Genomic DNA, 72,089 nt, shown 5'->3' with positions numbered 1-72,089 from the left:
ATAACCTGATATAAGTATGTTATAGCAGTGTCAGTGGCACAGCAGGTCACACACTCATCTTTCATGCAGAAGGCTGTTGGCTCAATTCCCACACAAGTAGATAGATTGCTGACACTGCAGTACAACATAGGTCCATAGGTTCATAGGTAGGTACTAGGCTATCTGCCTGAGGGCATTTATAAGCCTAGCCAGAGGGTGTCAGCTTTCGCTGCCCCATTGATTAATTAACTGAGCCTCTGTCAAGCAGAGCCAATGAAGTGATCCCAGGGGTGTATTTTCTGTTACCTATCCACTCTTCAAGGTTTCTCTTGAAGAGTGTTAGTGAGGGGCTCTGCCTAATGTAGATGTGACAAGATTTTTTTTGATATTTAGGATGCTGCATTCCTGAGTGTGTCTTTCTTTGGATGAGATGTTAAACTGAGCTCTTCCCACCTGATTGATTTGATGGTAGGTTGGGTGGATGTAAAAGATGTCAAGACACCTATCAAAAAAAAAATAAGGGTCTTTTATTTATAATTTTTAACATGATGGCTTATATACACAGAAACTAGTTTACAATATTTACACATTTATCTGTATATATTTACAGAACTGGATAATTATATACACTTTCCTAAATAGACATATTTTTCATTTTTAACATATTTATAAATTCTTATTTATATCTGAACCCCACTATTTTTTATAATCACCAAATAATCTTTCTCAATATTGCTGGCAATAGCCTTTTTCCATTAAACATGATCACATTCATTCTATCATTCCATTTAATGGAACTTTTTCAAATAAATTCTTCTTTTTGATTCTTTACTTGTTTTTATAACATCCATATTTGATCATCTACATATTTATATAATTATCTTTAAAATATAAAAAAAAATTCTTGTCACATAATTTATCCCAAAATTTCTTTACTCTCTTACATTTCAGAAATACATGTTCAATAGTTTCATCTTCAGCACAGTATAAACACATTCCTTCACATTTCTTTTTAAATGGCTTATTACCTTTTACTGGTATTTTATTTATTGCTAATCCCCGTAAGAAAACTTGACATTCCACATTTTTACTGTACCATATATTTCTCTCTTTAATAGCTTTAATCTTTTCCTGTGGTAGATTGTCCCATGGATTAATAAAATAATATTGCCTCACTATATTTTTGTACTGTGTCTCTGTTATATTCTATTTCATCAACATTTGCTTTCCAGATTTCTATTTTTTGTTGATGATTCTTTATTTCTGTATTAAAGCTCCTTCTTATTCTTTTATTACTACTCATATTTTCAGAAATGTTCATACTTATATTTAAATATTTTCTTAACTAATTTCTCATTTCCATCATTAATCCATTGCAATCCATTATATAAATTCATAGGTGCTGAATAAACCACTGGATTCAATAAACCTAATCTTCCTTCTTTTCTGTTCATATATAATATTCCTGTTTTAACTAGATTTAACCTTGAGCCTCAAATGAATTAAAAAAATGCTTCTAACAAATGCTTCTCATACATTATTGAAATCATTAATACATTTGATAGATAAGCAATTTTACCTATCAATGCAGAATTTATCAAATTAACCTTTTTCTTGTAAGCCAATCTATGTTTTCTATAACAAAGATATTTCTCTTAATTCTTTTAATAATGTTCCCATCTTGTATTGTGTATTTCTTTACCAAAATTTATACTCAAAACATTAAAATCATTTGCTGTAAATTGAATATCTGCTATTGTTTCTGTATCTCCCATACCTATACTTTTTTCCTTATTTAACATCAAACTTATTCCTTTCAAACAATCAATTATACAATATATTGCTTCTCTCATCCCTATATTATTTTTGGTTATTATAACTATGTCATTAATACCAGAATTTCTACATATTTACGCACAATATATTTTACATTATTCATTTTGTGTTAACTTCCCTAACTGCCACATTCATAACTAGAGCAAATAAAATGCTACTCATAGGACATCCTTGCCTTATAGCTTTATCCATCTTGATTTCTTTACTTAACCATCCATTTACAAAAATCTCTAATTTGTCGTATTTGTAAGCTGTCATGGAAATATTTTTAACTTTGTTACTAAAATTATAACCTTTCGTTATACCCCATACTATGTCATATTTAATTTAATCAAATGCTTTATCAATATCACCTACCATAAGTTTTACATTTTCTTTTCTTTCTAAAATATCATCAACCATTTCTGTTATGATCATTAATAATTGTTGACATTTTCCTTTTATACCAAACTCTTCCATAAAATATTCCATCTTATTTTCAAGTCATTGTTGTATTATTTTCATAAATATCTTGTAATCTGTATTATTTAACATGAATGGTCTCTAATTCCTTGTCTTCTTTTTCTCCTTGCTTCCATATACATTTTAAAGGGTCTATATCATAATGTCGACTGCTGACAAGTTCAAAGCACTAAACTTTGAACTTGAAAGTTCGAAGTGTAAAAATGTTGAAATGTATAATGGAGATTGTCATAGAGTGCAGGAAGGGAAGATTTCCCTTTACTGCACTGTAGTGCGATCATGGAGTTGGTATATTTAAGTAGCGGGGAGTGTGGGGGGTGCATGGGAGCTTGCCCCCCTGCATAGAGCTTTTTTTTTTTTGTTTGTTTTGGGTGTTTATTTTTTTTTTCATTCAACATTTTCAGACCTTGGACTTTCAAGTTCGAAATTTAGTGCTTCGAACTTGTCAGCATTCGACAATCTGATATAGACCCCATTTTAAAACCCCACTATATAATGTCTTAAGCTTAAAACCATCATTTAACCATTCAGTTAAGATGTGTAACATATATATTTTTTGCCATTCTTCTAAGTTTTTCTACATTTCAAATCCAATTCCATTTGGGCCTGCTGCTGACTCTGTTTAAATGTTTCAATATTGTATTTAATTCAAAGTAATTTCTTTTTCAATTTTCTTATTCATTAGTTCTGATTTTTTTAATTTCCATATTTTATTGTATTCTCTCCTTGTTTTAAACATTTCTTCTATATAATTTGTTACAGTTTCCATAATTTGAGACTGACTTCTCCTTATTTCTTCTTGTTTATCCTTCATTTCTGTCATTATATTACTTTTCTGTTTTATAATTTTACTTAAATAAACTGATACTACTTTTTGCCTTGTAATAAATACCTTTATTAATATAAAGTTCTTTTAATCTTCTTGTAATTTATTTTATATGTTTCTTTCTCTTTATCATAGTATTAATTTTAAGTTAACAAACATGCCTTCATGTATTTTACTACATCTTTATTTTCCCATAATTCTTCTTTTGTTTTGCTACTGTAAAACTCATTTTTATATTTTCTTTTGAAATAATTTACTATTCTGACCATATATTGTAAAACTCTCTTATAGTGATATGATATGCCCATAACTGTATTGTCTCCTTTCCTTTTTCGTTCCATTCTTTTTCATTTATTCTTTTTATACCCTTGCCTGCTTTCATGTATTCATTTTCATTTATTTCCATCAATATAGCTAGATGTTATGTAGATCTTGTTATAACTGAACCTCCTTCCCTTATGTTTTCACTTTCCGAAATTAAAAATATTCAATTTCAGATTTTAATGTACCTCTTCTATACATCGATGTTTCTTTATTCCACATTGCTAATTTTCCACATTTCATTCATTCTTCTTTCTTCTCCCCTTAAACTGCAGTTAAAATCTCCTGTTATTATAAAATTCATTCTTACTACTATGTACTCTAACAACTGTTGAAATAAATTATCCCTTTATTCTATAACTTTTCCCCTGTCATCTTAAGTCTGTAAAAGTAAGTTTCCCAATCTTAACTAATGTAACATTTAGAATTTTCACTGTTTCTACAGATTGTTACTTCTGAGCAATATTCATTACCAGAATTCCAAATTACCTTTCCATTCCATATTCTCTCTGTTTATAATCTTTCCTCTTTTGTTAAAAATCTTGTATTTTCTAAAACAGTTATGTCTACATCACATTTTTACATCATTCTTGAAAGGCCATTCCTCTCAACCTCTTTGCTTATTTATTTTGTTAATCAAGGTATAGCACTGATCAATACAAATTTGAGAAGCATACAATAAAACAGAAAAGTAGAATGTAATATTGTGCAATTAGTAAACACCATAATATACAGTAGCACAGAGTGAAGAATAATTATTAATATGTGATGCACTGATGCACATTATAGGTTCATAGGTAAGCATTAGGCTAGCTGCCCTTGCAGGTTATTTTAAGGCTAGCCAGTTTCCCTTTTTGTGCTTGAATTAACCTACCCTATTTGGTTAGAGATTGGCCTTACCCATTCCATGGTCAATAATTTTATATTACTCCTAATGGGAATAACTGGGATCATACCACAGATAATTTGAGGGGAACCATGCATGGAATAAAGCATTTAGGAACTGCCTCTATTCATTTGTAGTACAGGGCCAGTCCTGGGTAAATTTTCTGTTTCTCATCTATTGATCCAAGTTGTGCTTGAATATGGACAGGGATGAACTTTGTTTTATGTGGGTGGGGAGTCTGTCCCAGAGCAGGTGTATCCTCTATGGGATATACCTGTCCCTCCAGACTGTTCTGTTGATGTTGCAGAAGAGGTTTAGAAACCTAGGGTGAATATTTCTGATGCCATTTAACTTGCTGATGTGCAGTAAATCCATCAGTGTTGGGTCTGAGGATGCCTTGTATGCTAGACACAGGTCACCACTTAGCAGTCTGAAGAATACCAGGTGTAGTGACAGGATTTTGAGTCAGTCCATATAGGGCATGTAGTTTAGGCTTTTTATCTTTCTAATAAGGTGTCTCTGTGGGCATTCTAGTTGTTGCATGTGTCTGGACAGATACATGACAAGTTCCTAAGTCCAAATCAGCTGGGTCAACTCTTAGAGTCTATTGTCAGTGTGGTAGTTCCCTGGGATAGATGACTTCCCAAAGGATACAGTAATGCATTTTTTTTGGCATTTTGTTTCAGTCCATGATTTTAGCAGTAGTTATGTATTTGGGACAAACCTTCCTGCAGGATGGCTAAGTCATTTAGGGATTCAATGATTGCTCCTAGCTTGCAGAATTTTGCAAATGTAGTCAGCCAGAGAACTTTGGTATTGGCTTTTATTTCATAAAAGAAGATGCCAAATGTTAAAAGGTCCCAGCACAGAACCCTGGGGGACTTCACTAGTGACTGGTCCGTTTGTGGAGGTAACTCCCCCTATTTTAATTGCCTGCATCCTATCTGTGAGTCAGTTGGCAATCCAGTGGATGACATAGGGTTTTTTTTACAGTTTATTTAGCTTTTCTACATGCCTGAGTAAGAAATTCTGTTGAAAGCTTTGGCCAGGTCGAGGTATGTGGTGTGTACCATTTTGCCTTCATCCATTATTTTGGTGAGCTTTTCAAAAAAAAATACATCAGGCTGAATAAGTATGACCTGCCCTTGACATATCCAAACTGAGATGGGTCCCGTGGTTGCAATTTTCCTATCCTGATTGATTAGTTCCATGATAAGTCTTTCCATGGTTTGCATATGAGGCTGGTCAGACTTGTGCATCTGTAAGTGTCCAGGTCTGTGGAAGATTCTCTCTTATGCAGGGGAATGCCTGTAGCTGTCATTCAAGTAGTACAAAACCCGTATGAAGGCTAAGACTGAACAGTGTTGTTAGGGGCTGGCTAAAATTGTACTTCATGCTATTTAAGATGCATCCAGGGGATATTGTCAAGACCCATCAATGCAGTATTTTTAGCTTTTAATAGAACTTTTAGGACTTTGTCTTGTGTGATAGCTGGAGATGAGCCAGGTTCCAGTATATTTTGAGGGACAGATGGTGGGTAGAGATTGTTAAAGTTAGAGCATTAATTTATTGGCTAATAAGTTCACTATAACTTCAGGTTCATCATACCTCTCAACTGTACAGATTTTTACAGAATGTCCAGAGTTTTGCCTCATATTTTTAGTCTGTTCCTCATAAAATTTGTGGTTTTCAGGCAAATCAGTAAGGATTAAAGTCAGTAAATAATGACAAGCATTTGAATTTCACACTTCATATATTTTAGAAAATGCATGCTAACTCAATACCTTTAGTTTTAGCAACTTTCTAAGTTCACGTGGAACAGTATTTAAACTTTGTCCCTATTTTTGGGCCTCTATCCCTCCATTATTTTTGGCTTTGTCCAGATTTCTTGTGTTGCAAGGTTAAGAGGTCCATGCCAGTGCAGATAAAACTGTTCAGAATCAGTTCAGCACATTGCTTCATTACACTTTTTTGATTAAGAGTATAACTAAAAAATGCCTTGTGATTGTCTTTGGCTTGGGTAGTTATTTTATGTATTACGCTCCAGAGTTGTTTGTTTATTTCAGTGACAAGGGCTCTAACACTGTTGGAATTATTCTTCTTTCTTTTGGTAAACATTATTTTCTTTTTATTATAAAGCTTATTGATATTCTGATTCCATCATGTGGGTATGGTTCTGGAGTTTGCCCTGCTTTTGTTCCTATGGGGTACTGCTGCACCTTTGTAGCTATTTACATGCTGTATACAATATATACATGAAGTAAAGGAAAGATACAAAAAAGTATAATGAGCGACTTGAGATCAAGGTAAGGGATTTTGGGCAAAACTAATAAATAATGGGGGGAAAAAGACCCAAAATTGGAGTCTATTTTTTTAAATATTACTCTAATTCACTTACGCATGTAACAGAGCAATAGGTTTTGCATGAACATGCACTTTTTAACATTAATAATTATGAAACTCTGATGCTTGGCAATGTTCATTGACTGTAATAGTTAGTGACTTACCTGAAAATGAAAAATTTTATGAGGGACAGGACAAAAATATGAGGCAGACATCAGTGGCATTATGAAAAATTCCGGACAATTCAGATGCATCATTTAAGATAAACAGTGCATCTTGTGGGAGTTAGAAGGTGACTACTTTGATCACGTTAGTGATTGACCATTGCTTGAAAGAAGTAGAATTGCCTACATCTGAAAACTGAAGACATGGTCAAACTTACCTGACAGCTCTGTTACCTTTGCTGCTAAACTATAATAAAAGTGTGTTTTAAATTCAGTATGCAGTAATGCACTAATGAGCATAAATAAAAAATCAGTGCAATATATTTTTTTCTTGAAAAAGAAAAAAGCTGTTATCAACCTGCATAAAATCATAATTGTTATCAGATTTCCAGAGAGAATAATGTATGATTGTTAGAAGTGAGACAAGCAACCATTAAGAAGATAGTTTCAGGCCACTTATTATAAGACTAATAAAGGGAAACTCCTCTCAGTTAGCATAAGCAAAATAAATAATTCAAATATTTGGTATGAGCGTTGCCACAATACACATAAATGACTGGAAAAGCTTCTGCCATTTAGATTACTGGTGATAACTTTTATTGTGTAAACAAAATACTGACATAGAAACCTAGCCGGACCAGTTATTCTAGAATCCATATAAATACAATGAGAACTTCTCATTGGAAAGGATTTAATACAGTGTTCTTATAGCCAAAAAATACATTTTCTGAAATTACCCACACGAACACTATAAACCTGCACAGAGGTAAGTACAGGAGTATGATAAATTGATAATCAAACTTAAAGGTTCAAGGAGGGTCAAATACCCCACTAATACTCATGGGATTGGCTACCTGCCTCCCTCCTTTCCTAATATTATAATCTAAGAGTATTTGCAACATGAAGGTAGGGCATTTTCCCCTTTTCTCCCAGAAATATTTTAGCATGAAAACTGCAGATTTCCCTTGTTTTTGTCAGAAGACAGTACACATTCCTGTAAAATACATACTGAAATCTTTAGTGTACAATGCAAATAACTTTGTACACGACACAAAAGAATTTGTAAGCAATGCGAGAAATATTAATCAGTTATTGTTGGATATGTTTTTGGTTAAAGTGAATTTTAATGAGTCATATTCATTACAATTCATATAAATATCTAGTGAATTTAATATAATAATGTATTGAATGAATGCTTAAACATAATAAATTCAGTTTGAACAAAATTAAAGATAATATAGCTGCAGGCAGCAAGTTGGCAATACAGGATGAAAACTTACTTCAGATATAGAAAACATCTCCAAGATGATAAATATGTATAAGTATCTCTCCCTCTAGCTACCTGTCTATCTATCTGTCTATAAAGACAGGCAAATGAGAGCATGCATCAGCAAAATCCCTGAGGCAGAACTCAGATAAACTGCTGTCTATTACAACCATCCTGCAAGCTTCCTCCTAGTTTAAGTTGTTAGTAAGCTGTTAGTATGTGTTCCACATTTTGCCCATGTGCTCCTCATTGTGAGTGGTAGTTTTCCACATTTTGGAGATAGAAGGTTGTGAGCTATGGGTGTAGGGTTGAGGTCAGGGGCAGGGGTAGGGTTAAGGTCAGCATTGGTAAGCATGGGCAGGGGGGTGAACAGAAACCTTGTGCAACTAGAAATTATGCTATGGTATTGAGTTTGACCTCTTTTCAGTTGTCCTTTCTCGATCAACAAAGTAACTAACTAATTAACTAGCTATCAGTTTGGAAAGGGCTAGAGTATTACTTATTATTTATTTATTTATTGCTTTTTTACTCCTCTCAGCTATGTTTTACATCATTATATGCTAAATGTCATTTTGGGGTTTTAGCAACTATTAATTTATTCTGGCTATATCACGCTATAGTTTTAATTATACAGATTTCCTAGATCAACATGCCAGTTAGTTTTAGTTATTTGTTATTTTAAAATATTTTATTTGTCTTATATTATGTCATTGTGGAACTCTATTTCATGACATTTGCTAGAAATGGGTTATGTTCATCGTGAACTTTGAGATTAATAAACAAAATAAGTAAATAAGGCAGGTAAGAAATAATGTCTTACTATAGTTAGGAGATTTCTGAACTTAATTATAACTTTGGATTTCCATAGGCTATTTCAATCTGACACTAATGCTAATGCACAAAGCTTTGGGGTATGGTGCAGAGGTAAATTATATGATGCTTACTTGATGGTCTGAGGCTGTCTTGATGCCTTCAACACCATTACTTATGGCATTAAAGTCTGGTATTTCCTTGTTTGTAGCTGTGTAATCTACCCACCATCTGAACTCTTTGCATACTGATATTCATCTAAGATGATGGCCATAAATACAGGAGAGACACATTACGACAGAGTTAGTGCCAGCTATCTGAAAATTAGTTAATGAATTATATTACTTAACTGGCACATTTATTTTTAATAGACAGAGTGAGCACATAATGATGCAATTTACATATTCATCATTTCATTATGTTAATTCTCTGTGTGTTACACTACAATAGGGGAGCCAAGACAGTATTTAACACACTAGTAAAAGGCATTCTTATGTGCATTCACTATTGTGTGAAAACAGAGGTTTGCAATTAAAGCTTAAGACTGCAGTTTTCTGAGAGATTTCTATTTTTTCTGAGATACAGTGATCTAGTAGTTGGTATATGCATGTATGTAAGGATGCAAGCCCCCATGTTGGGGGTGTGGGGGGATTGTCCCCCTGCAAAATCATTCTTTTACACTATTTTCATAGATTTTGTGTCTAGCTTACTGTCCAGAGTTGTAACATTTTGTGGTTTCACATATGGATGCTTAGCCCCCCCACACACAAACAGAGAAACAAAACATAGGAGGAAAAAAGTATCCACTTAATCTTTCAGCAGTCATTCCACAAAAAGAATAAACAAAAAGGGGAGGACATCTGTAATACCAACCCTGGTGCTTACAGTTATGTTTCCCATTACCATGCTAAAAAAGTAATCCTAAAAGAGAAACATGATGGAGGGAATGGTTCATAGAGAATGTCTAATTCATACCACTGGTAAAGTACGTCAGCTGGTAACTGGTGTTTTTTTTCCAAGCTAATGGCCTTAAAACTAATGGTTCCATCACTCCTTAAACTTGTACTTACTACCTGAGTAGGAATTAGCTATATTTGCATTTATTGTGTATTCAGGTAGTCATGCCATGGATACACAACCCTCTCTGTCAAAAAATACTTTCAGAGATAAAGAAAGTACCTTAGTTTGTACAGTCTGATGCCTGTACCTCCATCTCCTCCTTCCCTCTCTGTTCTTCCTGTTCAGAAAGACCTATACCATGTTCCTTCCTTTTTGTTTTGGTCTGAATTGTGAAAAGCTTCAGCAGTTCCTCTTTGTTTCTGGAAACTGTCGATTGAGTTACACTCTAGCCATTTGTTTGTTGGCACAGCTGTCCTCTCACTCTGCTCCCAGTTGTCCAATACATTTGTCATCAACAACCCCAGATCCTTTTCTGGCTGTATTAATATCAGGTCTCCTTCTCCCACTTAATGCTTCACACCATGGTTGTTGCGGACTAAGTGATGAACTTTGTATGTATGAGTGTCAACTATCACCTTTTTGCCCAATTGTTCAACTCTTCCAGTTTTTTCACCAGACACTATCTCTGTTCTCCACACTGTACCACACATTTCTGTATCATCAGCAAAGATGTCAGCCCTATTTTTATTCCCCCAGATATATTAGCAATAAATGCACTGAAGAGTATTGGAACCAGGCCAGGCCTCTGTGGTTCTCCAGTGTTTACTTTCCCATTTCCTGTTAATGTCTCTCATCATAGGCTTCTGTGATTTAATATTCAACCTTACAGGTATTCAGTCTTTGCAGTCTTGGTTTTACCATCAACCACTGCAGTTCTGCAATCAGTCTGGAGTGTAACTTAGGAGACAGATTCCAGAAACAAGTGGAACTGCTATTCCCCTGCCAAGTTCACCTGTAACCCTGTCATAAAACTGGATCAGGAATCTGTTGAATGTGGTTGAAGCTGGGAGAACTGTAATATGCACCTAGTGGATGAAAAAAATAGGTAACTTACATTTAATCATATTCATGTGAGGGCCTTCCCATTATGATCTTTTAGTACTCATTAGTACAAACATACAAGAGTAAGAGAGGCTTCTAAAGTCAGTTTTACATAAGAAAAGTGTGACCCAAGAGCCACTGTCCTTAAGAAAACCACAGGCACAGAGTGAATAGGATGGTACATATCAATATACTGACAATGCAGTCTAACCTGACAGCTTTCAACAACTGACTTGTTTTCCTTGCCTTTAACAAAAATGTCATTTATCAGCTCCTCCTACAAGTCAGATACACTTAATCCCTTTGTATATAACGAATGCAACGCAAGTGTTTTCTTCCTGATAATAACCTAGTGCTTTTAAGTCTCCAGGAATAACAGATTTAAAGTAGAATGGCACTGACATAAAACAAATTCAGTAATAGACTTAAACAGAATTTGCTAAACAAAACTAAGACTGGATTCTAATCTCTAGGATACAGACCACAGAACAATGGTAAGGCATGGCTAATACATACTAGATGCTGTCATTTCACTCTGTGTCACACATTACTCCCAAGAAGTGATATGATCCACCTTGGGAAAATTTATGAATTGCAACAATGCCAATAAAACTTGTCAAAAATGGTTGTGTAGCAGACCTGGCAATGACTGGAGTAGTTATGTACGTTGCTGAGTGAAGATCTTTAGAGCTAGTAATTGAAAATAGAAAAACAGTTCTAAGTCTGAAGTGGTTTGTTTCTGAATTCTCTTTATTGTGAAACTGGTACACTCTTGATGGTATGGAATGAAAGGGTGGGGATTGCACTCGTTGCTAACACAAATTGCTAGGGTTTTGTATTTGCTTGTTTATTTTCTTTATTTATTTACATTTTAAATGGTTTCTGTACTTTGACGATGTATTGTAGCATAAAAGCACATTTTGTAAATTTCTATACACCAAACCTGCATGCTGACATTCATTACAGTGTTTCTTCCAGTGTTCCATAATAAAATATCTTTTAAGAAGTCCATCAACTAGAAAAAAAAAAAAAACATATGGACTTCCAGGCCTGAAAAAAAAACTCAAATTGTCAACAGGTGCAGGAGGAGAAAAATAGGCAAAAATAGGATCAGTGAAGCAGCATTTAAGGAATATTTATTTATTTATTTACATTTGTTGACCGGGAGTATCCGACTGGACGTAGGTCCATTTTCAGCAAAGGCCTGGAGAGAAAAGCTCCACAGTTAAAATATACAGACAGTAGTTACATTGGATTTACATAGCAGTTAACAATTTGATCAACATAGCAATTAAAAATTACAAACATAGTTACAAATAGTCTGCACTTTTGTTCTAACTTTTATAAGTTTAGGTGAAATATGGAAAGGACAAGCAGTTTTCAGGTTCATAGGTTCATAGGTAGGTGCTAGGCTACTGACCCAAGGACCTACGTAAGCCTAGCCAACAAGGTTCCCTGGCTTATGCCACCCAAGAAAGTTATTTTCCTGTGCCACTGTCGAGCAGAGACACAGAAGTGATCCCCGGGGTGTATTTCCTATTTCCCATCCACTCATCAAGATTTTTCTTGAAGAGTGCAAATGAAGAACTTTGCTTGACATAGATGGTTAGCCTGTTCCATAGTATGGGAAGTCTCTGGGACAGGAACATGATTGTCAGTATCAACTATTTCTTACATAATTACTTGCATGTAGACAAAACTATATACATATATTTAACATTTTTAGCCAGATAAGTGAGCTAACTATAGACCATTTTCTGCCATGATCTAGGTCATAAGGGTAAGTGCAATATGTATGGACAATTTAGTGTAGCCTTTCAAATAATGCATTTTTGGAAGGTGGCCAGAAAAGAGTGCATCAAGAAAAAATCCACGGAGACACAGAAGCATGGGCAAGAACATGCAGACTACAGACAGATGGGGACCTGAAGTCAGCAATAAATCCCGGATTCTGGAACTGCTGGGAGAGAGTCAGTTTTTCAACATATTTTACTGAGTGTGGGATTCCATTCCAAACTCCATAACACCTGTGGTTAACTAAAACACACTTTTGTTGGTAAAACTGCTTATGCAACAAGTCAGACAAGCCTGTTTTATAATCACTGTTGTAATATCCTAAAGAATTACATGTGATGTTTTCAGATCTTGGTCACATAATGATGTCAATATGTACTAGATTATATCCAATTTAAATCAAATATTTAAACAAATAACTAGTTTTAGGGTAACTGTAGTAACTATTGGCAGAATATGCCCTATGACTGTACTGCACACCTTGGCTGTTTAAATGAGAAGCTACAGATTTAAATTTTATTGCATTTGTAATCACAAACTGGGTATGTTCATTATACAAAAAATTAGAAAGAAGTTACCTACTAGTCAGAATTAAAAATAGGATGGGAGGAAAAAAATCACTCCTCTGAGTTTGAAACTAGTGTTCCTTTGATTTTTTTTTCTTTAGCGTTGTCGCCTCACAGTTAGACGTTGCCCGTTTGATTCTCAGTTAGAGCGTCTTCTGTGTGTCGACATGCGTGAATGGATGTTCCTTCGTTGAAGGTTGTGCGTTAGGCCCGGCAAGCCAGCACGTAAAACTCTACTGCCAATCATTAGTGGACCGGAGTTCCGCTGTGGCGACCCCTAACCGGGAAAAGCCGAAAGACAGTTTACTGTATTTGTGAAGAAAACAAGACTTGAAGGAACTTTCAGAGCAGATTGACTGAGAAAATATCTTATTAAATGCACTTGGTGCCATCAGGTGACTGCAAATATGAAAAATATGCTTTCTACCACTTCAGAATATTTTCCACATATACCGGTTTGTCATTTGTATTAGATCTTATTACTAGAGTAGTCCAGTAGGATTCATTTTTGCAGTTACAGGGAGTTGTAGGGATTTAATTGCTAAGTTGTAAGATTTTACTCACTAAATACTATCTGTCCAAACACATTAGTTTATTTTTCTGTCAGTATGTATTTGCGTCTGTCATATCTTACCAGCCTTAAGTAAAACAACTTGATGTTTTACATTGCAAGCTTGTGGCTGTCTAGCTTATTTAGGATGGATAAGAACTCTGCATATCTTTCATCTGAAAAGCTTGCTAGAATCTATTTTGTAAGCAAAGAATGAGAAATCAACAGCTATTAAGGTAAACAATTTATTCATTTGGTCACCAATTATTTTCTCATTAAATTCATAACAGTCGTGGAGACAGAGTATTTTGTGGCATTCATTGGTCTCTGTCACTCTGTCTTTCTCTCTGTCTCTTTCTCTCCTTCACCATTTCACATGAGATGGTAATTTAGATGATCACTATTTTTTTTTTAATTTTATTTTGTCTTTCTTGACTCTTTTCAGGTAAGACCAGAGATGGTATTCATACTGACTTGGGGGAATTTGACCAGGGCACTGGGGAGCTTCTCTCTTTTTTCAGTAAGTGCCATGGGATCTTTTAGATACAACTCACCTACCACCAACTCAGACAGGTAAGACAGTCAAAGCATGCCTTTTGGAGTAGCTGGAAAGCACCCACATGGACACAGAGAGGATAAGCAGGTTTAGTATGGAAGGTACCCCAACTGAGAAATGAATTGGAAAGCCATGTTTTTGTGTTTCACATTTCTTTTGCTTGTAGGACATAGAATCAATATAACATCCCTGAGGTATTAACCAGCATTTTATTCATGCAATCCTACATGATAGAGAGCCTTTCTTTGCTGGTAGCAGTAATTACCAAATATAGGCCAATAACTGTATGTCTTACTGCATATGTTTGTCTATCTGTCTGTAGATGGTTATGTATTTATAATAGAGACATGACTATGTTTACAGTTGCTATGCATGTTTTTTGCTTGTGGAAGAGATCTGACCAGTTTTGGAGTCCAAAGTCTGAGGTATATTCACCAGTACATAGTATAAGACACATCATAGGTGGAATTTTGCTAACTCAGGAAACAGCATTTATCTGTGATATAAACTACTCTGTAAGATATCCTATATTTTTAATAATGATAATATTGTTTCATATATGATAAATAAAATCAGCACATTTTCTTGAGTACTGAGAGGACATCGGAATGAAGACTGAAAGAGCAATTATATTCTCTTGAACTGGCATTGGAAAAGGAAATACACGTTACAATTTTAGAAAAGGGCTTTATGATTTAGAGACAGTTTTATCTGTGTGTGATGGATTTTTTTAATGAATACCAACACTTACTTCATGGGAGAACCTACTGGAATTATTGCTGTACTTGACATTGACAGGGCTGATAATAACATGGAGAAAGAAAACTAAGTGCCACAAAAATCACAGTCATAGCAAAGATATTTCCAAGAGTGATTTCTCAGATGTGCACATATATTTTAAGTTCAGTGCTATCACTTGAAAATTAATGCTGCTGTCTGCTTTGCTTAGAGTGTATGCATTTTGGTGTGTCAGCTTTGTTTCTTGTCTCATTGCATAACAGATTTGTAAGAGTCAGTCACAATGGCTTGTAGATGGGAGTGGTTGTGTAAACTAGATTTCCAGCATTCCACTTTTCAACAGTAAGCAGGTTTACCTTACCAGGAAAAGACAGAGGTGGATAATACTAACAGAACAGGGTGTGTGGATAACAAACTACCTCTGGGGAAGCCTTAACATATAAGGAACCCACTCATCATCTCAGTAACACTGAAGTTCAGTATGTTGTAACTCAGGAAGTAGATTTCTATTCCTATACATTGCTTTATTATTTCTGGTCAGGATTCTGAACAGGCAGCTTTGCATTTAACATGTGTATCAGGACTCTCAAGTAACTCAAACATCTAGAATGAAAAAAAGCATGATGTCAGTACTCACCTGACAGACAGCTGATCTGTTCATTTTTCAAGGAACATAATACAATGCTTTCTTATACAGAATTATAACTTGTTAAATTAATTATAATAATTAAGCACGTCAATCTAACTTGTTTTGTGAGTAGAAATATGCAAGGGGTTTACAAAAGGTAGTTTAATTTTAGCCACACCTTATTGGTATGCTGTAAAAATACAGCAAAAACATGCTTAAGGATAAATAGGATGTAATTGCAAACAATAAAATTACAGTTTGCTTTTATACATTTTTTTTTCTTTTGCAGTACAATTAATTTAAAATAGTATTCAGGGGAATACTAATGCTATGGCTACAAAAGACCCAGGGCTGGGGGGGACGGACAGTGGTACATTTCAATTTTAATAATTCCACTTATATAACAGCCTTGAAACTATCGCTTGAGAAACTACACATTTAAATCTAGGCCTGCTTGCATTATTTACTTATTTATTTTATTTACTAGCATTTGTTTACTGGGGAAGTCCAAATGGGTGAGAAATCCCTTATCAGTGGGGGATGGGCAGAAAAGGTCTGTGAAACAACAGTGATTGCACTTTACTTAGGTGACATGAACAAGAAATACAAAGAATGGTAATACAATAAAATAAGTAAAGTTTAAACATATTATATGAGTAGAAACCATACTAATCAATGAATGAATAATAAACCAATGATAAATGTAACATATAGGTAGAAGGCTATGGCAAAATACAGAAGAAAGTGAAGGCATAACAGGGGCAGAAGCAATTTAAAAGTGCATGGTGCAATAGCATAGACAGATCAGGGTGAGGACTTTAAAGTGATGTGACACGCGATTTGAATACTGAGGGCATTTTAGCTTTTTAGCATAGTATAAGGTCAGGGTTTTATGGATAATGTACGCAATGGAGAGTCGGTGTTATTGATAGGAAAAGGTAGTGACACTGGAAACAGGCAGTGTAGGAAGAAAATGGGATTGTAGTGAAGAGAGAAGCATGAGGACTGAATAAAGACATGGAGAGTAGTTTAGCACATGAAAAGGGAATGAGAAGGTATATCACAGTGTTCAGCAGGTAGATCGGGACATTATAGAGGAGACTATGTGACAGTGGAGTGATTGTGAGAGAGTACATTGTGAAAATAAGGTAGGAGACTCAGAGTCTTCAAGGCAGGCTTTAACACTCTGTTGAAAGACTTTTGACAAGTTTATTTGGCAAAGGGAGATTGGAAAGGATTTTCATATTTTGACCATGTAGGCAGTATAGAGTGGGTTTTCATAGAAGCTGTGTGAGAGAAGACCGAAAAGTACACATTCTATAAGAGTGTTGAGAGAAGGACAAACTTGATAGGTGGAGGATTTTGTGTGATGTTTTTATTTGTTTATTTATTTGTTTATTTATTGATATTTATGAGCTGTTTGTTGATGTCTCCAAATTTCACATGTATTTCAGACATATACATCAAGAAAGAGAAAGCACGTTAATTTTCATAAAACAATGCAAGGTTTTTCAAATATTATGCACATTTAAGATAATATTTATTTAAAGCTACATTATTTTGAGAGGTATGACCATTAAAATATTTACATTTTGGCCTTTCCACATCAATTGTGTACAATTCAGCAAGAAAAAAAACTAGGGCTGTAGAGCATACAGACACCCTTGGCAACCTTTATTCCTGAGGAGAAAAGTGCACTTATAAGTTAATTGAATTATCTTAATCTTTGTGTTATTTCCATCCATATCAACTACTGGATCTTTGTAACAAATCAATACACTCAACTTGGTAACATAAAGACAATATACCCTAATAAACAGCACAGATGAATAGGAATATTACAGATCACACTTTTCTAAATGTTCCTTTCAACAAATGTAACAGATATGCATGATCACATGTACACACACACACACACACACACACACACACACACACACACACACACACACACACTGTTTTCCATTTTTTTGACTGTAACTATGTAGAGCTGTTTGTTAAATTTATTCAGGTTTTCTGATCATCTTAATACACAATCATTCTACATCTTTTAAATGCCATTGGGTATCATAGATAAGGTCTATCCTTTCCCTGACCAGTTCTGATATAGCCAAAGGGAAATACATAATGTTTTGATAACATCTAATGAGGTTTCAGGTTGAAAGGGTAGATACACATTTGTCTGTTAAAGAAATGAGTGACCCATAGAAGATGACATTTTTGTGCTGTAACTTTGGTGTTAACAGCACTGAAGGAAGGATTCAGAATGCAAATCCCACTCCTAAGGAAGGTTGTGGTAAATGTCCCTACTTCAGTGAAAAGTTATATTTATTCAGTATCAATGGCAATCTTCCTCATTCACTTGTAATTTAATTTAACAAACAAGCAACATACAATTATATCCCTGAGATAAGGAAACATGCACATGTGATTCCACTTGATAATGTAGTGCAGAAAACTGAAATAGCTTACAATAAGCTTATAAGCCTAAAAAATGCTTCTAGTGCAAGATACTGGAAAGTAAAATGATGGCTACACTCACTAGACAGATAATTTTGTGCAGCTGGCTCAGACTCAGGTTGGCATTGTCAAAAGAATCTGCTTTCTGAATCATGTAGGAATAAGAGGTTATCATTATGTATAGCCTGCTGTTATAATTCTGTATCCATGACCACTAGGAAAATCACAGACCAAATCTTACAATTAGTAAAGCTGATAGGAAAGAAAGAGTAAATGCACCATAGCAAACCTTAAGCACGCTAATGATCATAGGAAGAGTTTCACAGGGGTCTACCTGAGGGCTACTTTTGTATGGAACCAGAAAATGTAAATAACTTGACACCTGCAAAATGTAGAGTAATCACTACTTCTGATGCAAATACAATTAAAATGTCATTTTAAACAGTTGTTATCTGTATGGCATTCCGCAAACAGCTCATAGTTTTAATATCAGAAAGTAGATCACTATACTGCTGGGAAAAATCCATAAGTGGCATACTCAGTGAATTGTCAGACTCTTGAAAACTACTGATAGTGTTAAACAGTTGTGAACTATTTTAAAATAATTTCAATGAAAATCTGTTTAAAAATTTCTGGGAATAATTTAAAACAATTCAAATGATCTAAAAGAAGAAAGGCAGAAATGTGAGTCCTTCATAATAATAAATGCAGAATTGCCTAGGGTCAAAATCACAAAAAAATTTACTTTTTTAAAAGTTACTTTTTATCTTATCTAAAATAGCATGAGGTAAGAGAATGAAAGCTATATGGAGAGTGAAGGGTGGCAGCCTCTTTGAAGAAAAAAAAAATTGACATCTGGTACATGGTTTATATATATATATATATATATATATATATATATATATATATATATATATATATATACACACACACACACACATACAGACACACACACACACTCACACACAAATGCACACATTCAAACAGAGTGCATAGAGAGGTTTGTTCAGTAAGGAGCCTCTTTAGTATATTGGGTCAGAATAGGAGGAGTCATTATAAATAAGTTCAGTGTTTTCTTAGTTTTCTAACATAGCAAAAAATAAACAAATAAAAAAATAGGATTTATTTTTGTCTTCAGAGGTCATTTTAAGTTCATAAGATCTTTTAGTGAACCTGATAGTGTTTTTCTATTTTATTTATTTATTTTACATTTCTTGACTGGGATTGTCCGACTGAGCTGTAGAGTCCTTTTTCAGTGGAGGCCCGGGGAGAAAAGCTCCAACATATTGTACAATTTTCATTATAAATCAGCATTAAACAGCAATATTACAGGATTATTACAAGGCATTAAGCAGCAATACAATGTTATACAGTGTCCATAATCAGGAGTATAGCATAACTATTTCAAGATGTATAAAAATAAGTTTATTTATTTATTATTATTATTATTATTATTATTATTATTATTATATTATAATATTATTATTATTATTTATTTATTTTTGTTAATGCTTTCCTTGAAGAGGGATTTTGGATCTGCTATATAATGTAATGAGTTTCTTACTTTTATTGTAGAACTTATCTATGGTGGTAGACCAATAGGGTGGTTTACTTTTTTAATTTTTCAAGATATTTAGTTCTGGGATGGACTGCTAGCTCTGTGCATTTTTCTAAATAGACATAAATGTCCTTACTGAAACATGATGCTTTATTAAGGTCTGAGTTAGTGCAGTCATCAGTGAATTTTGATATTTCCTCAAATTCTGTTGGGTTTGCTCTAGGGGTTTGGGGAGTTTAAAGGAGAAGGTCACAAGTCTGTGGTCAGACTTAAATGGAGAAGGAGATACTAGATGAGTAGTGCAAGAGGCTGCCATATTTGAAAGAATCAAGTCAAGAATGGTATGTGTTCCAGTAGATTTGTTTACCAACAGTTCAAGGGAGGTTTTGTTCGAAAAGCCTGGGAATTTTTGGCCATATTCTAAATTGGAGGTATAGGTATCCCAGTTTATTGAATGGTAGTTAAAGTCACACAAAATGATGGAATTTTTGCTACCAGGGAGATCATTTAAAACACTGGGGAGTCTTGTGTGGTCACCAGTGTAAAAAGGTATTCTGTAACAAGCTATTAATTGATAATTAATAATATCTAGAGTCATCTGTAATTCAATGAGTTCAGTTTGTGGATGCCTAAGGATTTACCTGAAGGTGATATGCTCCTTGATGGACACATAGACTCCTCTAGAAATGTCATTGGGCCTGAAGACATGAAAAGCACATAACTCAACTACAGATGCAGGGCTCTCTTTACATTTAAACTGGATCTCAGTAATCATGCAGACATGGATGTTTTCCAAATGCAGGAGTACCTGAAGATCAGGCAATTTATTGTTTATACTTCTGGTATTGAGGAAACCACCCTAAAGTGATCTGATTCTGGGACTGATGTTAGTTATCCAGTGAACTAAAAAAAGAGCTTCAGACAGAGAAAACCAGGTCCGATGGTAATATCAAAATTCTACTGATACTGATGTTAGTTATGTTGGAATTTTCATCAACTGGACTGTGCTTAAAAAATACACTGGGGACAGCAAAGGCTTTAGCCAGTATGTTGAAGTCCTGGAACAAGAGGTGTAGGCCATGCTTTGCAATGTAAGCTGAACTGTTGAATAACTTGCCCATTGCTGACACATACTAGACCCCCCCACCCGTACAATGACACCTGCTATTTAACCATTTATTTAAACCAATTATCTTTTCATTATATATAGGCATCATCCAGGACGAAAGGTTTTCACTCAGGACCAGTGTCTTACCTGGATTTGTGACATGCAGGGAAAGTTCTGACATGTCTGTCTCTGCATGTCCCTCAAGGTTTTGCATTCTAAGTTGCTCACTTCTGCACATACCACTAGGATATCAGTCACATTTGTCAGGAGTTAAGGTCCTTAGAGCCCTCGTACTTTCAAAAATCTTGGTGCCTGAAAGACAGCTCACAGTAACCCTCTCCTTGAGTTATAAGTTGGTGTACCTGACAATATACAGTCACTAGTCACTAAAACATTTCTGTTGCTGCTATATCTGTTTCAGCTGCATTCATCCTCATTTTCTGTTTTAAATTAATTAACAGCTTGCATCATTTTTAACAGTTTTAAAATCACTATTATATTATTTTAATCAATGTTTTGTTGTTTTTGGCCCTTCAACATGTAGGAAAAGTGTCTTAAAGTTCTTTAAGTTTATATTCAGTAATTCCAGTAAATAGCCCCATTAATTTTGTCATTCAAGTGGTCTAATTCCAAGGATAATTATAACTTCTTCTTTAATACGTTCTTAATCTCCTGATTATAGTCAATCATACAGGTAAAATGTTAGTCCTGAGTGAAATTGTTCTTTCATCCAATTTCTAATGATTAAAGTGTTAATTAAGCAAACTAAGAGGCTTTAATTGGGAGGCTAAGAAAGAACAGCTAACAATGTTCTGTACTTACTCAAAATGACACCAAATACTCTGATACAACCACACAAATTTAATGCACATTTTACCCCTGAGACAACTATATTTATTTCACAAATTCCTGAATCCCTTACACGTCCTAATATCAGAAAGGGACATGTACCGAAATAAATTTCTAAAACCAAAAATACTGCTTTTATGGGGAGTCATAATTTACCTGTAGATGTAAATAAATAGTGTCAAACAAGCCCTCATTAAATTGCTTAATCGAGTTTAGCTACAGGATTTGCTCTTTAACTATGGTGAATTGCAGTGGTGATGCCCCTACACAAGGCTGTTCCTACCATGGACCTGGAAAACTATAGATCCACTAGCTTGACTAATCTGATTTGCCAGGCTATGGAATACATAATATCTGACCTCATGAACTATGACATCAAAAACCTTATCAGGCTAGAACCACACCTGTTTGACTTTGTAAGAGGGAGATTCTGCCTACTTAGATGACTGCTTATAGCTATACCTAATTCATTTTGTTCACATAACTTATCTGAATCTGGTCAAAGCATTCAACTCCAAACCCCATACTGGCATTGTTAAATGGAGATCCATATGTGATGAAGTGAATATGAACAGGCTGAAGGATAGAACCTGCATTGTTAAGGTGGTAGGTGCCTCCTCAGAAAGTATGACGGTAACTACAGGTGTACCTCAAGGTTCAGTACTGGGAGTTCTCTCTGTTGGCACTTCTTCTCCAATCTCCAAACAGGAATCAGAACCTTTAGTCAACTAAGTTTGTAGATAACTACAAACTGGGAATTATTATCAAATTGTCCTCTGATACCCATTCATTACACATCATGTTGATGAAGGGAGTTGTTTGTCAAATGTGTCAATATTAAACTAAGTCTCAAAACTGGTGTATAGAAAAATGGATAGAAATAAATGTGGAAACGTTTAATATTGACACATTTGGTAAACAACTTTCCCTCAGCAGACAGAGTAACAAATAAACCATACCAACATGATAATGTAATTAAGGATCTTGGAACCTGGGTTAATAATTCCTTCCCCTTTGACTACCATGTAGCAAAAGTAGTCAGAAAATCCTACTGTTAAGTGCAACTAATAACTAAAGGCATATCACTCAGGTCAAAAGAAATTATTACATTTCTGTATACAGCCTAAATTAAACTGATTATTGACTACAATATCCCTTCCAGAATGTGCTTTTCTAAACATATTAAGCAACTGGAAAAGCCCACAGAGGTTCCTAAGCAAGAAGATTGTTGGCCTAAATTCATTGAGCTGCCAGGAAAGGCTTGAAACACTCTCCCTTTACTTCATTTCCAATAGGCTGTTGTGAGGTGGACTAGGCCTTGTGTTCTGTGCCATTCGGTACTCAATCCTTCCTGATCTCCTGCATTTTGCAAGTCAAATATTTTCAGTAAAACCAGAACTAGGGACTTAATCACCACTAACATATAAATAAACCACGCTGAAGAGATAAATCTATCACCCAGCACCTACCCCACCTCTTGAATAGACTTCCTCTGCACATTACACTTTTGTATCCTTCAGATTTCATGTGTATAATTGGATGGCTGCTCATAAATTTAGTACAGGACTAACCTGTTTTGCCTTTCTTGAGAAGGGGGTGCAGCATGAGGGTGGTACAAATCTAAGAAAGAAAAGATAATGGACAATTAATGTTTTACAAGTATTTGATGCAAATACTAGTCAAGACAGGTCAGTCTGTAAGTTAGGAAAAGAGAAGAGAAGAGAAATTATTTGTGAAGGTCATAGATGTTTCTGCAGATTTATTTCCCCAGCATGTTTTAAAAAAAAAAATCAGTTGAATTGACATAATGTTGCTCCAGGTAATGTTGGAAAAATGAGGATGTAATATGGTAGAAACTCTGGTTTTTGAATCATTTTTCAAAATGTGTAAATCTAAGAAAGGTAAAGGATAGATGTGAGTAACTGATGCAAATACCAGTCGTGTATTGAAATGCAGAAGCAGGAAGATCATCTGCTTCCTGTTAACATTTTGATACATTGTCACTGGCTATGTTACAGATTGTGCCTTTGTTTGTGGTTTGCTGGACTCAAGAGAAGTGAACAAAATGATTTTAATGTTTTTCTCATTTTTCTCTGAGTTTGCATGATCTCAGACTTAGTGTGTGTATATGTAGAAGGGTCAGAGATCACTCCATACTAGAGGACTATTTTAGCTACTTTGTCAGTGCAATTATCTTTATGTATTTAGGTCATACCTCCAATTTATGTCAGCATTTTAACATCGTAATGGCTTTTTTGAGATAGTTATCTGGCTGTGCACATTTTAGCAAAAGCTATCAATCTAAGTTTTAAAAATGATTCTATTCTAGCAAGTTTCTCAATGACTGTGGATATTTAAAGAAAAGTATTTCAATTTATTTTTATGTTTATCTACTGTCGTATTATACCAGATATCCCTCTGTTTGTTGTAAATAGTACTGCATTTTTTTTTTGTTTTCCCTGTATATTTGCATTGTTTTTGACAATTTTACTTGTAGGTTTATCAAAATCAAGCCAACACTGTAATTTATGTGCATTTACAGGAGAAGCAACCTTATCTGTTGCAGTTAATTACTATGAATGTTGTCTTTTAAACTTTTAATATCTATCATGGAATTACACACACACACACACACACACACACACACACACACACACACACACACACACGTGTGTGTGTGTGTGTGTGTGTGTGTGTGTGTGTGGGAATGGTTAAGTTGGTCAAAACTCCCAAATGTCAGCCTGTTTTGTTGGTACACTGTGGTTAACAAAGCAGATGGTTGACAGTTGTGTGAGACTGGTATGTTACAACTTTGAGGAATATGCTCCTTCCCTGTGGATTTTTTTTATCTCAGAGTTCATATTTATAATTAGTAGAGGGTGTGGGGTTGCAGAGGGGTTTGTCTCTTTCACAAAAAAACAAGACAAAAAAAAAAGAAAACAATTTATTTTTGTTTGCATACACTGAGGAAGTTCCTCACACATGTGCACATGCGCAGTGCCTTGTCGATATTTGCGTTGTTGTCCTTTGTTGTCAATGTTATTGACACTGGACTTCAGGTATGTTGATGCAATTCAGTACACCTATTTTATATATACATACATATATATATATATATATATATATATATATATATATATATATATAAATATTATAAAATAACATGGCGCAGTATACACTGCCAAATGCACATCTTGTCAACATAGTGTACTTATGTCACTTTAAAATGGAAGTTGCATTGAACAGTACTAGGAAAGTTCAAACTTCAGCTTGTTGACTCCTGTTGTGTGTACAAGCTATGTCTGTGTGCATATAAGCAGGGTGAGGGTTAGCATTCATGAGTTAGGTGATATAAGGAGGCTTTGGGATTATTACAATGTCAGAGCAGAAGCAAAACATACAGTGTGTAAAAGAATACAATTTTGTGATGAATTTTAGCAAGAGGCTATAAAAGGGTGGCCATGGAGAGAATAAAAGAATAGGTCAGAATATTGAGAAATGGTATAATGAATCCATACTTTAGAAGGAATACAATTTCAAGTAGTCACAACAGTAGTCCTTTAACCATCCCATTCATTATGACCTGTGGTATTAACCAGAAGATTATTATAAACATAATAAAACAGAATTTGATAATTCTTACTGCATCACTGGATATCATAAAATTGGTGGATGCAACAATCAGATTTGTCTATATGAATAAACGTAATTCAAAGCAACAGCTATGTAATAATAAGCCATCTGTGCAGCACACAGCTGATTTCAGAAGGTGTACATTTCCTTGAAATAAAAATAATTATTTTAAATGTATATCTTTTATTGACTGCTTTGAACATCCTGTTACTAAGAAGAAATTTTGGTTTAATTTGAGAACAGATAGTCAAGCGTAGTGTGCACTGCATTTTATGTGGGGAAGTCCAATAGAACATTTATAAAGACTCCATTATGTAATATTTATGTTGTTGTTTGTCTTTTGGCTTTTTCCCGGAAAGGGGTCGCCACAGCGGAACTCTAGTCTGCTAATGATTGGCAGTAGATTTTTACAAAACGCCAAGGTGCCAGCTCGATGCCCAACCTTTGTCGAAGGCACGCCCATTTACACACACATGTCTTTCGAACGCTACCCAACCATGGGGAGGACATGCAGACTCCACACAGAAGGCACTCCCAAGCCACGCCGAGAATCGAACGGGAGAACCTTTTGCTGTGAGGTAACAATGCTACCGCCATACCACTGCGGCATTACTCCATTATGTAATATTTATATGATATTAAAACACAGAATGTGAGTAATGCCCTGGGTAAATATGTTGATATTATGGGTAAAGAACATATCTTCAAATTGTGTGCATTTCAGGTTGTCCAACAAGGTATTAGAAGGGGTGATGTCACCAATAAAACCAAGTGCAAAGAATATGAATTGATTACCAGATTGAAATCTGTTTAGTTTCCAGACATAATTCTGCTTTAAAACCAAATCAAAGTGTTTACATCACTAGTTGTATGAACTGTCAAATATTTTAAGCATATTTAAGTTGGATTCAATGAATGATATTTTGGTACTTGATGAAGCATTGTATACATGGAAGCTTGTATTTTTGCTTTTTATTTTCCTTGATTAAATTTTGTGTTGTGAACTACACTGTCTTATTTTATTTTTGTATTATTACTGTTTAGCTTAATTGATCTTCAGGGATGTTTTTGGTTTTGTAAGAGACTCAGGAATCGTCAAAGAGAAGGTATGTGATGGGACAAGACATTATGGCAGAGTTTTTGGAGGCGAGGTAGTCTGCACTTATAAACTATAATAGAATAATTGTGAAGAAAATGTATTTAGTAGAATTTTTTGTAATAAAGAGATAGCTTGGTAGAAAGGACTGTATTTGAATATACAGAACACATAGTTGTGAGGTGTAATAATGGATGACTGGGTGATAATTGTGTATGGAGTGGAAGACTGGATGGTAAATACATTAGTTGCAGTGTGCATGGCATGACAGAGTTAGTGAAAAAAGAGTGTCCCATAGATTTAATTAAATCCATGTAGGCATAATGTACAGCCTACATGGAAGGTACCGTGGCTGTGTACATGGTTCCCCTTGGTAATGCTCCATGCATATTAATGAAGGCGCATTACTGAGGGAGAGCCATGTAACATGGCTATTGAATCAGTATAGGGAGTGTGTTACTGTGTCCGCAGATAAGTAACACACCCATTGCACTGTCAAAGTAAAGTATAGCAATGTATGCACATGTATTAAATTTATTTTATTTTTTTTTATATTTGCACAGTGTGGCATGGTGCACAGCAATTGACACATGCCAGACATCTAAAAGTTGAAACCGGATACATTTAATTATGAATGCAAAGGTCAAGTTTAAGGATAGCTGAGTGGGTTTGCATGATGCAGTGTGGTGCTCAGCAGGGCTTAAATGTAGTTGAGAGATATATGTAAAAGTATAGCAGCATTCTACATATCCACATAGCCAAATGGTTAAAGTGACAGCCTTATGTGCAGTAGTTGCAGGGTTTGAGTACACAGAAGGGTTATTAAACATTTATTTTCCAAATACAAATTATGCCAATTATATTTCAGTCCTGATGTGCCATGCTCAGCTAAGCTCCGCTAAGCACTGTTAAGCCATGCCAAGCACCGCATAAACAAGATCTGTTTTAGCACTGCTTGGCACTACGCATCTCTGCTTAGCTGGTTTGGGCTAAGCATTGCCAGCTTAAGCATTGCTCAGCTGAGCTCAGCTGGTTTGCGGGGTGTTACATGACATGCCACATTTTTAAAAATTGCTCAATGGCATTAAAGGGTGAGAAAACAGGGTACGTGAACCACAATAGGTGGGAATACTGCAGAATTCATTGGAGTTCAACTTGTGAGGATTAAGGCAGGTGTTGGAGAAGGTTCATGCATCAGTGGTGGGGCATTGATGAGTCCAGGGTCATGGTTGGACTCCTAGTCAAAAACCATGAAGACTGTCTCATGCAGGGAGGTTACTGGGGCTTGGATTAGAAAGCAGATGCCTGGGACCAGCTGGCAAGGGACCTCACCAGTGCAACTGGTATCCCCCGCACAGGTGAGCAGTGCTGTCACCACCATGATGACCTGAAAAGAAGGAAGGGGGCTCTGTTGGGTGCTTGGGTCCAAGAATTACAGACAGGCAATGCTCCACATGTGTGTAAACATGTTGATCTGTGTTTCAATAATGTCTAATCTTGAATGTCTGCCAAACTGGTATACATAATGGTGTGCTTCTGTCTCAACAGCTGTAGATGTAAGAGCTTGCAATGTCGAGGTGCATGCATGGTACCTGGCCAGGTTGCACTATGAGTGTGGTGAGTACAGTTGTAGTATGCTATGTATAGTCAAATAACAAAAAAAAAAGATTAGAGCATGAATCAGTAATGTACAAAACATTTGTAGTGCAATAACTGTGGAATTACAGCTGCATAATGCCAACTGTTATACAAGAAAAACTTGAGAAACTATTCCAGTAACTGCATGAAGGTATCTGCAATAAACTGTTGTGCAATACTTGTGGAATTAGAGCTGCTATTTCAACCCAGAAACAATATATTTTGTACACCTGCATTTTACTTAGTAATGTATAGGTTACCTAGTACCTCTGTCATGATTGTATTATATTACTAGCACATTCATGGTAATGATTGTAACAGACTGTGAAATCTGAATAAACAATTATTTACACATGCAATATAGTGCATTATATACTATCATAATTTCTTATCATTTAAAGTATGTAAACGTCTTCTAAATGTATTTGTCTTTAATTATTAGCCCTCTTTTTAATATGTTAGCATACCTCAGCATGTTATACTAACTGTTCTTATTCTTTAATTACCATGTATTACACTGTAAGTTCTCAGAGCCTTTCTCCCCCAGGACTCCGCTGACAATGGGCACTAGCTGTCCAGTCAGATTATCCTGGAAAAATAAATGTTAAACAAAAATAATAAATAAATATGCATGTGTGTTCAACTGTAACTGCAGTGTACTATAACACTGTAGTAGTACTACCAAGTCAAATTTTGTTTCCAAGTGCGCTCTAGGTAAATATCAGTCAGTCAGACTGCAGCAGTAACTCAGCAGCTCAGTTTGTTAAATGTTGTATTCAAAGTACATTTTTACACAAACATACCAGGGTTTGAATCCAGTGCTATGTACTAATAAATATTACTGATTCAGATATGTTATGATGACAGATATTCTCTCCACAGGGATGACTGGTACATTGGTGAAGGAGCCTATATTATGTGTAAATAATTGTTTATTCAGATTTCATAGTCTGTTACAATCATTGCCACGAGTGTGCTAGTAATGCAGAAAATAAAGGAAGTATGTGCAGGAATAATAGCAGATATTAACATAAAAGAAATGAAATGCGTACTCTTGGTATGGCTGTATGCCTGGTGTGTCATGGAAAGTTTGCTGCAGTCAATTACTACATGTGACGCACATGCCCCCTGCAGGCAGTGCTATTGGGTTCTATCCCTATGCTTACCAAACATATGGTAGCAGTCATGTATTGATTACAGTTATCATTCTCTCCACAGGAACTGCAGGTAAATGTGTGAGCTACCTCATTTTGTTGTGTAAATATGTTTTTTTTTTCAGATGTCAGAGGCTGTTGAAATCAGTACCACCAATGTGTTATTAATGCAGAAAATGAAGGCAATACATGATGTAATAATAAAATATACTAAAATAAAACAAATAAATACAAAATGTGTACTGTTAGTATGTATGGCTGTATGCCTGCTGTGACTTGGAAAGGTTGCTGTAGTGTGTTACTACATTTGATGTACATGTCCCCTGGAAGCACTGCTGTTGGGTTCTAACCCCATGCATGCCAGAAATATTACATTAGCTTAACTGTCACTTATTGATTACAGATCTTATTCTCTCCACAGGAACTGCAGGTAAATATGTGAGCTAGCTCATATTATTATGTAAATAACTGTTTTTTTCAGATGTCACAGACTGTTGAAATCAGTACCACCAATGTCCTATTAATACATAAAATGAAGTAAATACCTGAAATAATAGTAACATAGAATAAAATAAAATAAATAAATAAAATGTGCACTCTTGGTATGGTTGTATGCCTGCTGTGTCTTGGAAAGTTTGCTGCTGTCAATTAATACAAGTGACACACATGTCCCCTGGAGTCACTGCTATTGTTTTTTTATCTCCATGTCTGCCAAGCAAGGTATGACATTTGTTTACTCTCTTTACTGTACACATGCATGTTTCTCAAGTGTCACACTGTCACAGAATGTAATTACTGTTGTGTGATCCCTCTGTCACAGATGTATCATTGACAAGCTTATTTGTCAGTAGCAGAGTAACAGTACATCAGCCCACAGTACACCATGGAAGTTATATAGGTTCACCTGATGTCCAAGTGTTCTTAGTAGTTGTGTACCTGCATGTATTACTGCTTGGCCCATAGTGTCCCATGCAGATAGCTTGAGAGGTATGTACGTGCTACAGCAGCTATACGGCATATTTACACATAAAGAAAGGTAAGACCTGTAGAGTAGATAGCATTACTGTAGTCAACAATATAACCCATGATGGTATTAATGGACTGTATTTTTCTCTGTCTCTCTCTCTCTCTCTCTCCCCACCCCTTATCTTCATACATTTATTATTGCTATATATTGGGGGGGATTCAGTAATCCTCCGTGTAGGACGAATGAAGTCCTACTCGGAGACTGCTGTCTAAGAGTTAGACGTCAGCGCATCATGCATATGCATGAGGGCGTGCTGACTCAACTTCCAGGCTAACATGGAGCGTGTAGGAGTGCAGGGGGTGTGACAGACTGCCGAGCAGTCCAAATATCCACGCCCCTGCAAGTGCCTAACTCTGCAAATGTCAGCAGATAAGAGCAAGTCTGCTCAAATGTGTATACCCCCAACACCACACTCCCCCACATTAAAAAGCCCTATATAAATGAAATAAAATGTAAAACAATTTTTTTTTATTATTCACCATATAGCTGCCCGTATTTGCATGTGTGTGTGTGTGTGGGTGTGCCCATTTTTTAGCTACAGTCAGCAGTTTAGACATCAAAGAAGATAATAAACCACTTATATGCAAATTAAGCTAAATAGCAATCGTGTAGTGGTAGAGCCTTTGCACAAAGAGGAGGCATTCCCAGTTCGAATCCTACCACTCCCCTCTCCTTTTTCAGTATGAAATCCGTGCATAAAAATAAATCCTGACATTTACCTTTTAAATTAGATTAAAAAGCATTGAAATGGCCCATGTAGTAGTGAACGATATTTTAAATATATATAAGAAAGTGAAATGGACATGCACAATAAAAAATGCATAAGTAACCTATCTTAAGCAATGTGAAGCACTGCTAAGCAACGTTTACCAGTATTAAGCACAGTTAAGAATAATTGCCCATAGCTAAGCACTGCTTTAACTAGCGCAATATAATTGCCCATAGCTAAGCACTGCTTTAACTAGTGCAATAGCTTTGCGTGGAGCTGCGCATCGTGACAACTAGCAAAAACCAAACATGTTTGCGCAGAGGTGGGCACCTCACTAACTAGCGCAATGTCGGGCAACATAGGGCAACATAGAGCAACGTCGAGCAACGTTGGGCAAAGTTGAGCAAAGTCGGCTAAACACAGCCACACCCCATATTGGTCAGACCAGTAGTAAAATAAAAAAGCAATGACAGGTCTCGAACCCAGGATAGTGTGCACCATAATCACAGTACTAATCCACTGAGCCATGACAGCATTTGATGCTCATGGACTGTCAACACACATATACATATGAATCAAAGTTTACACAGAGCTAAGCAGGTGTGCACTCAGTTGAGAACTTTCAAATCCGGCCAATCACAAATAAGTGCAGGAAATGAGGCATATATAAGCTCCATAGGTGGGAATACTCACCATAACTGGTTGCAGCTCCCATCTGCAGGCAGCAATGGCTGGTGTCGGAGAGGGCTCTTGCTTCCGCGCGCAACGGTGGGGCATTGAGGAGTCCAAACAGATGGTTTGGCTCCTCATCCATCGTCATGATGCTAGACTCCTGCAGGGCCAGTTCCAGGGCACGGAATACAAAGCGGAGGCCTGGAACCATCTTGCACATGAACTCACCAGTGCCACAGGCGTACCTCAGACTGGTGAGCAGGTCAAACATCACCATGCAGACCTGAGGAGACACAAGCAGGACCTACTGAACCAATGAATACAGGAGGCCCGTGGGATGCAAAATGCCCCACCACTGAGTAGGTAGCCATGGACTGAAACATGAAAAATTGCTAGTGTAGTCGATAGTATGGATAGGAATATGTCTCAATATCACTTCATTTACTCCACAGCTGCAGGTGTCCGTGCTGTGAATCAGCAAGCCTATGCAGATAGGCTGCTAAGGCTGCGCCACCAGGCAGGTTTGTAATTGTTCTGCATGTACTATTTTATAAAATAAGTGAGAGAGCCTGGCTAAAAGTGTCTCAGCCCAATAATAAAGGTATAATAAGGCTTGAATAACCTCTCTGCATGAACTGTTATGTAAAATAAGTGACAGAGCCTGAAAAAGAGTGTAGTAACCCATTAATAAAGGTATAATAAGTCATGAATTATTTCTCTGCATGTATTGTTATATAGAATAAGTGAGAAAGCCAGAAAGAATGTTGTAAACCATAAATGAAGGTATAATACATCCTGAATAAGATGTCTGCATGCACTGTAATAACAAATAAATGAGAGAGCCACTAGAAATGTGTGTAATGTAATTAATAAAGGTATAACAGCTGTAGTGTGTCCGTGTCACTTTCTTTGAAATGTAGATGTACTCTTGCAGTATAGAACTAGTAGTGTTGTATTAAGCGCTGTCAACCCACACTTGGGTAGGCCCATAGAAAGAGTACAAAGGGAGTGCCAGTATCTCTTAAGCATATATACAGTCCCCAACTGTAGTTTCAAGGCTAGCATGTATAGGTAAATCTGTCACATGAGTAGCTTGTAATTGTGTGCACCAGAAATGTCAGTGTGCTGCAAAAAATGTAGGGGGCTGTTAAAATTTAACTGGTAATGTCACCTGAACACATCCAGATATGTAGACATATGAATATAAATAAAATATATAAATACGTAGCAGTAACATCTGCATCCTGGACAGTTTGTATATTAGATACAGGTCAGGTACATAATGAACTAGCAAAACACATCCCACAACTTACTGGACATTGCCTAGTTTAATAATGCATGTAGTGGATATATACCTGCAGTCAACAGGAATGTAGTGTAAACTATAAGTTCATATAAGTTGTTAATGGAGGTATCTTTTTACACCCTACTGTATGTGCATAAACAATCAATTCCACACCTCAATGGGTATGTGTAATCTCATAACATTTGTTGGGACATATGTCCTATTGGTTCATAAATATCTGCATAACTTTGATGCATGTGCCCTGTTCAAACACCACAAGCCTGGTGTCCTGTTGCCACCATTCATTCCTGTATGCTGTTGGAATGTCCACTGTCATTCAGTATATGCATGTGTTATGCTTGCTGTTCAACTATTGGAACTCTGGTGTGTTGGGTTAATGGGAATATTTCTGCATGCTTTTACAACTAATTTGGAATGCTGTTGGCTATATTGTCATTATATTCACCTAAACACAGAATGTATGGGTAGGCCAGTCCCAGCGGACCCACCTGTCCCACCTCAGCTGGCGATAGCACCTGGCACCAGAAGGTCTGGTGCCCAGCCCGGGACCTCCTCCTCCGTTGGTCCTGTGCCACCTTCAGGTGGAAGCGCTGCAGGGGATGGGGCTCGTCCCCCCCATGCAAGCGTGGCCGGAGGAGGGCCACCTGTCACCTTCCAAAGGGTCCGGGCTGTGGTGCGTAGGGAAATCCAGCGTTCAGTCGCTGATCCCCTACGCCAGCTCAAGGCAAGAGTGGCATGACTCATGGATGAGCCTACCCCTCCTATGCAGCCCCAGCATAGCCACCCACTGGGCTGTGAAGGTGCAGTGGTGAATGCCCATGGGTGGGGATCTCAGTTCCACTGTTACCATCTATGGGCTCATGGGCTTGCGATTTCCAAACATCCTTCCCCGTCAATTGTGTTCACCCACCCCATGTGTCATATTCCACCCCTGTATGTGTCTTGTTTGTCTTGTCTGTTTACCTCCTCAACCCACCTCCCAAAACATACTTACTTCCCCTACCCCACATTCCACTCTCACCTGAAAAAAAAAATGGGCAATCTGCTCCCGCAAAAAAAATATGCCCCATACATAGCTGCCCATTTTGCACAGATGTCCGCTGGGCACAGAAACTGAAATTGAATTGGCAGTACAACACACTTTGTTGTCCAAACCCCTCTCTCAGGGGTGGAAGGTGTCAAAATACCCTCCAAGTTACTAGTATATGCACAGCTGTTGCTGTTAAAGAAATGGGCAGCTATGGACCTTCCCTACACCCGTCCTGCACATCCCGAGCTGTTTTCCCTACTGTATTTCCCCCTTTGTGCCCCTTTTTCACCACTTTCCTATCTCCTCATTTTCTTTTCTTTCAAAGAAATGAGCTCAGGGGTTAGCAGGAGTAAGCACTTTTAAGCAGCAGTAAGTGGGTTTGAGCGAGTGTGCGCATGTGTGCGCTTAGCTAAGTACTGCTAAGCATTGCACAAACCCACACAAACCCACTTACAACTGCTTAAAAGTGACTTAGTCACCCTGCATATGAGGGGCCTTGTTCTGCTCAGAAGCAAAATAAAACACCACTGTCAGTCTTTAACCCCAGACCTTGGACACACTAGACTGCATGAAGTGTCACTAGGCCACAGCAGATATACAGCAGGATGTTGCTGAAATATATATATATATATATATATATATATCATGCATCAGAATGTGTGAATGTAAAGGAAAGATAGGAATGCCATAACACAAAACCTGTTCTGTGGAACTTTACCAGCAGTTGTGGAATTGCATTATATGACTATGATAACAGAACCAGACATTCTAGCAGTAAACACTGTTACAGCAGCACTTCACAACCCCCACATAGTATCATAGCAGGACAATCCCCACCCAAACGTACAAAATACCAGTGTGTTCAAGGTATAGCAAGGATGTATGTAGGCATACTCAGTACTGGAACTGTCCAGGTTCATGAGCATCCTGTGATAATGTCAACAAAATAAAAAGCACAAACAGTGCCGAAGTGAGTACATTAATATCCACAGTATAGTTGTTCCCAAACAGTTCATGTGCCAAATGAAAACATCTCAATAACTACATATGTATGGCAGCTAATAGTGGATGTTGTAAAGAAACACCATACTCCCATGTATCTTGTGTTAGCATTTCTAGGGGTGAGTACAATTCTACACTGTCAACTGTGGAATTGGAAGAGGCAACATTCAGGTCTGAGTACAACATACAAATAACTGGCTACACCCTTAGCAATAGTTAGAAGAAGTATACCAACCTTCTGAGTTACACAACGATGTCCACAGCAAACAAGCATGGTCCCCACTCTGGAATTCTGAAAGGGCTATGCCTACCTGACCTAGCAATTTATAGCACTGGGTTGCTATGACAGTGAGTACTGCAAGTACCACACAGCAGGCTGCATGCAATTGCCAAATGGTGGCCACCAATTGGTACAGAGGCCATCACATGCACATGTGCAGATACCTATAAAAGCAGGCTGTACTTGCTGTCCACGCATGCAATCATTGCATTGCAGGTACAGAGGGAGAGAGAGAGAGAGAAAATAAATAAATAAAAGAAAAAGTGAAGTAAAGTAAAGAAATATAACAAAAAGAATATATTGAAAAAACAGTATACTGACAAAAGAAAATATATTGAAAAAATATATTGAAAAGAAAATATATTGAAATATATCATTGACATAAAATATATTGAAAAATAAATTGAAAGAAAAATATGTAGAAAAAGAAACTGAACAAAAAATATATTAAAAAAATTGAAAACCAATATATTCTGAAATATACATCTATAAAAAAACATCTTGAACAAGCAACATATACAAACATATACAAAGGAAAGGTATGTAACAGCTATGTATTTACTGGAATGTAGTGCATGTTTATGAAGGGTACTTTATATAGTTTGAATCATCCATATGTGGCAGCAGTACGTATCGATGCACAGATGCCCTGCATAACCACTGGCATGGGGAAATGAGTGTGTTGCTGTGTGCAGTGGGATGTAACGGTGACATATGTAGTTCAGCAATAAATGTCAAACATCTGATCCATGTTATCTGTGTTCTGTACAGTAGTGTGTACAATGTCTGTTTGAGGTAGTAGCCCATACGGTTATGCAAACATGGATGTGACAGAGTAACAAATGCATGATAGCCATATTAATGTGTAGCTAGGAATTGGCAACAGGTGTACCAGGCTAGTATGCTAATTTAGCATTAACAGCTATGTATACACCCTCTAATATTACTGTGTGCTCACATGTGACACCTGTTCATGTTGCAGCAAGGCCCACCAGGTCAGCCGTGAGGTACATGTACTTACAACAGTGTGGTCCTTGTGTGTGTATGGCACACACATACGGAGGGAACTGTCCTTGTCAGATATATTAGCATCTGTACATGTGCATTGAGCAAGGGACATACAGCAACTGTTTGTGAAAGGTGGATATATATATATGTTGTTGAAGGTTGTTATGTGCATATTTCTATGTAGGTTGTAGCGTGTGGCAGAACAGACAGCATACAGTGCTGGTATATGACATGTGGTGGTTAAATGCTGTGGGTATGGTTCATCAGGTTTGCAGTGTTGCAGCCAGTGAGGCCTGCTAAAGGTACATGGGCTGAACACCTTCAACGCATTCTGCACAACACTGTTCAATGTTATGACATAACTGTATACGTCACAACCTTCCCATACTTGATATACCCACCATGACAGGTGGACTGTATAAGTGCCTATATGCATATCTATATGTACGGCAATGGATGTTCATATGTATGTGTGTATATAGTGATATATATATATATATATATATATATATATATATATATATATATATATGTATATAGAGAGAGAGAGAGACAGGGTCATAATTACTGCAGCAGATGCCTGGTGACAAAGCCATGGACTCAAGCTCAATGTTGACACTGTATTGGCATCCCTCATTGCAAAGACACAGTACCCATGAACTACCACATAGGTGGTAGTCTACTTAACACCGAAGGTGTGATAAGAGACCATGGGACACAGGTGGACAGTAGTCTCCCCTTCGATAGTCACAGTGCCACACTAGTCATGTAATCCATCTACGTGGCACACGTCATCACAAAAGGTGTGTCATCCATGGAAAAATAGGTCAGTGTTCCCCTCTACTCCACACACACACATAAAACCCAGTATAGAGTACAATGCCCCATGTGGTATGTACCTCACAAGACATCTACAGCAAGGGGAAAGGACACAGACATACCTCACAAAGAGTGATACCGGCGTCAAACAGATGCCCTATGCAGACCGTCCCACAAACCCACAACTAGTCTGTGTCACATACCACCTACCCAGAGGTGACCTCTGTCTGACATACTAAGCTATGTCCCACCCAGATCTGCTGGACATGCTCCACATAAACAGATCACAATCTGTATGAGCTACACGCTCTAGGGACCCAAAGCCTTTAACCACAATAAACAGCACATGCTGGAGGGATAGATTCCTATCTCAGAGACATCCCATACTCTGGAACTAACCAACTATCCATAGCAAACAAAACCCCTAATTAGCAGTCGTCATAAATAATCCTGGAGATTGTATGGGAGATAGTGAATACACCCAAGCAATCACCTTAGTGTCCCTGCTTGACTGTGCCACGTGTAATTTAAATACCTGTGTGTCAGAGGCCAGGGTAGCATATGGCTAGAGTTCTATAGGCCCTAGGGCCAATAGTCTCTTACCTACCTATGAAGTGCAACACGCCCACATGTACCTGTTGCAATAATCGATATGTGAGGTTGACTGAGTGAGATGGTGAATGTGTTTGTGAATGTGTCAGAGTTCGGTATATGTGTGATAGCAAACTGTTTCAGTCATGGTATTATGTGTACTAGCTGTGATCCCAGCAAAAGATGTGTATGACATTGGTAGGCAGAAAAAGCAGTATGCCATATGGTCTGATGTAGTCCCTTGTTGATGACTGGGGTGTCCCATTGTAAGCTAAAGCAGTACATGTATGCTTAGTGTGTGTTACTGCTGGTGAATCCAACTCCTGTATGAACTGTAGTGCTACCTGAAGCTGTATGCCTAAACAGCACAGTATGGTGTACATGCACATTTATTGGAACCACTGTTATGTGTGTTCCCTGTAGTCCTCACAGATTACATACCTCAGGCATAAGGTCTGGTAACTACTGACACACAGTACTGTAAGGTACACAGGTAAAGGTCACCTGGGTTGCCATACCTTTGTGTCTGTTATGTATGTCTGCTGTGTGTGTGGGTATGCCTATACCATGGCCTCGGTCATATGTGTGTTACAGGATATAACTGCATATCTAGCAACATGGATAGTCTAGTACAGCAGTATGCCACCTATATCAACGAATGTGCACATATGTTAGGCAGGGGGTCCGCCATCAATGACTAGTGTGGTATACTGGTAATAGTGGACTTTACATTCATTGCAATAGATTACATATTTCATGATGCATTAGCATGATATATACCTCCTGTGGCTAGGTGGTGCATTGTGTCACATACAGTGTGCCATGTACTGTTGTATAATCTTACAAACTGTCCTAAATTACTTGCTGTGCAAAACATGCTTTGATATATAGAGTGTGCCAGGCACTGTCAGGTATCTGTGTGTTGAGAATTGATATGTGGTATTGTAAGTGTGTATCTTCTGACAGCCAATAGGTTGCTATATATGGCAGTTAATTTATATCTGTACTTTAGAATGTTACGTGTGCCACATGACTTGCTCACACATATTGTTTAATTGTCTTCCAGGGTGATGTCCCACTACCGTAACCCGGCATATAGCACGGCCGAGGAGGAAGTGATCACAGCGAGCCTGGTGCAGCAGTATGCACTGCTGTTCTCCAGAACCAGCCAGGACCAGCATGAGCGGGCTGCACTGTGGCAAGACCTTGTCTGTAGGGTAAATGACATATGCATGCATAAACAGACATATGAGCAGGTACTCCATCACTGCAGTGATTTAATTAGACATGTCCGACAGGGTGTGTCTGATATCCACAAACAACAGCTTGCCACAGGTGGAGGCGTAGCCATCCATCCCCCCTCACCAGAGTGGAGGAGCTGCTCCTGAGCCAGGTGGCTTCTGGTCAACAACAACCACAACAATTGACATGTATCATCATGGAGGCCAGAGCCACCCAGCAAGTTGACATGGAGCCTGCAGGTAACATGGCATAGCTGTAGAATACTGTTACCTCTATTGGTAGAGCATGTTTATGTGAGATGTGTACTGTGTAGTTAGATGATGTGGTGCCTAGTGTTGTGCAATACTAATAATTAGGAACATAATCTGTAGGCCTGTGACTGTCCACTGTTGTACTACTGTAAGATTGCAAACATACAGTAGCAATGCTATAGTTGTTGCCACTGACAAAGTGTCTGATATCCTTGTAGGTCCCTCTGGTGTGACAGCAAGGCAGCAGAGCCATGCTGGTGAGTGTGTTATACCTTTAATATTGCTAATTAAATGTGCATGTCATAGGTGAGGTGTAGGTGATGTACACGTAACTCACCTATGCATACTGCATGCTGTGCATGTTTGCTGTGAGACTATGCACATCCTAGTAACGTGGGTAGCTGCCTAAAACACATACAATACACAGAGCATCCCACACAATTGTGGCAATACTGTAGTGGACATCGGATAGGCAGAATCAATACACATGCACACAACATACACACCTTTGACATACACAGTACATGTTAACATGCTACACATGGTGTATTCAGACACCCGCTGTAAGGGCATACTACAGTATCCCAAACCTCATCCACACAGCACACTTAATATACCTGAGGGGTAAATGCCTCACATGTGGCTGCGCAACACTCTTCAACACATAACACATTCATGTTAGGCAATGCCCCCTATTGGGCACCTCACAAACCCATGTAACAACTGGCCGTGAAATGGTGAATGTAGCAATGGTACTGCAGTTCAGGTACAGCATGCTATGTGCTGATCTGGCACACATGAGTAGCCTTGAATGACCACATGATGCTGCATGATGATGGCTCATGGTACTGCACCCCATCCAGTTACAGTGGCCACAGTAATACACATATCATGAATTGCTATGCACCTTAACATTGTGTGTGTGTGCAGACATATGCACCTATACGCAATATGCATAGCAATCCCCATTTGTAGAAAGTGACACACATATGTCTTGTAATGCTATGGGGTGTATAGGTCATATGACACACATTGTGTATGTGTGATGTTTCATGTTGCAGTTGTGTGGTAGCATGCCATGTCATGGCTGGCACTGGCATGTCCACAATATGTCCTACACTCACCATAACCACTGTACAATGGCTATGTTGAGCAATGGTATTCCATCAGGTATACATGCACCACTCATCCTGTGTGTATACATAGCATGCATGTGCTAAACCTGTGTCCACAATCATCTGGTAAAGACACAGATGCTCTAATCAGAAATGGATATCTATGTGACACACTGATACACATCCAGCCATGGTATGTATACCTGTGACTGATGGTGCACAGGACATTGCAGGGCTTTAATACCTGCACAGCAATGTTGTGTCCATGTACACATTGTGTTCCAGGGTGAGGCCATTCACTGAACAAAACACACATGCATCAAGGCCATATATACTGTTATTAGCAATGGCTGTCTACACTCACACTGCATGCTGCTGAGCAACACACATCCTGAATGCTGTTACATTTGATATAAATGTTTGGCTTGTGATACTGTACCCCAACAGCACATGCTATTGAGTATGTTCGGGATTGCTGGTGGTGTGTGTGTGTGTGTGTGTGTGTGTGTGTGTGTGTGTCTGCACTAGTGAGGAGTGTATTTGTGTGCATGTGTGCATGTGTTCATGTGTGCATGACTGCATGTGTACATATGTACATGTATGCATGTCTGCATGTGTTCATGTGTTTATGTGTGCATGTGTTCATGTGTTCATGTGTGCATGTGTGCATGTGTGCTGGCATCATGTACATGTCGTAAAGTGTGTTTCCTGTCTCCCTCTCACAGGTGCTGATGCTGGCTGGTTCAATGCAGCAGGGAAACTGATGTCACTGAGCATGATAGAGACAATGATGATAGGTGTGTTGAGGCGCAGGCATGTTTGCCAGGGTCTGTAGTTGGGCCACCAATCGACACTACACAAGTGTCCACCCCATCCATGCACACAGTCATACTGCCAGTACATCCATCACCAATGCCCTTAGCAGAGGGACAGCGTACAGCTGGCATTGGCCAGGACAGTGTGGTATCCATGGCACATGCATCCCGACACAGCAGCCATACCCAGATGTCTGGAAGGGTACCACATAGGCAGATGTCCAGGGGTTCTCATTGGAGCACTGGTGCCCATCATGTCACTGGCAGACATGCCACAGGTCTCAGTACCTCACGCGTGTTCCAGGCTGTCATGGAGGCACAGGCACATATGGAACGGTACACCAGACAGGGACTGAGGGCACAGAGGGCACATAACATCACCATAATAGACAGTATCCATGACCTAACTGGTGCCATCCGCAATTACACTGAGGTCACCGATAGATGTTGGGGAGAGACACTAGATGTCCTCGGCAATGTCATGTCCATGTGTCAGGACAGTGCGGGACTGTTGAATCGTCGACATGGACATATGCCAGCAACATCAGCAGCTGGCAGTTGTCACAGACGTTCCTCAAGCAACAGCCGCTCCCATAGTGCCAGTACCAGCCCCAGCAATGTTGGGAGTGGGCTGTCCATAGAACATCCTAGAAGACCATGTGCACGTGGCGCTCGACAGTCCAAGCAGGGACCTGGGTCCAGTGTACATCCATCTACCTCTGGGGATGGTACCCAGTCTGGCTTGGTATCTGATAGTGTCAATAGAACCCATGCCAGGCACAGGTACCAAATCAGTGGCCAGAGACGGTGATCTGTGAAGCCTCGCAGGTACAGTCTGTGGTTGTCCCACAAGTACCCATATGTGGAAGCCACATGGTGGAACTGTGTGCATGCAGACATACACAGGCATAATCCAGACACCTAGGGCTAACACATACCCACACACATTACATCAACATTGGCCCATACCATTATTCTTGCCCCCCCCCCACACACACACATACATGTTGATTGGATGGCTCACTGTAGGCCTCTGGCAGACCAACAACACACCCTGTGCATATGCTGAAACCTGTGCCACCTCCTGTCATCTGTAACATTGATGCAGGAACAGGCTACCATGGTGCTGATGCACAGGGTGTCTTTATAGCAGTATAGCAATGTTAGCATGTTGTCAGCAGTAGAGTGTAATGATATGCTTGAAGGTGTAGCTGAGCAGGCATGATGCATTAAAGCTATGATTGTCATTGTAGTGTTGTTTACAGCAGTGTTAGCTCCAATAGTATATTGTCCACCCACGTGCCACTTGGCTGATATGTGCAGTATTGGCAGCATGTGTTAGAGAGTGGACAGTATGTGTGGGATGTGCATAGCACTTATTTGCAGGTGTACAGTTGTGGAAATGGTGGAGGTGCACTGTCTGCATGTACGTGCATAGTGGACACATGAGCAGGTTGACATGCTCTGTATTACACAGTAACGCTCCATAGTTTCTATTGGTGGCCAGTATGCATTGTACTACACACATTTCGGAACCTGACTACACATGGGTGTATGACATGGTTTGACACTGTGCTGTGGGTGATACTGTTACTATCTGTCATTGTTTTGCATTCTGGTAGTATACATGACTGCAACAGCCTGACCATAACCAATCATTAGCAGCTGTCCTGACAACTGACACACAGATGTAGGACACACAGCAACATTTGGATCCTTCAGGTACTATATTATGCCAGTAACCAGTGGTATTCAGCTGCACCCATTATTGAGACCACTCCTGTTTGGCATATGGCTCTCTTAGGTACAAACAATCACAGTAGGGATATGTCTGTCCACATATGCTAATGCATACTGTGGCCTATACTGCATTCCCCTGTTGACACACACATCCTCCACAAGGGTATCATACAGACAGATACCTGTTGTCAAACCCATGCTGTAAATCTATAGGCAAAACTAAGCGTAGTCATCCACCTTTATGGAACATAGTATTCCCACAGTACCACATAGGTAGTAGCCACCAACATCATGAACAGGTACTGATGTGTACATGCAACCTAGTGTTACATCATCCCTCCTTTGATAATCACATTCCCTAAGGTATTTTGGAATCCCTCGGTGGATCACATAAGCAATCAGGGGTCTGCATGCGTGTCCACAAAGGTTGTTGTACACCTATAATGCATAGTCATCATTGACAGACTCTGCTGCGTTTGAACAGGTCTGACACATACCTCGGCCATAAACCCTCACACACACAATTCAATAGAAACCGTAATGAGTGTGTGTGACACGGATGACCTAGGCCAGGCATCACTGCAGTGGCTGGCCTTGTCACGGACATACAGATGTGACCTAAGGTCTGTGAAGCAGCAGCACAGTTTGGCAAAGATGCCAACTTGGATAAAGCAGGTTTCCCACACATGCAATACTTGGAGTAACAGGTACATATATGTATTTGCCTCATAGCTACCTCACATGTGCAATGCCTACTGATATGTCAAACGGTAGTAAAAGCAAAACCCCCAACACATTTACCAACACTGACACACACACACTCTCACCAAGTGCAGGATTCAAACCCCTACCTAACTAATTCATAATACTACAGGAGTATGCATCAACATGTCGTGCTGTACACATTACTGGGAAGTGTCTTTTCCACAGGTATATTTGTAGGATGGTGACATAATCAGACTTGACAAAGGATAGTTTACCACTTTTAAGGTGTTTTGCTACTCCCCTAAAAGGTTGCTCTTTCCCAAGGAGACCACACACAAACACACATGTGTCAAGTGCAGGATTCAAACCCCTACCTAATTACTTTATGATACTAGAAGAGTACACATTAACACGACACGCTATACACATTACTGGAGGGGTCTAATTTCCACAGGTATATTTGTAGAATGGTGACATCATCAGACATGAGAAAGATGTGTATACCGCTTCTAAGATGTTTTACTACTCTCCAAAAAGGTTGCTCCTCTCCAAGGAGATCACACACACAGTTGTCAAGTGCAGGATTCAAACCCCTACCTAACTACTTCATGATACTAGAGGAGTACACATTAACATGATGCACTATACACATTATTGGGGGTTCTCATTTCCACAGGTATATTTGTAGGATGGTGACATCATCAGACATGACAAAGATGTGTATACCACTTTTAAGGCGTTTTACTACTCTCCAAAAAGGTTGTTCCTCTCCAAGGAGATAACACACAAACACACAGTTGTCAAATGCAGGATTTAAACCCCTACCTAGCTACTTCATGATACTAGAGGAGCACGCATTAGAATGATGCGCTATACACATTTCTGGGGATTCTCTTTTCCACAGGTATATTTGTAGGATGGTGACATCATCAGACTTGACAAAGATTGTTTCACCACTTTTAAGGTGTTTTACGACCCTCCTAAAAGGTTGCTCTTTCCCAAGGAGACCACACACACACACTTGTCAAGTGCAGGATTCGAACCCCTACCTAACTACTTCATGATAGTAGAAGAGTACGCATTAACACAACACACTATACACATTACTGGGGGCTCCCTTTTCCACAGGTATATTTGTAGGATGGTGACATAATCAGACTTGACAGAGATTAGTTTAGCACTTTTAAGGTGTTTTACTACTCTCCAAAATGTTTGCTCCTTCCCAAGGAGACCACACACAAACACACACACTTGTCAAGGGCAGGATTCAAACCACTACCTAACTACTTTATGATACTACAGAGGTATGCATTTACATGCCGCACTTTACACATTACTGTGAGTCATCCTTTCCACAGGTTTATTTGTAGGATGGTGACATCATCAGACTATACAAAGTGGGTTACATTAGGTGGGCTACATTGAAGGAATGTCTACACGCTTTGGCCATGTCATCATCAAAGGGGTGTGTACTATCTTCCTGTGTCCCCAGGGCCATAATGACTTTCTATGTACATACTGGATTACCACCCATGTGGTCATTTGTGTGCACTTTGTTGTAACCAAAGGGGATGACTATGCATTCTTTGGCATTCAGCTTGAGGGCATTGATTTGACACCAGGTATCTGTCTCTGTAAGACACTTGTGGAGGATGTCTGTGTTAGCCATGCAGTCGATTATGGACCACAGTTACCATTCATCTGCATACCTGTTCAGCCATACACCTCCCATGCTTGCCTGTACCTCTGAGCAGTATCTACTGAACAGGTGAGGTGCCAGGAACAAGACCTATGAGATGCCATTTGTGACTGGCTTAGAACTGGACATGGCACCAGCAACTCTGAACATGTGTGTTTGGTCTGTGAGCCACCTGGCCACCCATCCTGTGACATAGCTGTTAATGTTCCAGCTGATATGGTTGTCCATGATGACAGAGTGGGGAATGGTGTGAAAAGTCCTTCGTGAGGTCCGGGTGGTGTCTGGAGGTCTACAATGTCTCTGTTTATGGGTTCCATGACAATTTGCTCAATAGCTCTGTAGACCAGGCTAAGTAGACATATTGGGCAATGGTGTCCATGTTCTGTTGTGGCACCCCCTTTCTGGAGCTGGATGACTGTTTGTGAATGCCATTCTTTGTGTACATAGCCTGTGGTACTCTTGTGTCTGGACAGTGAATGTGAGTGATGGTCCAGTTCCTCATGGGCCTAGTGTATGACGCAGCCTGGGACACCATCCAGTCACACTGATGCTGTGTTCTCACCTTTGGTGAGGGTTGTCTTTACCTGCATGTCCATGACGTCTGGGGCTCTGCATCCTTCTGTGATGGGCACTGGCCATTTTGGGGGTGATGGGGGGTGTTTACACTGAACCTGTCCCCCTGGATGTGGGCAATGAAAGTTGGTTTGGTGTATTTCTTTCCTTTTTTCAGTTGCTGACAGCATATTTGGAGGTTGACACCTACATGCCTGGTATAGCTACCAAACGTTTTGTGGTTGTTATTCTCACATTCCTTGGCTATTTGTCTTTAGAAACTGTCCTTGGATTATTTTATGAGCGATAATTGTTTCATGCTGATACTGATCAGTGATGCGTTTCCTTTAGTGAAGTTGGCTCTATCATGTGTTCGTTTCCTCCTTCTGTTGTCTAGCTTATTTATGGGCAACAACCACCTGATAGTTGTCCTATTTTTGGAGGTGTGCATCTTGGTTTTATTTGTGATGTCTTATTCCATGCATCCCTGTAGATGCTGATAGGATGCACTTGTAAATGATTCTGCGGATTGTATACCATTATCCTATAGCAAGAGGGCTTTGGAATGCTCCACTTTGGTCTTTGGTAGTGTGCAGCTTGCTTTTGCAAATGTCTTCACAGTGGTTTCATTGACTGGGTGAGGAGGCTGGATGTGGATGTCCAGAGTGATTACTTCATGATCTGATATTACCAGCGAGGGGTTTATCTCTGTAGTGGAACACTGGTACCCCATGTTGGTGATGATCATGTCCAGTATGTTGTCACCTCTAGTGGGCATGGTGACCAGCTGTTCCAGGGTGTTAGGGATTTTTAACTCTAGGAAACATTGGGTGAGGGACATTGTACATGAGTAATTCCACCATTCACTGTTTGGGTAGTTGTAATCTCCTCATATAATGATGTTTGATAGGACCTTTATACTTTCCACTGTTCTCTGGAATACTGAGTGAGGTTCCTGAGACAAGGTACATGATCTGTAGCAAGCTATAGTCTGATGGCCAGCTTTAGCCAATGTTAGTTGCAATTGCATGGTCTCCAAGGCCTCATGCTGTGCCACTAACTTGAAGGTGTGAGTATCCATAGGGTGAATGGATACACCCCTTCCTTTTGTATTTCACTCGTGGTTTTGGGTACACAGGTCAGAGGGATTGTGAGTGTTTTACATGGACCATATTCAACAGCTCTGTGTTTGACATAGCTTTGTATGTTAGGCAGTGAACACCTCTGAGTAGGCGATATGCAAGGGAGTACATATGGAGCATTTTGAGATGGTCTGTGTATGGCATGTAATTCAGGCCACTAATGCTCTTTGTGTGGTATTGCTGCTGGCTTTCCAGTTGTTGTAGATGTCTTGTGAGGTACATAGCAACAGTGGCATTATACTCTATTATAGTTCTGTGAGTGATGAGTGGAGGGGTACATTGTCCTCTTCCATTCTGCATGAGACGCATTTCATGATGAGGTGTGCCACATGGGAGGGTTTCCTGACTACTGTGGGAATGTGATTATCACAGTTGTATCCACTGTCCATCTGTGACCCAAAGTCTCTTGTCACACTTTCAGTGTGAAGTATACTACCACCTCTGTTGTAGTTCTTGGCTACAGAGTTTTTAACACAGGGGATGACAATGCACCTTTTGGCATTGAGCTAGAGCCCATGGCTTTGACAACAGCCATCTGTCCCAGTGAGGCCCTTTTGTTGGATGTCCACATCTTTTGTGTTTACCATTCTGGCTCCTGGTTTGCATTCCTCTGGAAAATTCAGCTGCCACAGGCCTGCCATGCTAATGTTTACTTCAGGGAAGTAGGTACTACACAGCCTGGGAAGGTATCTGGTCCCATGGCTGCTGTGATACTGGCTTTGGAGATTGTTTATTACCTGTGCAGCCATGATGACAGCAACTTTGCAGTCTTCCATTATAGAGATGTGCTCTTTCATGGGTGAGAGGGGGGTACAGTTAACAGTGATCCTATCTGCCAGGATGTTGGCAATATCAGTTGGCTCTGTACATTTACTGCCATTGAGCTGTAACTCTGAACAGATCTAAGTGCAACCATGACATGAACCTGTCTGTTGGGCAGAGATCTCCTGAGTAGACAGTATGCCATAGAGTACAGATTGGGTTACATTCAGTCTTGTTGCATGGAGCGACAATTTGAGGCCAGTAATCCTCTTGTTAAGGTACTTCATTGGTCTTTCTAGCTGCTAAACATGCCTAGTCAGATTCATCGCAAGTATGTTGTGGTACTCTCTGACAGGTGTGATGACTGCTGAGTAGTGGAAACCTCCTTTGACCTACATGCACAGACCTTGGCAGTTTGTGTGAACACATAGCATGATTTTCCAACCACTTTTTCAATGTGTTTCTGGAAGTAGAGATGACTATACACATTTGTCCATAGATCACATCCATATTTAGCCTAAGTGTGTGAGCATGCCTGGTATGACCTTTCAGTATGTTGCTGCCTGAAATTTGGTTAATTTCTTTAAGTGTGTGAGCATGCCCAGTATGACCTTTCAGTGTGATGCTGAATGGAATCCACTACATTTGTTGGAGTGTGTGAGCATGTCCAGTATAGACATTTATACTATATGTGTATGGAAAAATCAAGTTGCATTTTTACAGCAGGGCTCACCTTTGTGTCATAGATCAACAGGTATCATGCTGTGCCTGTAGGGCTTTCATGCAACACTTTGCATAGACTTACCAACATTTCTACATACAGGGGGAACAGCTATTCTTTGTACATTTCTATCCGGGAGGCACATCTGATTGTTATCGTGGGTGTACATAGGATGTGGGTTTCACCTGACACTTATACACATTTGCTTTGCCTGCACTGCTATATACAGGACATCATTTCAGTCTGTACTGTTGCCTATCATAGTGGCTTGAGGCATACTACTGTACTATGGATGTTGGCGTCCAATGCCATGTATATTACACTGTGACTTCATAGCCTACACAACCCACATCACACCGCCTAGCTAGATGTTCTCAGTCTGCATAGGCATGTGGGGGAGGTTACCCATTTGCCTCTTTAGGGGCATGATACTGCATTTCTTTGTGTTTGCATTACTGTACAGTTGTCCTGCTATGTCTGTGCCACTGAAATACTATCATGGCTTAGTGGTTTAGTACTGTGACTATAGTGCACAGTATCCTGGGTTCGAGCCCTGTCATTGCTTTTTATTGCCATGCTGGGCAGACCAGACTGCTTAAGGAACAGTACAGCAGATATGAGCATGTTTAAGCGACTTTTCTCAACTTTGGCCAACCTTGCCCAACGTTGCCCGACGTTGCGCTAGGTGGCATGAGCAATTTTGTGGACATATACTAGATATTGGTAAAGGCTGCTTAGCACTGCTTTATATTGCTTAAAACATGGCAATCATGCCTCAAGTGGTGCTGCAGGGCTGCCTATGTCGGATGCACATAGTACACTCCCTATACATGTTTGAAAACAGGTAGCGTCAAGTTAGGTATCCCTTTTATTTTATGTGCGAGTCAGAGAGAGGTATCATTTCCAGGGTTCCTATTGAGCCAGTGTATGTGCTATGCGTTGCCTCTTTGCCAAGGCCAAGGCATACTGGGCACGCCTCCTTCTGCCTACTGGGGCAGGCTCAGGTTGTTCCTCCTCTGAGTCACGCTGTGCCTGTGCAGGCCTTGGCAATGGTGGGGGGCTCTTTGGCCCTGCCCCATGCTGTTCCTGCTGCAGCTGTTTTTGCAGGATCATATTGTGTAGCATGGCACATACCATGACAATTTGGGTACATGTAGTTGGTGAGTACTGCAAGGCTCCACCAGATGTGTCCAGGCAATGGAACCATGACTTGAGCATCCCAAACACACACTCTATTACATTTTGTGTTTGTGTGTGTGCCTCATTATGGTGTTCTTGTTCAGGTGTGTGTGCATTTCTGATGGGTGTCATCAGCCACGGCTCCAGTGCATATCCAGCATCCCCCACTAAGTGACCATCAGGGATGTCTCCATTGGCAAATGTCTGGTACAGCTGTGACAGATTCCAGATATGGGAATCGTGGTAGCTTCCAGGGCAGCCAGCACACACATTCAATATTATGCCCTGGGCACCACACATGACCTGACAGTTGATTGGAGTGGAAGCCCTTTTCGGTTGATGTAGGCCCTACCCCGCTCACCAGCTGGTGCTTTGATGTGTATGTGTGTGCAGTCAATTTCACCCACTACCTCAGGGTATTCCGCTATTTGATGGAAGAGATGCATGTTGCTGGCCAAAACCTCATGGGAATTGGGGAAATATACATGATCCCCGACGTGCTGACATGGCATTCAGGAACTGGTGCAGTACCCTGGATGCTGATGCCTGTGAAATCCCCATCATATCACTAGTTGGTCTCTGGAAGGTACCTGTTGCTAGTATTCTTAGGCCAACACATACCTTGGTTTCCACTGGGATGGGTTCCCCTCTGTTGGTTCTGTGTGCGAGGCATGGCCAGCACAGCTCAACAATTTGCTGCAGGATGTCTCTGTCCACTTTATATCGCTCCACTATCTCCAGCTCATGTAGCGCCTGGTAGGTTACCCTGGGTCTGTACACTCTTCTTCGTCTCCTCACTGTGGGTTGCTCAGCAGCGTTCACAATGGTACCACCCTCAGCATCTTGCACATGTCGCCTTATAATAGCAATGGCAGCCCCTAACATTCTTTTGTCTCAGTTAAGCTTTTTAAGTTTTCACTTCTCTTTGTAGACTGCAGTGTTACAGTTTTTCTGAGAAAAACATGGGGGAATGTTGTTTGCAGAGTTTTAAGTGCTGGGCTGGGCTAGGCTAGTGTACTGCCTGGGTAATTGGCTGATTCTGATTGATTTCACTTGGCAGCTCTGCTAGTTCTCCTTGGTTAACTTCCTACTACTTCTTTTCCTTCCTTTTCTCTTTCTGCTTCCACAGGAGGCAGCACCACGCAAACAAGCGCTAACACAGGCACGCGAGTGCACACAGGCTTACACAGTCTTACACAGGCTTACACGGGCTTAGATGGGTGCACATTCATGCCTACAAGCTTAGACATCCTTACACAGGCTTACACACACTCACAAGCTTAGACGGGTTTACTGGCGTGCACACGTGCGCACACAGTGTAAGCAGTGTTGCAAGAAACTTCACTGATAGCCATGGCATATACCTTTGGTTTCGGGGTTTCAGTTCAGACAACTGTAGACACACCTCTTCCAGCCCTGAGTAACTCATAGCAAACACATGCCACTCTGCTCCAATGAACTTACAGTCTTTTTGATACATACTCCCTCATGATGTCACCTATCTTCTACTCTGTTACTCCCCTAATCCTACTCTTACACTCTATGGACATGGTTCACATTGCAGGGAAATTTGGGATTCACTATCCTTATACTCATTTGCATAGGATTGCCTACTAATGCTTGGTTACATCTCTCAGACTGTGCTTCCCCCTTAGCAATCACTACTCAGTAGCCATGTTGTCTTCAGCCTGCCATTCACCTGCATGGCAGATGAATATTTTGAATAAAATCCCTATTTGTGGCTTTTAGTTTTTGTTTTTCTGGTTTTTAGAGCGCCGCACTTTTGCGTGGCGCTGCGCTACTCTTAAACATTGGAGATCGAGGAAAAAATTTTTTTTTTACTATTTTGCAATGGATAAAAATGCCAATAGCCGTATATTTGGCCATTAGCATGCTTCCTCAACTGGATGCATCCTTTATTTGGAGCTGTCATGGCTCTGTTTTGCTATTTGCAGAATGGTATTCAGTTGCCAACCGAGTACATTTCTACAAATAACACTACTCTTACTCGGACAGGTTAGTGTTTCCTGGATCACAAATTTACCTCATTTGTATAGCTTTCAGCAGCAAATGAGGTAATTTGCATAAACTAACCCTGTCCGTGCAAAAGTCGTTTTAGGAGCTCTCTTGCACGTCCCTGCCGGCTGTTCCTGGATCACTCGGCAGATATGTTGGCTTGCTGGAGTCTTACTCTACTCTTAGACTCCGTGCAAGCCTTCGTGAATCCGGACCATTGTTTATGGTTTACTGTTAACATATGCTGTTCCATAAATGTTATGTTAGGCCATCTGTTTTATTAATGTTATGAATTACTATGGTTGCATATTAACATATGCTGTTGAATTACCTTTTCTGTTGGCTTTATACCATAACCGTTACTGGCATGCTGCTATTATATTGACTGTTCTGTTATATATTGTTTTGTTTCAAATAATATGCATTGAACTGTCATGGGGTTATTTGCAATGTTCTGGCATCCTGCTATTACTAACAATGGTTTTGTTCATAACTCACCTATATGTATTAGTTTACCTGCATAACCACAGCACATCAGGGTAGGCCAGTTCCTGGTGATCCACCTACTCTAACTCAGCTGGCTGTTGCACTGGGTCCCAGTGCTGCTCCCTCCATTGTCCCTGCACCACCTTCAGGTGGAACCACCTCAGGGAATGAGGCCTGTTCACCCCCAGGAGCGGGGGGGGTTGTCACCCAGGATCAGCTTCCAGCTATGGTGTGCAGGATTGTTCATAAGGAGCTCTGAACAGCGCCTGGGCCAGATTGAGGGCAGACTCTACAACCTGGTGGGGCCTGGTGGCCCTGGTGCCCAGTCTCTGGCACAACCACCTTTAGGGCAGTGAAGGAGCAGTTCCAACTGCCCATGGTTGAGGATCTCAGTCACACTGATGCCGTCTGGTGGCATACGCACTTCAGATTCCACAACATTGTGGAGCCTGTGGCTCTGGCGACCAGCCTCCAGCACAGTCACCTTTGGGACAGTGAAGGAGCAGTGCCGATTGCCCATTGGTGGGGATCTCAGTCATGCTGCTCCCATCTGGAGGCACATGCACCTCAGATTCCACAGCACCCTCCCTGTCCAAGGTGTTTATCCCACTCATGTGTCACACCCCCCCTGTCAGCTGTCTTGTATGTCTTGTCTGTCTGCAAATGCAACCTCTTCTACCCAACTTACCTCCCCACATGTACCTACATCCCTCCCCAAACATTCCACTCTCTCCTTCAAAAAAAAAAAAGTGGGCACCTGTCCCACAAAAAAAAAAAAATCGCCCCATACATAGCTCTCCATTTCGCACACATGTCCACTGGACACAAGTAATCCTTACATTAATTAATGAACACATTTATGTCACCCTCACCCCTTTCTCCAAGGTGTGAGGCACCAAATTCCAAATTCTGTAATACCTGCACAGCTGTTGCTGTACAAGGAATGGAGAGCTATGGTCCTTTCCTACAACCTTCCTGCACAACCCTACCTGCCTTTCAGTATGTTTTTCCTCCTGCTTGCCCTCATTTCACCACTGTCCAATCACCTCCTGTTTCTTTTCTTTAATAATTTTTAGCATGGGTTTTAGCAGAGCTAAGCAGAGCGTCTTGCAAACCCGTGCAAACCCGCGTAACAGTGCTTAAAAGTGCCTTAATGTTCTTATGTGTTTTTCACAGTTAGGCACATCAGCAAAATAATCACCTCTGACACGTCTCAAACTGAGGCCCCTGCAAATTATGGCATAGTCCATTAGCCCACTAGGCCACTCAGCTCTGAATGAAAGCAGGTGTTTCCAGCAAAATGTACTGATTTCCCCTGACAGACTGCAAGTACATATAATGGGAAAAATGGGTGTGTACCTGGGACTGTGATGCAAACACTACACCAGTACACAGCCAGATAAATAATAATGGAAGTATATCAGACCTGGGATAACAGGCATACCTGTCAACTGTACAGATTGTTGCAAACTGTCAAGAGTTTTAGCTGCTATTGTTGGCCTGGGTGTCATAACACTGTGTATTTCTGGCAAAGTACTGGCAAGTCATCAAAGATTGAGGTGAGGAAATCTCAAAAGACATTTCAGAGTCAAATGTCATACTCTTCAGACAACACATGTTAATGCAAATCCTGTTTTTCTGTCAACATTGTACATGTGTAGGAGCAATATGTAATGACTGTCCCCAGTTTTGGGCCTTTGCCCCATGTGTATGTATGACTTTGTCCAGAGTTCTTGCTCTAACAACTTGACAGGTATGATGACAGGTAACTGTCCCCTTTCATCAAGAACATCTTTAAACACACCTGCTAAAATAGTATTGGCAAAGTACATATGTGCCCAACTGGGATCCTGTTGCACAACACCTGCATTTGAAAGCCATGCTCATAATGATGGATGCAGATGTGTGTCACAGACTGTATGCATGCACATGTATCTTGCAAATACACCTGTTGCAGTACTGACTCAGGAGCTCAGTCTGTTAAATGCTTTGCATGTAGCACATTTTGCCACCCACAGTCCTGGGTTCGAATCCAATGTGTTGCACGTCACTTGCATTCTTGACACTACAGCAAATAATGACTGAGTCATGCAGATTTACTCCACACAGGTTGCTGCTACTGAATTAACTGCTACCCATGTTTGCAAGTCAAAGGCCTGTAGGTAGGGACACACTGCACATATTTGTGCAGCCTAACTATATGTCACCTACTACTCTGTCACTGACACTGTTATATAACAAATGTACCTTAAGCACATCCCTCGAGTGGACTGTAAAGGGTACCCACACCCTCACTCTGCTGTAATGACAGATCTGACACTGCTGCCTCAGTTACACGTACAGCTTGCTCTCCTCCAAAGTGTTCACACTTCCCCTATGTGTCACAGGCTACAGCAGCTGCAGCCTGCAACATATCCAGCTATACAGTAAGCTATCTGCTGCAGACCTACCATACCGTACACCCCCAGAACAAGGGATCCAGACAAAACCATACATAAAGGGGGGGGGGTCTAGCGACAGGGGCATGTGTCACACTTTGCCCCTACAATGATAGTGAGCTGATAGAATAGCAGCTACTGCTTCAGCGTGCATATTCTGATAGGTATGATGTGTAACACTCATGTCTCTTCCCCCCTTACTGACCTCAACCCATAATGTTTAACATTGAACTGCCAGATAATCAGAATGCCATGGGACAATGGCCAAACATAGCATGCAACACTGTTAACATACCTAAATCTCAACAGTGGACAGTATTTGTACCAACCCTCTGCAATGCTGTAGTCTCCACACCTCACTAATGTAGACTAGGAAAGGGGCCAAGGGCTACATGAAGGCCATATATATTGCACTGTGCAGCCATGTCATTGGATAATGAAAGTGAAACCCAGCTGTTTTGGATGTAATTAGCAAGTCTAAGCCACAGAATGGTGCACAGGTAGTTACCTGTTAATGAGCATTACCTACAAAAGCCTATCAACTGCCTATGGAAAACATGTCTGCATGTTGCCTTACCAAGACAGACAATGATTTAGCAAGACTTTTCTTGAGGATATCGTCACAAAAGGATTACATCATTCTACCAGGTATGTAATGCATGTCTCATACACTGGGACGCAGATGGGAGGAAGGATGTATGGTGAGTAGGGATTACAACAGTAGGCCTGTATTACATCTATGGGAATGACATGTTGGTGATACTCTGCTGTCCAACAGCTGCAGGCAGGCCTCCCAACTGTGCATGCTTTGAAACAAATCACAGCTGTGGTCCTCTTACTCTCTCCTACAATGGTCTGCCCCTGTACAAAAGCTAGTGGATTATGAGTTACACATATTGACAGTGAATAAGGTTGGACATAACTGTAATATCACATGATGCACTGTTATTCAGCTCCTCTCAGTCTGTGAATGTCACACAGGAATAATTCAGATGTTGTAAAGGTGTCCCTCACTGTCTCTGATGTACTCTGGCTAGGCCACTGTTTTGCTGACAATCATACCTCATCATTTGAGAGCTATGGCTAACACAGAATGCAACCCCCTACAGCAGGTATTGAGCTCATAGCAATTATTAGTGGGGGGACACAGGCCCAACCTCAGTGACAGAGTGTACATATTGGCCATTCAAAGGAATTCTATAAATACACTAACAGACATTACTGTAGAATGTGTATTCTGAGGGGTCTGGCATATGACAGCTAGATTCTCTATATTCGGACAGCATCCATCAATAATTGGCCAACCATTTGCCAGGCATCCACATGTGTGTGCCAAAAGGACCACATATATCAGACACATGTACACATTACACAAACATCTGTGTACTGGAGAGATATGATGCCTACAATGAAATATAATACAGCAGGTTTGTATTGCTGTCTGTCATTGTAGCAAACTGGTGTTGTTGGACTGTCCCCATATGGTCATCATAATACACACCTGTTTGCCTGACAGTGGCTGTAAGACATACTAGTGGGACTTTGCCAATAGGGGGCACACCACAGTAGATGGCATTGATAGGTGTGGAGAAATTCATCAGACTCTGTCATGGCACAGAGACATAACCGGTATTGTTACCATGTTGGTGATAGACACACATGTACTGTGTTGATAGACTGCAGGGTACGATGTGAGAGGTAGCAGTGGATAGTGCAGGCCAGTTTGGTTGTGCACGGCCTGTTGATAGCAGTTGTCCATGTATCTGGTTCTGTGATGTGTTCCTCTCTTGTTGTCTTTCAGGAAGAATGTATTGAAGGAGGCAGCCACCATTTTCAGCTACTGAAAATAATGTTATCCTGGATGGCCTCAGACTGCATGATAACATTCTCCTGTCCAGGGGTCTCCAGCATCGTGAAGAACATGTAGTACTGTGGGCTGACCTTGTCATAGCAGTCAACCAGGTAGGCCAACAGGACAGGACCTAAGAGTAGGTTCAACACCGGGCCACAGATATGGTCACTTTTGCATGGCAAAGGGCAGCTGCTGTGGCCAGGGACTGTGCTGCCATCGGTGGATGGCCTGCAGCAGAACAACCGCTGTTGGCCACAGAGGAATTCCTGAAGAACCTGGGAACAACCAGCTCAGAAGCAACCATCACCCCGTACATTGTGGAGGTGGGTGCCACAGCATCCACATTACAGGAACATTCAGGTAAGCTTCCTGTGTTTATCACAGTAATATTACATCAGTCATTGTGGTAGCCTTTGCATACCAGCACAAGGGTGTCAGGTCTATCTACATTGTGGGGGGGGGGGTTGGTTTTAATGCAGTTGTGCACACATATGTAACATGTCAGCAATGTAGGCAGTATCACATTAGCTACTGTACATATGGATATACACATATATTACCCTGTACAATGTCACATTTGGTATTGCTGACAGTACCTATCCCCTCACATTTCCATAGGTCCAGCATGTATGGCTGGAGTCCAAGGTTCTGTATCTGGTAAGTGTGATACACTTGTTTTATGGATGATATATACCCTAAGAATGTTATGAGCTGCCAGTGTAACCTAGGCAAAGCTGTTATGCTTAGCCAGAGTAGACTAGTTTGTATGTTCAATTGTGGATCAGTTAACTGGAGTGCATTGAATGGGTACTCACAGTCCAGTATTTGCAGGAACATTAACACATTTGCACTTAATTTTGTGAAGGACTATGCATCCTGCTATGCAGGAGGCAGTCACTCACAGATGCCTGCTCACACACAATATGGAGATGGTACATACCTGAGCCAGTCATACTATAACTGGAATAGTATGGTCATGAAAGGTGCACTGTGTTTTAGGGGTAGGTCTATCTTATGCAGTGACATATTGCTTATTTCACAAGTGTATCATACTGGCAACATTAACCTGATGTAGTTGCAGTGCATGTTATAAAGGACCTGTCTTGTATGCGTATGTTGTTGTGTGCTTGTGTGTTGTGCATAGGATCAGAAATAAGATGTGTGATGTGTAATGCAGTTGTGGCTCATCACGTGTATGTGTCTGTGTGGATTACCATACACAGTAGTGTAGGTAGTAATGTACTTATCTTGATGGTGGTGGCCACAGTGAGGCACAGGTGGGGGTGTTGGAGGCTGAATCTGTCTCATGGGTTGACATCCCACTTCCTTCCCCATTGTCCCCACACACAGTAAGTATGCCCACACATACCCAGTTGCCTGAGGCCACACATATAGGACAGTCATAGTGTGGTGACATCAAACAGAACAGTGTAGAAACTATGGCATCAGTGAGCGTAGAGACTGGTCATTGCCAGAGACCTGGTGAGGTCCCACACAGGCAGATTGACAGGGGTGCTTGGAGGAGGAAGGCTGCCGATCTACCACCTGTTACAGGTGTCACATCACGGGTCACCCACCACATGTTTCGGTCAATCATGGTGGCACAGGCATGTTCTGAATACTAAACCAGATGGATGCTCAGGATTATGGATGCAACACATCCGTGACTGCCTTCACCGTATTGTTGATGACATAGATCATTTCACTGATGTAGTGGACAGACAGTGGGCTGAGACAGTGTCAGTGTTTCAATGCATGTTGTCTGTGCTGGAACATCTGGTTGAAGTAGGGCATTGGAAACATGGATGTAGGTCAGCAATGCCATCTGCTGAGAGTCCACATCACCAGGCACACTCACGCTCCCATAGTGGCAGTACCTCCAGCACCACAGACAAGAGTGTGGTGTCCACACCATGACATGGCAGGCCATGGGCATGTGGTCCTAGGTGGTCCCATGGGGGACACAGGCCCAGCAGACAGCAGTCGCCATCAGCTACTAGCACCACATCTAACCCTGGGCATGGTGGTGCCAGTGCCACTCCAGGTAGAGCCAGTTCCCATGTTTGTGACCAGAGATGGTGAACTATCCACACTGCCATGTCCAGTCCACAGCTATCCAACATATGCATGTGTAGGGTTGGCACTGGACTTGACTGTGTACATGCACACACTCAAACATCACTGTCATATGCAGGTCACCAACAGACACACATGGCACCTCTCTATTGCTAACCTAACCAGCACCCCTTTTTGACTCACACACAAGCTGTCAACTGTTTGGCACAGTCTATGCCTTTGGTGCCCCCATACCACACCCTGTGCATGTGATGATACCTGTGCCATATCCCTGCCATCCATGCCATTGCTGCAGGGACATGCAAATATGTGTCTGATGCACAGAGTGACTCTATTACTTTACATGTAGGTTTTGTACTGTGGCAGTATTGTGCCATGTGAGTTGTGATGGCCATGACAGGTACTGTATGTTGGCATGTGTCATGCATATACATCATAGTTTGTGTATGTTTCTTACATGATGTTAGACTGACAGTGGTGCTGCAGACTGACAGGTGTCTCACATAACTGTGTATGTTTCAGTTCTAGGGGTCTGAGTGGCTGAGCTTTGGAGAGTTTGTGGCAACAAAGCAGCACAGGATGGAATAACAGCACAGCAGATATATGACATCAGCAAGGTACGGCTGTAAACTTGCATTGTTACCTGGGTACATATGTGTAGAACAGTGTGTCAGGGACAATGGGAGCAGTCAGGGTAATCATGCATGCATACCCTGTGACAAGACCTGCTACCCTTGATATGTGCCACCTGTGTGTACTGTACATATGAATGGAGGTGGTGGCAGATAGCATGTATGCCTAGGTAAATGTAGGCTATGTAGTGCCTGTAAAATGCATAACCATTGCACAGCCATATGGCCATATATGTACTGGTGCATGTGAATATATTTGCACACACACACACACACACACACACACACACACACACACACACACACACACATGCACGCACGCACACACACACACACACACACACACACACACACACACACACACACACACACTCTATGTTTCCTGTTGCAAGATTAGAACCTCTACCTATCTAGTAGTATGCACTACAGCACTATGCACTTATCGCATGCACCACTGAGATTATCTGTTATAAGGGTGTCACCCAGTGTTGTTAGGGTGGATGACATCAGCAGGCCTTGTAAAGGAGGCCAATGGGGAGACTGGCAGGCAGTCACAGGGCCTTAAAATATACAACCATTGCACTGAGATAGGCGAGAGAGGCATGTGTACAATGCTGCAAGAAGATATATTTACACACACACACACACACACACACACACACACACACACACACACACACACACACACACACACACAATTGCCTTTTGTGAGATTAGAGCCCCTACCTATCTATTAGTATACACTATAGCACTAAGTAATTATCGTATGTGCCACAGAGCTTATCTGTTTTGAGATTGTCAGCCAGTGCTGTTAAGGTGGATGACATCAGCAGGTGTTGACAGGGAGGCCAGTCTTGAGGAGAACGCTAGTCACAGGGCCATAAAATGATTGACCCATTGCACAGCATAGGCTAGATGGGCATGTCTGTACTGCTGTTAGGGAACTATCTACACACACACACACACACACACACACACACACACACACACACACACGCACACACACACACACACACACACACACACACACACACACACACACACACACGGTGGCTGATGTGAGATTACAACCCCTACCTACCTACTATCACACACTATAGTTCACAGTACTTATTGCATGCATCACTGGTTACATCTGGTGTACATGTGGCTGCAGCCACAGTACTTGTGGGCTATGCAAAGTGGCTGTGTATTACACAGCATGTGTGGCCTGCAGAGTGTACCTGCTTTATGCTATTATTGTATCTACTGTCCTAGCAGTGGGGTACCTCTTAATTCCTCTGCTATGTGTGTACAGTTACCAGTATTTCCATTTCTGGCTGGTTGCAATTTGCTAGGTGGACAATTGGCCAGTGGCAATATGGCCTGTCCCAGTCCTGCATCGAAGTCATTGCACATTACACCACCTGCTCACCATTGTCTGTCCACAGGGTGACATTCCACAGGCACAGGGTTCTGTGGTTGGGTGGATTATGTCATTATGCGGCCTTGGTCTGCTATCATCAGAACACCTGTTGTGTGTGTAGGTGAAGATAGCCCCAGTATATATATATATATATATATATATATATATATATATATATATATATATATATATATATATAACAGGGATGTCTACTTAGGTGTAGCTGCGTGTGTGTGTGTTATGTAACTGTGTTATATACATATATGTGGAGGGTCTACACCACTCTACACATTTATGTATATATCTCTCTATGTATATATATATATATATATATATATATATATATATATATATATATATACACACACACATGTGTGTGCCACATATTGATAGATAGGAAAATAATGTGTGAGGGGGATAGGGAGTGACAGATACATATACATAACTATCTGTATGCATAGACATATTTCCACATAGCAGTTCTTTGGGCAGATGAAGCATCAGGCATGGGCTCAAGTTACTTAAGTGTAGGAGCATGCCTAGTGTGAGTGTCAGTACTTACAAGGTGACTCCAGGTCAGACCTACCTGTACTCCAGTCCAGGATTTTGTGTGCTGCAGCCAATTTGCTGCTGCACCTGATTCAACAGTCCAGCACCTCTCTGATAGTTTCCCCAAGGGATTCCCTGGCTATGTGCTGAATGTAATATATGACTGCACAGATTGTAATAGACTGTACAGAGTTTAGCCTCATATCTCTGCTACATTTTACATAGCACTGTGATTTTCTGGTACATCAGTGGCAAATCATTAAAGACTGACTTTAGGAAATGATGACAGACATTTGAGTTACTGACTCCATACACACCATGAAACACATGCTTCTGCATGACCTGTTATTCTCTGAACTTTCTACATTTGTCTGGCCAGTAATTAATCCTTCTCCTTATATTTGGGCCTTTGTTCCACTACTGTTCATGGTTTTGTCCAGATTTCCTGGTCTAAGTGGTTGTAGGTATGATGTGACTGGGGTACATGATGTGACACCACACACAGGGTGACAGTCTTAACATTTCTCACTGTACATGTTTTAACAGGATGTCCAGCATTCTGCCCCATATGTTGGCTCTTTTCCTCATACAGTTGTGTTTTTCTAGTAATATACTACTAAATGGGGTTCACTGAAGTTTTGTCAGTACTGACACAGTTAAGTGATAGCCTTTACATCCTGCTGCTACTCTGACGTGTTGCAACCTGCTGTTATACTAGCCACCTTCTAGGTTACTCAGAGCATGTATAATGTCTGTAGGTTTGGCCCTCTGTCCCTCCATTGTCTCTGGCTTTGTTTAGCTTTCTTGCAGTAACAGATTGGGACATATTGACAACCTGTGGGACTCCTACCAAAGGAGTACCTCACATGCAAAAATTGTAGGTGCAGCCTACAACCATAAACACCGTCAACCATGCTAATGTACTTAGCCTACTGAGCCACACCAGCCACCAGAAAGTGGGGTTTAATTCCTCACACTATCAACAGCAGACACACATACACTTTGATCCCTGCATATTGTGGAAAATAGAATATGTAGCCAGGTTGTTTGGGATTGTGTGGTCTGCTGATATATCCATGCAATCATACTGTTACTGTAGTCGCACGGGAGCAATGATGTGTTGGGGGTAGGGGATGCTAACATTGACAGTCATGTGTCTGTCCTATGACCCCACTGTTTGACATTTCCCTTGCATACTGCAGTGGGTTTTTCTGCCTTGTGGCCTAATGCATATTATGGGGCAGTCAGTATTGGACAGAGTACCTGCTGTCCCACATAGCTGTTAGTTCTCTGCAAGTAGCCCAGTGACCCACTCTATTCTCTTGCATACATGCAGCAGGTCCATACATATGCTACCATAGTCTATTACCCTGTACATTTGTTGTAAAGAAGAGTGACTTACCTTGTGAATGCAGCAGTTGAGATACCTGTGTTGCAGGGCTGACTCTGATGCAGGCAGTACACAGCCAATACATGGTAAGGTACAGGATGTGTGGTGTGGCTGGCATCCTTTTTACTATGTATGTGAGTCGGAGTAGGGTGTCAGTCCCTATGACCCTAGGTTGTCAGTGCATGTGCTATGCATTGCCTCTTTGCCAAGGCCAGGGCATACTGGGCATGCCTACGTCTGCCTGCAGGGACAGCCTCAGGGGGTTCCTCCATGTCCCCCTGTGGGTGTGGTTGTGGGGACCTTGGCACTGGTGGTGGGCTTTGTGTCCCTTCCCTATGATGATCCTCCCATAGCTGTTTCCACAGGATCATATTGTGTAGCATGGCACATACTGTGAACATCTCTGCACATGTGGCTGGAGAGTACTGCAAGGCTCCACCAGATATATTAAGACAATGAAACCATGACTTGAGCAGCCCAAACACACACTCTATGATGTTCCTAGTTTGTGCATGTGCCTCATTATGGCATTATTCAGTAGGTGTGTGTGCATTTCTGATGGGTGTCATCATACATGGTTCCAGTGCATAGCAAGCATCCCCCAGTAGATGGCCATATGGGATGTCCCCCGGAAAACATCTGGTACAGCTGTGATATGTGCCAGATATGAGAGTCATGATACTACCAGGGCTGCCAGCACACACATTCATGATAATGCCCTGGGCATTACACATGACCTGGCAGTTGATAGAGTGATACCCCTTGCAATTGATGTAGACTCTACCCTCCTCACCAGGTGGTGCTTTGATGTGTACATGAGTGCAGTCTATGGCACCCAGTACTTCAGGGTAGTGTGCTACATGGTAGATGAGATGCATACTGCTGGCTCTCTCCTCAGGGGTGTGGGGTAAATAAATTTGCTCACTGGCATGTGTTTGCATGGCAGCCAGGAACTGGTGGAGCTCCCTGGATGCTGATGACCATGAGACCCCTATCATGTCCCCAGTTAGTCTTTGAAAAGTGCTTGTAGCTAGTATTCTGAGGGCTACACATACCTTTGTTTCCACTGGGATGGCTTCCCCTCTGTCGGCTCTGGGTTTGAGTTGAGGGTGGCAGAGTTCTATGAATCCTAATAGTATATCCCTGTCCACCCTGTAGAGCTCTTCAATCTCCAGCTCATGTAGCTCCTGGAAGGTTATCCTGGGCCTGAAGACTCTTCTCCTTCTCAATCTAGGCCTATTGTCAGCAGCAGCATCAGCACTGACCTCAGCATCTAGCACGTACAGATGTAGTATAGCAGCAGCAGCCCCTAGCATTCTGTCAGTTAAAATTCCCAAGTCTGTATTGCAATGGTGCAGTGTATGGGGCAAAAATCAGATTGTAGGGTGTATGCATAATTTATAGTAGTCTGCTGTAAATGCAGCCTATGTGATTGGCTAACAATGATGCATTCCACCTGCCAGGTACATCATTGAGGGGTTTGAATGACCCAGTGTAAGTGGAATATGGGTTATCAGTAATTTATACATGATTGGCTTTCACAGGCTAGTTTCTTTTTTTAACTGCCTACCCTGCTAAGCACAGCAGCATGGCATGCAAACGTGCTCAAACCAGCTAAAACAATTACCCTGATGATAAACAAAGCTTAGCAGCACTGGACGCCCCCGTCCTTAGCTGAGCGGTGTGCCGCGCAAATGGATATCACTCAGATCCAATTTATTTAAACATATAGTGACACATCCTCTTTTGATGTCAGCTAGCTCTCCTGTGGACAGAAACATGATTTTATCTGCAGACACGGTAACCCATTTTTGCTATTCAGTAACCCCAGCTCATTTGCATACAGATCCATGCACACAACCTGGATACTACACTATTCCAGGGCCTGCCTCCTTAGCAACCACAGAAATCTAACATTGTACATACTCCATGCAGGGCCCTATAATACATTATTGTCACATATGTCTTATTTTTTAATATTTATTTTTGCATAACAGCATGTTTGCACGCTGCTGAGTGCTGTGCAAACGTAATATGGGTATTTAAAAAAAAATCATTATTTTAAATTATTTCCCATTACATTTTGGATACCCAGGGCATAGTTTTCCACATATCTGTGTCTACTGTGCTATTTCTGACCTTTTATCTGGGGTTTTACAGCCCCTGTTCCCTTTTTAATTTCTTGTACACAGAAATTTTCCGTGTACACTTCGGACACCAACATGAGATCTGCACAACTGCCTTTCTGCTTGCTGGATCAATCTACACCCTCATTTGCATGCAATTCACCTTCTTTTGATGTGATTTGCATGCCATGGACACTTCCGCATTGGAATGCTCATGTACGCCCCTCAGCTCTCTTTACTAGATTGCACGGCTGCTTACTTCCATGTAAGCTCCGTGCTACTATGCCTACATGGAAAATCAATCCCTGTAGGCTTTATTGAATTCCCCTATTACTTAATGCATGTTAGGAGAACTTGTGAGAGTCATATGTCTTTGAGAGGAAAATAGGGTGGTGATAACTATGTACATGTGGTGGTATGTGTTTTGAGAAACCGAGAGAGTAGTAGATATGTAATGTTGTATTTGAAGACGGAGGATGGGCTATTTACAAGTGTTTGCATTCATGTTGGTACAATCATGGGATTACTCTGATAGTAGATTAATTTTCACCCTTGTATTAGTATGTGTTGCTTTTCTTGTACATGTGGTGTGTGGTTAACCAGGAACTGAGAAGAAGCAGATTAAGAAACCTGCTAGGTTTTGCTTCAGTTCAGTTTTTAAAGTGAATATGTTATTAGCTAGCCATAGTGTAAGGGGGATGGAATTCCATAATTTATCAACATAACTCGAGTACAGAGCATATTCTGCAGAGTTCTAAGGCTTATGGGTGATGAGAAGTTGTCTTTTGAGTGTCGCTGTCTGGAAGGTGCATTATGCTGCGGGATTTCTGTTAGTTTGACATTTTTGTGGTTTTGTGATATGGGTTACAAACAGCTGAGTGCAATGAAGGTAATGAGGTAACTCTAACCAGTTTACTAGCTTTAGAATAATACACTTGTGTATTTTATATGGTTAACAGTTGCAGACATTGCTACTTTATTGTGGCATTGTTGTAGTTTAGATTTAAGAGTGGTCTGTAGATTAGTCAAGATTAAGAAAACATTTAACAGTGATGTTGACAAGCTGATATTGGCATTCATCTTTTGTATTATCACTATTTAGCTGTATAAAGTGTCTGAAGTTTTTGTGTGTATTTTGATGGCCAGTTATATGTGCACATCAAATTTCATATTGTCGACTATGACAAGCCTTGGTAATTTAGCTTAGAGAACAACTTCTGTTTTGGTGTTGCTTAAGGAGAAGATTGTGAAGAAAGCTTTGTATTAGTAACATGACTTAGGAAAGAATTAAAGCAATTTAGTTTTTCTTCAAGGTTTAGTAGAGGCTGTGAGTTATCAAGCTTGGATTCTGTTGAAGAGGATGATTTTATGGTAATTTGTTGTAGATGGGATAGGGTTTGAGCTGAGCATATAAGGGTGTGTCATCAGCATATTGGGTTAAGGAGACATGTTTGGATGCAGTATGTAGGTCATTGATAAAGATATTAAAAAGTAAAGGACCAAGGATTGAGCCTTGTGGCACTCCAGTTGTAATTTGTAGGAAAGGTGAATACCTGTCTTACCATTTGACAGACTGTAAATGGTCAGTCAGCTGTCAGTGAAAATGAGTTAGAGAGAGATTCCAAGTAATAATAGTATTGGAATTAGAGTTGAGACAGCGCCAAAGCTTTTGACAACTCAAGAAATAGAGAGGAGACCAGTTTGCCATTGTTCCTAGCTCATTTGATGATGGTGACAAAGTTAAGGGCAGTGCTTGCGCTGTAACTGGGTTAAAAGGCAGTAAGCAAAATGGATGTTTGTGGAGGTTTAAAGTGGCTGAATAAAGAAGAGCAAAACACAATTGAGATAGGGAAATATGTGTCAAATGCAATACAGAGGTCCAAAAATAGCAAGAAGAGTTAATAAGACATATTTAAACAATCAGCGCAAATAAGTTGTAGAAAGTACTACAACACGAAAGGTCAAAATCTCTTCAGGAAAACTGGCATTATTATTTATACTTGACCTTACTTTCTCTCTTAACCACTGACTCAGATATTGTAACAAATAAAATCTTTGCTCAATTAAAACTGTGTATAAATTAAAGATCTCCTCTCACCCACTGCTCACAGGACCACTGCCAAAAGTATTTTAATGCCTAAATTGGAATATGGCCATCCTTTTCTCAATATGCATTCAGCTCACAATACTCACATGATACCAACTGCTGAGAATAAAATCTGTAGAGCCTGTCTATTAGCAGACCCCCAGATGCACCATTGCACCACTGCACTGTTATAAGCAATCACAAATGGCTTTCAGTGCCTCACATGGGCAATTTTCTTCTAAGTGTTCTAATTTACAAGGTTCTAAATGATTGCCACTCTCTAAGAGTGAAATTAGCTTTATACAACAACCCTTATAAACTCAAATGTACATAGATAAACAATTTCTCTCTGGTATGTCCTCAATTTAAAATTGATGTAAGTGAGACAGCCTCCTGTAGATTGGGATCTACTACCTGGAACTATCTGCCTACTGACATCAAAAACCTAGAAATCATTAAAAGCTTAAAAGATGCACTCAAAGAGCATCACTTTACAGAATCTACCTACAAGTGCAATGGTTAGGTAACATACCACCCATATCATAGACATTAGAATACAGACTCATAATGTGGCATTGTAATTGTGTGTGTGTATATATATATATATATATATATATATATATATATATATATATATATATATAATATATTTATATATAATATATATATATATATATATATATATATATATATATATTTATATTTTTATATATATATATATATGTTAGATATTATGAATATAAGGCTGAAATTAATTCTGTTGTAAATATGCTGAAAGAAAAAGTTTGCTTGAATATATGTATAGAGTTTACAATGTGCATTCATACTATATGTATAACAGACAGGCTTTCTTCACAGCATCAGAAAATGCCTAAGAAAGCAATACTGGAAAACAAGCATTACATGATTTTCTCATGTTTGTAGAACAAATATCAATTAACAGATATCCTTTTTTATAAATTCAGCAATACGTGATGTTTTTCCAGTAGGAACAGCTTATACAGATGTTTCCTTTCAGAATGGCATCCTCACATCAGCAAAAGTGCTTAAATCACAAAAGGACAATAGAAAAGTCTAAAAACAGACATTATGTGACTTCCCACATAAGGCCAGAAAAACATACCAAGAGGAAATGTGTGCGTGACTAGCTCTGTATATAGCAATTGTAGTAATTCAGTTATGTGAGAGAAGGACAGAGAGAGGTATTTTGTAGAAGTCATCATTCATATCTGTAATGAAGGAAAACTTTGTAAATATATGCTACAAATCTGACAGACTACGTGTGGTTTGTTATAAAATAAGTTATCTGTAACTGTGCTTATAGCTGCAAAATATATTTCTTTATCAGTGTGCAATTTGAAAGGCTTGGTGCTTTAAACAGACTACAGATGGAGTCATGCAGAGCTATGTTTCTCTGATTCGGCAGTAAACAGCAAGCAAGTAAGCAGCTCAATAAAATTTTTCAATGGTGATCCTTTGACAACGTTCCTAGCCTGTACCCAAAAACAGGGGGAGTGAATGGGTAATGTCACTCCTGTAAAAGCACAGTAACGTTTATGTGAAGTACTTCAGATTTCTACAGTTTTCAACAGTTTGTAGCAATACAGTTTAATAGACATCTAAATCCGGTGAGACTGCATTGCAGGAAGGTGGAGCAGTTCCATAAATTCTCCAGAAAAGGTACAAGACGAAGTTGTAAGACTGAATCTGCCAGTTTTGCTGTACCAACTTCACAAGTGACTACAGAAACTTTTCAACCATCTACAGTAAAGCAGCTTGGCCATCTGCCTGTCTGTTGACTGGTAAGAAAATGATTCTGTGTTACATACAGTATGAATGCCATAGAGGTAATAATAATAACAGAATAAATGTATATACAGCATATTAGCAAATGTAAAACTTTATTAGGACAAGTTAATAGTAAGGCATTATGCAAATGGATTGCAATTTGATAGTAAGGCATTATGCAAATGGATTATAATATTTGACTGGTATCTGAAATAAAATCATGTGTGGTATAAAAATGTTTATTGTGTGTACAATGTCATAAAAATACAGTGCATGACATTATCCAAAGGTTAGACTGTACAGACAAAAATTGTAAAGGTAAAGAACCAAGAAAAGTTAATATGTTGACATATTCAAATGTTAGACAGTTATGTTCTGTCACCAGATGTAAACGTTTTATTTCAGAGTTGCAACAACAGTCAAATCAGTTACTGATAGAAACTCTAGTACATTTTGTTACAAAGAAATGTAATAAACTTCTAAAAGACAGACACAATGAGTTCAGGAAGCTTAGACAAGTTATACACACATCTTTTCAAAAGTGCATAGGAGTTTCAAATTCAGCAGAACAGCTTACTAAAGAATGTCAGAAAGACCATGCAACATCACAGGAAATTCAACAGCAGTTGCAGGATAAAGGAAATAAATTAGCTCAACTGACAAAGACTGGGAATTTCCTGCATACACAGTTAATCTGTGCAAAAGAAATATATTTTATAATATGTTTATGTTTTGAAAATGGTTAAGCATGCATGCTAGGATGGTGGGGACATGACATGCTTGTATAAAGATATACATATACAAGACAGACATGCATGTGTGTTCTTTTCATCTAGAGTACATTTGTTTACAATGCACAAAAGCAAAAGGTAGACAACAGCAAATATAAATAAACATATGTTATAATTGTATAGTAACACTAAACAGTTAAAGTTCTGAATTTTAAAAATAAATAAAATCACAGATTGTATTAGTCAAACAGTTTTTGTAGAATTAATGGCAGGACAGTTAAATAGATAAATAAATAAAAAATACTGAAATCCATGTAAGGTAATTGTAAAATAATGTCTATTTATGTTGTATAAATGCATAGTTATGCAAATCACCATTACATTAAACGAAAAATGCCAAAAGAATTAACTATAGTTTACAGAGTATGAAATGTGAGCTCAGACCTTCCTAGACTGAATGAACAGTTACAGGAAATGTTGGAAAGATCAGATAAACAATAAGACTGATTGCCAGACAAGTAGCTTGAGGTTTTTCTAAAGCATCATTGTTATTAAAATATAATTGTTAAAATATTTACAGGCAACACTATTTGGTAATTGTAATAAAATGTCACAATTGTGCATAGATATCACTTATAATCTGTTTGCAAGTAAATGTTAAAAGGGCAAAAAAAAACTCAGTTGCATCAAGTACAGCCAGCAAATGGGCTATAGTATATATACAGTTCAAATCAATTGTGCAGGAGGGTGTAAATACCTACTAGAGGTAATATACAGTGAAAGCTTTATTTAGTAACCTAATAAAATAAATGTATAACCAAAGTGTTGGGCTGACATACATTCTATTCTCACAGCATAGGGCAGGTAAACAGTGCTGAAGTACTACAGGGGAGGGGTACTTTCTCAGTTTTACACTGACTGTATAAGCAGTACTGCACAAGGTTCTGAAATAAAGCTACAGAAAAAATAAACAACAAGGGTCTAAAATAAAGCTACAGGAAAAAAATATCTAATTCCTTCCTGACAATACTCTTTTATGGGGGGAAAAACAGGTAATAGTGTATTAGAAATACTGGTAAACTGGATTAAACCTGACAGGATAATATATTTTACAAGTTGTTAATAGCTATCATAATGGTTATTATTGTATTGTTTAGAATTAAATTGTATTTACAACCTGTTAAATTGTAAAGCTATACAAGAGATGGTTTAAAAAAACAAGAGATGATTTAAAATTGCTTTATTAAAGCTATACAAGAGAGAATAAAGATATGCAAAATGCATAAATGTTTCTAATAGCAAGAATGGTCACTATTTTAATATGTTTTGGCAAAACAATGTTGGTATAAAAAAGCATGAATATTTTTAATTGCTGAATATGTAGTTTAAAATAACATGACATATGCATTTGGTGCCAGTTCCACTAGATATTTCTAAAGAGACATAAACATTTTCCAAGATTTTGCGCAATATTAATGTTATTAAATTTGTAAGATTAGACTAAATGTACTTTACAGTCTTTGTATGTACAAATTCAGAAGAATTCAGTACAAATGAAATTAATGTCTAGTAATGAATATGTGTAAAAAAACATGTTTAAAAATAAATAAATAAAAAAATGGGTCCAGGGTACCTACTAGATTGAAATGCTTAAACAGCAAACAGTCTATGTAAATACATACTGTGCAGAATACATTGTAATAAGTTTAAAAGTAATTTGTCAAGTTGTAATATCATTGGTTTTACCCCAGTAAAATAATTGCTTTCAAATATTTATTATCTAAGCCCAGTTCAGTACTTTACCAAGATGTTAATGGGCAGTTCAAAGACATGACCACAATGTTATGGTTAAAATGACATTAAAACTGTATATTTTCAGCAGTGTATAAATGCTTGCAGTAGCACATGGTTCTTGTCTTATAGTTAATTCAACAGTTGCAAAGAGTTAATGAAACAATTCTAAGTCATAAATTAAATTCTGTGATTGCAAAAGAATAAATTAATCAAGTAAAATTAAAACAGACACAGCTCATAATTGATAAAATATTTTCACAGAATGGTCTGCAAAAGAAAATGTTTTAAATACATTCAGGTTTGGTAGTAATACATGTTTTCATTGTATTAACTATGTAAAATTGCATTTTGACTTGTATCAAAAAAGACTAAAGGTTTTATATAAAAATAATGTGTTTTTTATATATAATGTTTTGAGTATGTTTAAAAACAGAGGGAATTGTTAGATATTATGAATATAAGGCTGAAATTAATTCTGTTGTAAATATGCTGAAAGAAAAAGTTTGCTTGAATATATGTATAGAGTTTACAATGTGCATTCATACTATATGTATAACAGACAGGCTTTCTTTACAGCATCAGAAAATGCCTAAGAAAGCAATACTGGAAAACAAGCATTACATGATTTTCTCATGTTTGTAGAACAAATATCAATTAACAGATATCCTTTTTTATAAATTCAGCAATACGTGATGTTTTTCCAGTAGTAACAGCTTATACAGATGTTTTCTTTCAGAATGGCATCCTCACATCAGCAAAAGTGCTTAAATCACAAAAGGACAATAGAAAAGTCTAAAAACAGACATTATGTGACTTCCCACATAAGGCCAGAAAAACATACCAAGAGGAAATGTGTGCGTGACTAGCTCTGTATATAGCAATTGTAGTAATTCAGTTATGTGAGAGAAGGACAGAGAGAGGTATTTTGTAGAAGTCATCATTCATATCTGTAATGAAGGAAAACTTTGTAAATATATGCTACAAATCTGACAGACTACATGTGGTTTGTTATAAAATAAGTTATCTGTAACTGTGCTTATAGCTGCAAAATATATTTCTTTATCAGTGTGCAATTTGAAAGGCTTGGTGCTTTAAACAGACTACAGATGGAGTCATGCAGAGCTATGTTT

This window comes from Protopterus annectens, chromosome 7.part0 (genome assembly GCF_019279795.1).
Source record: "Protopterus annectens isolate FY-2018-M chromosome 7.part0, PAN1.0, whole genome shotgun sequence".
NCBI classification, from domain to species: Eukaryota; Metazoa; Chordata; order Ceratodontiformes; family Protopteridae; genus Protopterus; species Protopterus annectens.
Note: the sequence above shows the minus strand (reverse complement) of the source record.